This window comes from Bos grunniens, chromosome 7, assembly GCF_055505025.1.
Source record: "Bos grunniens cultivar Pamir isolate PY7600 chromosome 7, Bosgru_T2T1.0, whole genome shotgun sequence".
Classification (NCBI taxonomy): domain Eukaryota; kingdom Metazoa; phylum Chordata; class Mammalia; order Artiodactyla; family Bovidae; genus Bos; species Bos grunniens.
Genome location: NC_141171.1, coordinates 43,632,997 through 43,701,739, shown reverse-complemented (window position 1 = coordinate 43,701,739; position 68,743 = coordinate 43,632,997). Strand labels below are relative to the sequence as shown.

The following is a 68,743-nucleotide window of genomic DNA, read 5'->3' as shown; positions in this document are numbered from 1 at the left end:
ACAAAGAGTCAGACACAACTGGGAGACGTACACTTTCACTTTTCACAAGACACACTGAGCAAAAACAAAGATTCTGCCTCTCTAAGTCCTCTAGAACCTTGGCCGCCCCTCCCTGTCGACAGCTGCTCGAAGGACCCAGGACTGCAGCACGGCGCCAGGTCCTCACTCCAGGCTGGACCCCGGTGGGAACCAGGCTGCACACCAGAGGCAGAGGGACTGTCACTTGCCTCTCATCTGGCAGGTATACCTCAGTTCCATGGTATAGATTCAAGGTGGATGAGAAGGGTTATTTATTTCTGTGTCTAATTCTTACACGGGGCAGTTTTCAAAAATTATGGTAAAACACTCATAATTTAAATTTACTCTCTGAGTACACAGTTCAGTGGCACTTAGCACATTCACATTGTCAGGCAACCATCCCCACCATCATCTCCAGAACTTTCCATCTTCCCAAACTGTAACCCTGTCCCCATGAAATTCTCCTGTCCCCAACCCCCGACTCAGGGCCTGTTTAGAAGCTTGGGTTCTACTTTTTGTGTCCATCCAAAGCTGTCATTGGACAGAAGAGGCCATCGTAAATCTGGTTAAGAGATGAAAACTGCAAGCGTCTAGTTAATTTAGTCGAGTCATATTTTGTATTTGCCACGGTTCACGGGTCAGCTTATGACCTGAACCATGGTGTATTTAGGCTCTTAATTCTTTCGATAAGGACCAGACGACTTCGCTCAACAATCTTGCCAAAACGAAGTGGGATGGTGCTGGGAGGTGTCTATCTCCCTACCATCCAGAATTTCATTCTCTGAATGTGAAACTGTGTTTCATGAAGAGTGTGAAACCCCAGGATCGCCTGTCAGAGTGATGGCAACTGGAGGATAAATCGCATTTCCAGCTGAGGACCAACCACATTCGCATCTCCCGTGTGCAAAGCTCTCCTAGGCCGCCTGGATCTGTGTGTTGACCGTCTCCCATCATTAGGGAGCCTCTGTTCTCATTAGAGGGTTTAGCACCAATCGCCAGTGCCCTCTGCCCAGCCACAGAGCTGCCCCGTGTCACCGGTCACCGCTCATCAACACACACCTCATCGGTGGTACGATGTAGCTGTGAATGTTTCCATAAACACACCCCCCAACCTTTTTTGTGTGAAAGTCCTAGGCTCTGAGACCTGCTTTAATCAGCACCATACATCAGAATATAAAGGAGTGAGGGAAACAGAAAAGATAATCAGAACAAACTTTCAGACACACAGTGCATTTGCTGTGTTCTCAATCTTCCCACCACCTGCTCCGGAATCTGCCTGGTCCTCAGGCACCCACGGCATTGGTGGAAGTGGCACCCAGGATGGAGGGCATCCAGGTGAGGGCAGGCCTGCAGGGGGGGCAGGAAGGGAGCCCACATCCTCCTGTAATTTGACCCGGGGAGCTGTGACTCACATCTGTGCTTGTGACCGGATGGCAGGGAAACACAAACAGAAGTGTGCATGGACCTGGAGAGCCGAGTGGGCTTTGGGGTTGGGTCAGTAGCAGCATCCTGGACTTGATGATGCTCTACAGGGCAGCCATTCTGTCGTCTGGCTCTCCTGGGATCTCGTTACTCTCTGGGCACTCTAGTACCAGGGTGATCTAGTTACCATCTGCTTACTCTGGTGTCTAGTTATTATCTGTGTGCACTAGTACCTAGTTAATCTAGTTGCCATCCACTTACTCTGGTTGTTGTTCAGTCACTGTATCTGACTCTTTGTGACCCCTGGACTACCACATGCCAGGCTTCCCTGTCCTTCACCCTCTCCCGGAGTTTGCTCAAACTCATGTCCATTGAGTCAGTGATGCCATCCAACCATCTCATCCTCTGCCACCCCCTTCTCCTCCTGCCTTCAATCTTTCCCAGCATCAGAGTCTTTTCCAATGAGTCAGCCCTTTGCCGACTCTTGTATCCAACTACTATCTGTACATACTAGTACCTAGTTAATCTAGTTACTCTGCTTACTCTAGTATCAGCTTCCTTCTGGGGCTCTGGTACCAGATGCTGTAGGGTCCCAGTGCCACGGTTACCAGGTGTCACTACTGGTGGAGGCTGGGCCAAGAACACTTACATACACAAGTGAAAGTGAAAGTGAAGTTGCTCAGTCGTGTCCGACTCTTTGCGACCCGTGGACTGTAGCCCACCAAGCTCCTCCGTCCATGGGATTCTTCAGGCAAGAATACTGGAGTGGGTTGCCATTTCCTTCTCCAGGTTACGTACACAACTACCTGTGTATTTCGCTGTACCTTTCTGTGACTGTAATTATTTCAAGTAAAAAGTTTGAAAAATGCATTTTAAAAAAATGAGGGCAACACTCCAGAAATCAGTTCTCTCTGCAAGCCAGCAGGGTTGTAGTAGGACAGAGGTGAGTGGACACCTGTGTGACCCCACACCAAGGGCAACGATGGGGCGGGGAGCGGGATGCCTGGGGACGCGGGCAGGTCCTTCCTCCTGGGGGAATGCACCATTTCTGACACTGTGTTCCTCTCACACTCAAGTCAGGACCAGTTGCTGTCTGTCCAACTGGGGGTCTCCGAGCAGCCCTGGCTACCCCTACCAGCCCCTTTCCTCCTCAGCATTCCCAGTATGCCCTCCTCCACCCAGATCTGCAAGTAGGGAACTCAGGGGCACCAGACTACAGGTATCCTTGACGGGGCCCAGCTCCATGGGGACTGAGCCCTGTAAGGCATCTAGAACCTCGAAGCATGTCATATTTCCGCAAACCCATGTCAGGGCCGGAGTGCCCTACACAGAGGGAGTGCCCTACACAGAGACAGTGCCCGTGTCCTTTTTGAGATGAAAGAGGGCATTAATATTCTACTGGGCTTCCCTTGTGGCTCAGCTGATAAAGAATCTGCCTGCAATGCAGGAGACCTGGGTTCAATCCCTGGGTTGGGAAGATCCCTTGGAAAAGGGACAGACTATCCACTCCAGTATTCTGGCCTGGAGAATTTCATGGACTACAATCCGTGGGGTCGCAGAGAGTCAGACACGACTCAGCCAACTGTCACTTTCACTTTCAATATTCTACTGGCAACCAAAGGTTCCGGAAGTAACGGACACACGCTGTTCTGAAAATGTAGCCTTGATGGGACTGCGGGACTCCGGGACCCCAGGCCAGAGGGAGGCCACAGCTGGGCCCCTCGGGGGCTTAAAACAAGGTGCCTGACTGCAGCAGTGCCTGCACCACCCCCATGCTGGCTTCGGGGGGCCCTGGGCATGGCCAAGGCTCCCTGAATGTGCCTGTCCTCGGGGGCACCGCGTCTGGAATCAAGGAGGCAGCCACTTGGGGCTGCTCCAGGCCACTCCAGAGACCATGCCAGCCCCAGGATGGAGGTGGCAAGTTGAAAGGAAGCTTTTAAATGCTGCTTCTGCCTCTTGAGGCTGCTGGTGCTGACGCAAAGATGCCGGCAAGGACAGGACTAGAATCCAGGTGACCTTGACAAGGTAAAGACCCCCTCGGCAGTGGCGAGTCCCCTGTGTGAAGAGATGGTAGTGGTGGGGCTTGAGCCCAACCCCCAAGTCCACACGTGAAGACCTGAGCCCCGGAATCTCACAATGTGACCTTGTTCGGATATAAGGCTGTTGCAGGTGTAAGTAGGGTCCTAAGCCAACAGGACGGTGTCCTTACAAAAAGGGGACGTTTGGACACAGACACACATAGGGGTGGGCTCTGTCAGCATAGGGCAGGATTGCTCCATCCCCTGAGGCTGCTGACATCCACTGGTCATCTCCTGGATCCCTCTGGGTTCCTGAGGACCCCCCTCAGGATGTCTGGGGGGACATCCTGGCTGCTATGGGGTGTGGGGCAGCCTCCTTGGCCCCACCCCCTCGATGCCAGGAGCCCCCCTAGACCACAGACACCCCAGACATCACCTAGCATCCCCTGGAGGCAGGACCGCCCAAGTGAGACCCATGGCTATGCGTAAACCTCTATTAAACTCATCTCAGCTAAAGTGCTGCCTTTTTCAGTTTAAAGAACATGCAATTTCCTTTAAAATGTCCTAGAGAGAGGCCACCAGCGATTAAAAGCAGTGTTAACTTCTGAAATTCGAGGAAGGGCACTTTTTTTTTTCGATATGAATGACCAAACACTTGAGTAATTTTTTTTAAGGACACAAAAATGTTACTTTTTGTTTTCAGATTCTGAGATCTGAGGTTTTCCTTTAATTTTTTTTCATAGTATGATTCTCTTTAAAGTTCAAAAGCAGGACGAAGGAGACGCTTCATTTAGAATTACAGATACAGGTGGCATCCTTTCATTTTTAAAGGTCGTAAAATATGAGTAAAACATACAGAACACCAGAACAAAACAAGTTTAGGAAACGAAAGAGCCCAGTTATCAACAATGTGAAATACATTAGAGATGCTGGGTGTGTGTCCTGGGGTCTCCCTCCGGGACCTGGATCCCGAGGATATGTGACCCGAGTTCACAGGAGAACCACAAAGGTGGGTGTGGACTAAGGACCCCTCTCCAAAACCACCTCCCAGGCTGATAACCACAAGAAAAACAGCCAATGAACCCCTCCTGACTGCCCAGGGCAAGAAATATCACAGCTTAGGCGGGCTCAGGAGACAGGAGGCCCGGACATCACCGGGGACTCTCGGACATCAGAGAACCCGAGCCAATGCAATCGGAGCACGGGTATGAGTCCTAAACATCTCTAGTCTGCTGGTTGTGACAAACGGATGGCATGAGGGGACCGGGGCTTCAAAGTGTGCATTTGGGTGGGCTGGTTCGCAGGTCCCCTGCAGCCCAGCCCCTCGGCCCCCTGGGAAGCCACACACCGAGCTGATGACAGTGTCCACACTCGGTTTTCCCCTGACCCCTGAGGGAGGAACATGGACAACCGGTATGTCTTCTGCAATAACATTAAAAATCAATGCCTGTGTTCAGTTAAAGTAGCACAGACTTGAACAACGCCAGACATCAGGGGTCCCAGGCTGGCTCCTGCCCAGGGACCACCTCTCTCCCCCTACCCCACTGTCTCCCAGCTCCTGGGGGTTGCCGGTCACCCTGTGCTTGTAAAGGCCTCACCCCAACTCTGCCTCTGCCTTCACATAGCCCCTCCCCATGTGTCTGTGTCCAAGCATCCCTCGCATGAGGCCCCTAGTCCTGCTTCATCAAGACTACCTGCTCCCGGGCAGCCTTCCCTTAACTAACTCCTCCTGCCAGTTACACACAGATTCTGCACTGAGATTCAGGGTCATGACTTCAGCTTTGGAATTTTTTGGGGGGTGGGGGGTGCACAATTCAACTGATAACAGAACCTGAACTCTAAGGACACTAGTCCACACATGTTGGGAGCTAACGTGGGCACCCGGAGCCTTCTCTTCCCTTCTTCCCCAGCACGCAGTTCCACGTGGCCCCATGATGTGATGAGGGCTGAGGGCATCTCACTTGGGATCTCAAGGGCTGGCTGGGTACCTGCCTGCTCTTTCCCGCTGCCTGGACCCCACCTGGTGCCCAGTCTCACCTCCTGGGCCAGGATGCTCACCTGCTCCCCCACAGCTGCCCATGAGCTCTGCAGCTGTGAGGGGGTCCCAGGCTGGCTCCTGCCTGGAGCCACCTCTCTCCCCGTACCCCTACAGATTTGAGGGGGCCTCTGGGGGAGCTTTGATCTCCTGTGTGGGCCCCAACCCCGGCTGTGTACACTCCAGCAATGCTGAGGCCCCAGGGTCCACCTTGATCCCCACAGCCCAGCCACGAGTCGTGCTCCCTGGTTATCGGCTCCTATTGCAATGACCCAGTTTCCAGCTGGCTGGGGGGCTGGGGCAGCTCAAAGACCTACCTGAAGCCATATACCATGGCCAGGAGAGAGCATGGCATGAGGCCTGACAGCTCACAAACCCCCGGCCCTGGACTCATGGACTGACGCCTCTGCAGTGCCTCCCAGCTTTCTCCAGCCCTTCTCTGGACGGAATCCCCAGACCCGGCCTGAAGGGGCCTCTCTGCCCCGTGCAGTCTCCCGGGGCTGGCCTGTGCCCCTGACACCAGGCAGGACCCACCTTCTGAGGCTTGGGCCTCAGTCTGGTCCCCTAGGGGATGGAGGGGCCCGGTGTCTGCCTGCTGGCCATGCCCGGCATTCCCCAGACCCCAGGCCCACCCAGCTCATAAGAGCCTTGTACACAGTTTGTCTCGAGGCCACAGAGACAGGGTGCCAAGAGCCCAGACAGAATGTTCCCAACCCCTGGAGCTACTCAGCCCCCAGGGTGTCCACTCCTTGGCCCAGGGCCTGTGGAGGCATCATCTCACTCGGTGAAGGCCCTCATAAAAGGGAGGGGGAGGGTCAGAGGTAGAGAGACCGGAGAGAGACAGCCTGCTCCGCTGGCTGTGAGGATGGAAGGAGGGGCTGTGAGCCAGGGATGCAGCGCCTCTAAAAGCTGGAAAAGGGGGGAGCCCCGTGGAGCCCCAGGAGCCTCCAGAGGGATCAGCCCTGCCCACGCCTGGATTCAGCCCCATGAGGCCCAAGCTGGACTCCTGACCTCAGGACTGTCAGAGAATCAAGCTGTGTTTTGAGCCATCACGATTGCAGTGGTTTGTTCCAGCCCCCGTAGGAAACCCAACGGCTATGGAGAGAAGCCCCAGGAATCAGCTTCAAGATCCCTCTGGCTCCAAGGACCTAAGGCTTCAATGACAGCCCGTCCTAAACAATAAAAACACAATCTGCCTCTCAGAACACTTTATACATGTTCTTGCCCGAGCCGGAAAGCAGGAGGCACTCCAGAGGGACCAGCCAGAGGCTGAGAGTGCAGGGTCCAGGGCAGCGGGGTTGGGGTGGAGGGGGCAGAGGAGGTTTGAGGACTACCGCTGGCGGCTCCCACATACCCGCCACACGCACACACAGGCTAGTGTCACTCTAAACCTGACGGGAAACCAACAAGCCTCATGGTCCAGCCGTTCCCAAGGTATTTTTCCAACCCTCCTCTCAACAGCTGCCAGAGTCCTTGGAAGTAGACCACGAACTGAAACCCTGACCTACTTCCCAGGATGGGAGCCAGGCTGCAGAGTGGAGGACGGAAGCAGGTTTTCAGGGCTTGGCTGGGAAAGGCTTCATCACTTACCGTGGGGAGCCAGCAGGTCCCCAAGGCAAAGACAAGCAGGAGGCCAATAAGAAGAGATATACAAATGGCTAATCAACTTGGGTTGGGAAGGTCCCCTGGAGAACGGAAATGGCAACCCACTCCAGTATTCTCGCCTGGAAAATCCCACGGACAGAGGAGCCTAGCAGGCTACAGTCCATGGGGTCGCAGAGAGTCAGACACGACTGAGCAACTAACACTTCACTTTGCACTTTCAATTGACTCGGGAGAAAGACGTCTTTATCTTCAGCAGGAAATTGAAAATAGGGACTAACTCCAAATTGTCATGTTTTTTAAAAAATACCAAGAATCTGTACCAATGAAAGTGGTTAAAATGGCACATTTTATGATATATATATTTAACGCAATTTTTAAAAAATTGATAATGTAATATTTCCAGAAATCATTGAATCGTGCATTCTAAATATGTGAATTGTATGATATGTAAATTATGTTTTAATAAACCTGTTTTTTTTAAATTCAGTATTATGCTACGGTCTCAACCTTTAAATTATAGGTTTAATTTTTTTAAATATATACATATGTATGTTTATATTTTACACATGTTTGTATATGTATAGTTAGTTTGATGGATTTTTTTTTTTTGCTCTCTTTTCTGAGTTTTGTTCTCTCCAAAATCTCTACCACTTAAAAAGTTTATAATTTAAAAATTGCTTTTATGAAATCTACAGATAACAAATGCTGGAGAGGGTGTGGAGAAAAGGGAGCCCTCCTACACAGTTGGTGGGAATACAAATTGGTTCAGCCACTATGGAGAACAGTATGGAGGTTCCTCAGTAAACTAAAAATAGAACTACCATATGATCCAGCAATCCCACTCCTGGGTACATATCCAGACAAAACTATAATTTGAAAAGACACACGCACCCCATGTTCATAGCCACACTAGTTACAATAGCCAGGACAAGGAAACAACCTGAACACTCACCATTCATCGAAAGAGGAATGGACAAAGAAAATGTGGTACATGCATGCGACGGAATAGTACCCAGCCATAAAAAATGATAGAATGCCATTTGCAGCAACATCGGTGGACCTAGAGATTGTCACGCTAGCGGATTCTCTGGCGGGTCAGTGCTTGGGACTCCTCAGTTTCACTACCGAGGACATGGGCTCAATCCCTGGTCAGAGAATCAACATCCCAGAAGCTGTACAGTGCAGCCAAAAAAAAAGGAGAGAAAAGAGATTATCATTCTGAGTGAAGTAAGTCAGAGAGAGACAAATACCAGATGATACCATTTCCATGAATTTATCTACAAAACAGAAACAGACTCATAGGTATAGAGGAACAAACTCGTGGTTGCCAAGGCGGGAGGGGTGGGGAGAGAAGGATTGGGAGATGGAGGTTAGCAGATGCAAACTATTATATATAGAATAGATAAACAAAATCCTACTGTATAGCACAGGGAACTATATTTAATATCCTTTGATAAACTATAAAGAAAAAGAATATTGAAAAGATGGATGTCCCTGGTGGTACAGTGGATGGAAATCTGCCTGCCAATGCAGGAGACATGAGTTTGATTGCTGGCCCGGAAAGATCCCCCATGCTGCAGAGCAACTAAGCCCGTGCGCCACAACTATTGACCCTGTGCTCTGGACCCGTCGAGCCATAACTGTGGAAGCCCATGTCCTAGAGCCCATGCTCTGCAATAAGAGAAGCCGTGGCAATGAGAAACTGGTGCACTGAAATTAGAAAATAGCTCCTATTCACTGAAAGTAGACAAAGCCCGCGTGCAGCAACAAAGACCCGGCACAGCCAAAAATAAGTAAACAAATAAAAAATTTTTTAAAAATATAAAAAAGAATGTGTATGTATATGTGTATGTGTATAGTGAAAGTGAAAGCGTTAGTCGCTCAGTCATGTCCAACTCTTTTCGACCCCATGGACTGTGGCCTGCCAGGCTCCTCTGTCCATGGGATTCTCCAGAATACTGGAGTGGGTTGCCATTTCCCTCCCCAGGGGATCTTCCTGATGTGGGGATCAAACCTGGGTCTCCTCCATTGAAAGCAGATTCTTTACTGTCTGAGCCACAGGAAAGCCTCTTATGTGTATAAATGAACCACTTTACTGTACAGCAGAAATTAACACATTGTAAATCAAGTATACTTCAATTTATTTTATTTAAAAAAATTTTTAAAGTGCTTTTATCGACTGTCAGTATGTGTGATGTGTTGGTCTTCCTCCCCAAAAGCCATCACCACAGTCTGACCATGTGAAACACATCGGCAAATCCCAGTAGAGGGGCATCCACAGAATTGACCCAGCCTTCTCACGACTGCCCAGGGCAGCAAACAAGGCGTGCGAGAAACCATCACAGCCCAGAGGGACCCCAGAAATGGGAGCCTGAGGGACCCTGGGACAGAGAGGATGTCAGGGAACTACATGTGGGCGTTGGCGAGCCCTGACTCAGCAGTTAGTGCTGGCATGTTGGTTGTGACCAACGCATCAGGTCAAGGTGAGCTGCTGTCTATCAGTGGGGGCACTGGCGACAGGCATATGGCAGCCACGTGCTGTCTTTGCAACCTTTCTGTGACTCTAAGACTCTCCAAAAAAGTGGAGTGTATTAATAATAGTAAGAAGAGTAATCAAATGTTCGGAAAATGCTTTACAAGTACAGTGTTCCCTGTCCTGTTAAGCAGTCACCCAGGTTGGTCCCAGGGGCGGCCAAGGAGTCATTTCTGGGGGGCACTGGACACCCAGCTAAGGCCTACGCTATGTCTGTCCCATAGAATAGGGGTCCCCAACTTCTGGCATCACTGACTCAATTAACATGAGTTCGAGTAAACTCTGGGCGATAGTGAAGGACAGGGAAGCCTGTCGTGCTGCAGTCCATGGGGTCGCAGAGAGTCGGACACGGCTGAGTGACTGAACCACAACAACTTCCGGGATCTGATGCCTGATGATCTGAGCTGGAGCTCATGTAATAATGATAGAAATAAAGTCCACAATAAATGTCATGTGCTTAAATTATTCCAAAACAACCCCCCCCACCCCTGCCCTGATCTGTGGCAAAAATTGTCTTCCGTGAAACCCATCCTTGGTGCCAAACAGACTGGGGACCCCTGCCCTACAGCCACCAGTCCTCCTGCCCTGACCAAAGCCCTCCTGACTCAGGGTGGAGGTTGGGGCCCAGACCTGTGCTGGGAATCGGGGGTCCCTTTGTAACCGTCGGCAACCACATGCACCCATTTCCACCCCAGAAGGCACAGGGCAGGAGGTGGGGGCTCTGTCTCCCCCACAGCCCTGATGCAATTCTGACACCATTTACATTTTCAGCTCCAGGTGAACGATGGGTGCCCCTCCTCATGGTTTGGAAGCAGGTCTCTGTGATGCTGTTTGTGCACCTGGGAAGCTCCTGGGAGCCAGGAACAGGCAGATCCACAGACACAGAGAAAGGGTTCCTAGTTGTCAGGGGCTGGGAGAAGGGGTTGGGGGCTGACTGCTGATGGGGACAGGGCTTCCTTTGGGGTGATGGAAGGTTCTGGGATTACGTAGAAGTGATAGTTGCACAACCTTATGAAGGTCCTAAACACAATTGTTCACTTTAAAATGATTACTTTCATTTTATGCAAATTTCACATCAATGGGAAAAATAAAAAAAACTTCAGGGGACCACTTCAGGGAGGAATTTGTCCCATAAGCCCAGGCATCCGACAGAGCCCACTTTGCCGGCTGGAGGACATTCTCCACAGGTGGGGCTGTGACACCCCACCCAGGGCTTCACAGAGACGGGGACTTCCGCCCTAACTCCCCCCGGGGGGAACAGCCACCACATCTCAGTTGAGAAATCGACTCTGTTTGCCAGCTTCTCCCCTCCTCCCCTGACCCACAATCCCAGTTCCATGAAACAGGCACCCTGAGGAAGAGGGTGCTGCCTGGCCCTGAGGGCTCCCCAGGTACCTAACACACACCTCAGAGCCCTGGTCCTGGCAGGCGCACCAGAGCGAGGATAACCCACCGACCAGCAGGCCATCAGCCACTGGGTATGAATCAATGATTGTCGCTGGGGCGCGGCCCCCACGCACTGCCACAGCCACTGCAGTTTGCTCTGATTATACATTCACCGTGGGAGAGGAAGCACCAGGCTGGCCTCGTGTTTTATTCATGGAACCCGACTCTGTGTAACCATTACAGGTTTTTAGCAGGGAGGCCAGGACCACCGACACCAGGAGCTGTGATCCCCATGCCATGGCCACTCTGGAGGTTAGGGGAAGGATAGCAGCGGCACCTCCAGGGCGAAACGCCCACCAAGGGTTCTGCCCGAGAACCAGAGGCTCTGGTCGGAAATGTGCCAATCCCAGGGACTTTCGGGACTGGCTGATGGGGGGCAGCGGGCTTCTTATTTTATAAAAAAAGGAGAAGCTTAGTTTATTGCTGCCTGAGTCTTTGGTCTCCAACCATCGTAGAAGTTGGGTCTGTGCTCATTGCCTCTCAGCGCCGTTCTATAATTCTGCACCAGGCAGCTCCGAGGTGTTGGCCTGGGCTGGGTTGGGGGCTCCAGAGCCCCCCTCCCACCTGCTCACCCGAAGGAGCCCCTGATCTGTAGGAGTCAGATAATCACCTGTATTTCCAGTCCCTACCCTCAGCCCAAGTCCACCTGGCTTCCAGCCCCTCCTAGCTAGTCACTGCCCACACCTTCCCCTAGCTGGCCTCGGAGGGAGACCCCGTGTCCCCGCAGGAAACACGCTTTTCCCAGGTCAGGACTCTGCTGGCTAGGGATGTGTCGGTACCCACAGAGCCAGCCACCCCACCCCCACTCCCACTCCTCCCCCAAGTGCCCCATGGCAAGAGTCCGACCGTGACCGCTATGGACCGAGAGCTGTCACCCGACTTGTCCAGAGGGTGGAAGCGAAGTGTCCCTATTGTCTCCCCCAAGGAAAGCACAGAAAGGGGACAAAGACAGTCGGCCTGGAAGGGCCCTTGGCCCCCGCTTTCCATGGTGGCCGTGAAGATGGCAGAAAACTCGGGACGACAGCCCTCATTGTGCGTCCAGCGCCTCGCCGCACCACAAGCCTCAGCTTTCCACAGCTGTGTCCATCTGATTTCAGGAGAACCGGACCCCGGGGGAGGGTTCAGGGGCCCACTGTGCCCCCACCTCCCCTCCTCGCCCACCCCAACCCCCTCCAGGACGCCTGGGGTCCTGCTGAGCGTGGGCCCCGCACAGCATTGTGCCTGGGGTCGGGCGCCGAGGCCTGGGTCTTGCCCCGGTCATACGACAAGCTGAGCTGTGGCGGGTCCTTTCTGGCCCCCTCCAGACACCAGCCTGTTCTCCAGTCTGCATCAGATCTGGGGGGCTCTGCCTGGTGGCTGGGGGTGAATGTGTAGAGGGTGTTTAAGGAGAATTGAATATAATCTGCAGGAAATTTTCCAGAAGGGTAAAAAGAAAGAAGTATTCCACCTAGAGCCAAATGGGGGATAGGAATCTCAAAAGAAGACACAGAAATTTCCTGCCTGAAGGAGTAGGCAAGGGACTGGGGTGAAGGTCCCCAGGTCCTACCTGAGTGAGGCTTCCTGAGCAGGGGACCAGGTGGACAGCCAACCTAGACACCCCAACTCTTCATCCTATCCACTTCCAAAGGCAGGCCATCGGCCCCTGTTGGGTCCGGGGCCATCAAGAAAGGACAGACTGTCCCGTCACCCCCAAACCACACTGTTCACCATCACCACACTCCCAGGCTGTATGAAAGAGTTCCGCCTGGCCAGAGGGAAGGAAACAAAGACTCCAGAGAGAAAAGCAGACCAGAGACAAGGCAGCAGGTGTCAGAAGATACAAGACCTCTAAAAATACCTGGGGGGAGGAAGAGGCCGAGCATCACCTGTAATCCCACCCATGTTAGAGTAACCACCTACCTCTGGGGCTTTTTAAATCAGCCTCGCCTGCCCGGTCTCTCCTGTTCTCCATGGCCAGCGGGCGTGTGGACCTGAGCTGTCCTCCTGGAGGGCGATCAGGAGACATCTGTTCAGATCCCTGGAGGAGGGGGGCGAGGGGGCTGCCTCCTGGGAGAAGTCCCAGCAAACATGAAACCACTGTCTGGACCTGAAGGAGGATGGTTGCAGCCGCCAAAACTTCTGTCCCAGCACCATCCTCATGAGAGAAGTGCCGTGGTAGCTCCGGAGACGTTGTTAGCGGGTAAACAAGTTACAAATCAGCAGGCAAAATACCCCTAATCAGGAGAGGAAAAGTGGATGAGCACAGACACACAGGCGCTTGGACACACACACACACACACACACACACACACACACGCACGCACGGACCCGGGAGGGGAGGGGCAGGGGGGTATACACTCCTCGGTGCCAGGGTGGGTTCTGGGTGAAGACCTTCGAGTGAGAGTTTGTGGCTTGGTCTAGAACTATTTTCAGTGTTCTCCATGCTTTCTACGATGCCGGTGCCCCATTGTCATGGCCAGGAGGAGAGAGAGCCACAGGGAGACTTGGGGGTCGCCGGCCCGCCAGGGAAAGGGCAGGAGTCGGGCGGCCAGTCTCGCACCCCAGCCCGGGGCTGACACTAATTCCCTGTCGGAGCAGGGTTACCGCTGCCCTTGCGTGACCCTCCTCAGGAAGCCGTGACAAGTGTTAAATCACACTGTCGCGTCTGCAGGGACCACATGTAATGCAGCTCCCATTCATCCATTCGGGCACCAAGGACATGACACACACACGGAGGCTGGCCAGAACACAGGCGCATCTTTTCCAAAAAATGAAAAACTGCTCTTTTTTTTTCTTTTTTTAAAAAATATTTTATTTTATTTTTTAACTTTACAATATTGTATTGGTTTTGCATTTATATTAACATGAATCCGCCACAGGTATACATGTGTTCCCCATCCTGAACCCTCCTCCGTCTTTTTTTTTCTTTTTTAGTATGGTAAAAAAAATATACCTCCTGTGGAAAAACTCTGTGAGCGTTCAGAAAAGGGAGAAAGGAGACATTCCCCTAGATTGCACGGACATCACCATCCCGGGAACACCCTGTTAGGGAGTCTGTGCTTTCACACAAACAGGATCGTATTTTTTTATGCTGTTATTTTTTTTCTTACTGTTTATTTGGAGATAATTACAAAATCACATGAAGATGTGGAGACAGCACGGAGAGGCCCAAATACCCATCACCTAGCTTCCTTCCACAGTCAAAACCAGGCATCTGATACTAAGATGCTACATAAGGCTGGGTGGATGCAGACTTCTTTGTATCCATTGTATATAGGTTGTATGAATTGGTTGTATCACTTATCTCCCGTGCAGATTCCTGTAACCCCCGCCCCACCCGTCCCCCAGTCCCAAGTCCATTCTCCGTCTTTTCTCATCTTGAGATTGTTCTGTAGATGCAACCGTGCAGCTCAGAGCCCTCAGAGCTCCACACGGCAGCCGTGTTACCCACACTGTGTTGCCCGTCCCTGTGGCTGGTTCCTACGTTGTGCATAGGAACATTCTGTGGTGCACACGTACCAGCCAGTGTGGCCAGTCACCAGTTGAGGGCATCTGGGTTGGTTCCCACTAGGGGGGTTTGAAAATAAGCTGCCCTGCATGTTCTCACACAGACTGTGAGCAGAGCGTGAGTGTCCACTTCTCTGGGATGAACGCCAGGGATAAATGCAGCGATGGCTGGGGCGCGTCCCATGTTTTACGTGCTGTTTGGCGAGTTTGACACCAGCATATCAAGGACAGCGTCCCTCACAGCCAGACGCACTTGTTTACAGTGGCTGCTGGGGACCCCTCCACACAGAAGGGAGTGAATCCTTAGGATCCCTGGAGATGAACGTGCAGGTCACTGGTGGGGACACAGCCCTGGATACTCGCTGCCCCCGACTGCTGCGGCTTTCAGACAACGTTTTTCCAGAAGTAGAACCACTGAGCCCAGGACCCAAGCTGGTGTTGATATGAGGAGCCACATGCCCCCACCCCAACTGCCCTTAAACATTTTTTATGTTGCCTTTTTTTTTTTTTTGCTAAATTGAGATATAATTGACATATAACATTGTGCTAATTGAGGGTATACAGAATGATTCCATATTTGTGTATATTAAGAAATGATCACCATGATAGGTTCACATCCTTTCACACCAAGTTACAAATTATTTTTTCTCCTGATGAGAACTTTAAAGATCACTGTTAGCAATTTTCAAATATAGGCTGCACTGTTGATTATAGTCACCAAGCTGTAAGTTACTAGTCTCGTAACTGGAATAATGTACTTTCTGAACCCCTTCACCTTCAACCAATTCCCCTGAACACCCCCTCTATCTACCACTCATTGGCTTTCTGCATCTGTGAGCTTGGTTTTTGTTTCAGATTCTACATTGGCACTGAGATCAAATAGTATTTGCCTTTCTCTGACTTATTTCACTGAGCATGCATTAAATCTTTAAAAATAGATGATTCAGACCATTGGTTAAAAAAATTGTTTTTTTTAACCAATATATATAATACATGAAGGATGTATAGAGTGTAACCAATTTAAATCTCTATCAGTCATTCAGCCTTGTCCAAAAAAACACAGAAAAAAATGAAAAAGACATCTCTTTTCAGTGATTTCTTTGGCTGTTGAGCTGAACATCTCTCGCATGGAGAACTGCATTTTCACCGACTTTGCCCATTTTTTTTCCTGGGTTGCCAGTCTTTGTTGATTCACAGCAGAGTTTTTTACATTAATGATATTAATTGTGTGTCCCAATGTTTACCTGTATATAATTTGTTGTAAACTTTTCAATGATCTGATAGTTGAAGGTTTTTTTTCTTTTATTTTGGCCATACCAAGCATCACTTGGGATCTTAGTTCCCTGACCAGGTATGGAATCTGAGCCTCCTGCAGTAGAAACATGGAGTCTTAACCACCCTGGACTGCCAGGGAAGTCCCTGAAGAGTTTGTTTGTTTTCTTGATGGTTTCTGGCATTTAGAGCAAATTTTAAAAGGATTCCCTCATCTCAAAACTAAAAAGAAACTTATCTGAAATTTCTTCTAGGACTTTATGGATCTATAGACGATCCAAGGATGTCTTTCTCAAGTGAGCTGTCTATTGTGGAATAATTTGAGATTCTCAGAAAAGTTGTAAAGTCAGCCTGTTGGGTTCCTGACACCCAGCTCCCCATGGGAACCTCTGACAGGAGGGGGAGTTCCCTAACAAGGAAACCAGCCTTTCTTCGATTTCACACATTTTTCCACTGATATCTTCTTTCTGCTCCTGGATCTCATCTAGGATTTCATGTTTCATTTCATGTTTCAGAGTTCTCACATCCCCAGGCTCCTCTGGCCAGATCTTACTGTCATATAAGAATCTGCTTGACTCCTCCCGCCCAAGGGCATTGACATGAAATTTACACAAACTTAGAGTCAGTTCTTGGAGAAGGCGATGGCATCCCACTCCAGTACTCTTCCCTGGAAAATCCCATGGACAGAGGAGCCTGGTGGGCTGCCGTCCATGGGGTCACACAGAGTTGGACACGACTGAAGTGACTTAGCAGCAGCAGCAGCAGAGTCAGTTCTAATCTATAAAGGTGGGTTTTCTCATCCCTCAGTATTGTGGGTTGCTGTGTATGCTCCCAAAAGATAGGTCCATGTCCCGTCTCAGAACCTGGTATCCAGGGCTTATTTGGAAATCAGGTCTTTGTAGACATGATCAAGTTAAGATGAAATCACAATGGATGAAGGTGGCCCTGATGCCATGGCTGGTGTCCACGTAGGAAGAACATTGGGACACAGATGCACATGGAGAGACCGCGTGAGAGTGGAGGCAGACATCAGGGTGTTGCAGCTTCAAACCGAGGTAGGCCCAGGATTATCAGGAAGCTGCCAGACCCTAGAAGAGGCCCAAAGCACCCTCCCCTGGAGCCTCAAGGGGCCACACGGTCCTGCCCACACCTGGACCTTTGCCTTCTGGCCTCCAGAACTGGGAGGGAATCAATCCTGTCATTCGAAGCCATTCAATTTGTGGTCATTTGCTAAAGCTGCCCCCAGAAAACCATACACTGGGCGAGAGCCAGAGGATGCTGAATGGCTGCAGTGCGTGGTGTTGTTGTTGCTCAGTCACTTGTGTCCAACTCTTCACGACCCCATGGACTGCAACACCCCTGGCTTCCCTGTTCTTCACTATCTCCCAGAGTTTGCTCAAACTTAGGTCCCTTGAGTCAGTGATGCCAGCCAACCATCTCGTCCTCTGTTGTTCCCTTCTCCTCCTGCCTTCAATCTTTCCCAGCACTCAGGTCTTTGCCAATGAGTCGGCTGTTTGCATCAGGCGGCCAAAGTACTAGAGCTTCAGCTGCAGCATCAGTCCTTCCAGTGAATATTCAGGGTTGACTTCCTTTAGGATTGACTGGTTTGATCTCCTTTCAGTCCAAAGGACTCTCAAGAGTCTTTTCCAACACCACAGTTCCAAAGCATCAGTTCTTCAGTGCTCAGTTTTCTTTATGGTCCAACCCTCACATTTGTACATGACTACTGGCAAAACTGCAGCTTTGACTAGAAGGACCTTTGTCAGCAAAGTGATGTCTCTGCTTTTTAATATGCTGTCTAGGCATGGTGTGCACCCTCCAAAGTACTGCCTTGGAGCTTCGCCTGACAGGGAGCCCCCAAGCAGGTGTGTCTCCAAACAGGTTCCCCTACAGAGGGTGCCCCAAATCTGTATTTATTATGAAAATAGCAGGTAAAAACTCAGTAATCAAACGTGGCATCTCTGCCACAGTGCTGGGCAGCCAGGCTGGTTGAGGGGTGGTGCACGGCTGATGGAGCCCAACACTGGCAGCTGTTGTGCAAAACAGGTTAGCAGCGCTCCCTCCCTCCAAATTAAACATAGATGCATATGCGACCCAGTTATCCCACTTCTGGGTCACCTTTGCGTATTTGCCCAATTGAAAGCAGGGTCTCGAAAAGATATTTGCATACCCATGTCTACAGCACTGTGATTCATGGTAACCAAGAGGTGGAAACAACCCATGTCCATCCATGAATGATGGTCCATTCACACACTGAAATATTACTCAGCCTTAGAAAAGGAGGTTCTGACACCTCCTACACTGTGGCCGAACCTTGAGGACATGATGCTCAGTGAAAGAAGCCAGACACGGAAGGACACACGGACATAAACCATCTGATTCCACTCACAGGAGGTCTCTGGAGGAGTCAGATCCAGAGACAGGAAGTAGATGGTGGGGCCGGAGTAGGGGAAGGGAGAGGGAGCTAGTGTTTCATGGGGACAGAGCTTCCATTTGGGAAGATGAAAAAGTTCTGGAGATGATGGGGGGCTTGTTGCACAACAGTGTGAATATGCTTAACGCCACCAAGCTATGCACTTAAACATGGTTGAAGTGATAGGTTTAATGTTATGTGTATCTTATCACATGGTTTTAAAATATGGAAATGAAGAAGCTGCTGGTACTCAACCCCCCAGGTCCCAGATGGGAGGGCCCACTGCTTTGCTAGAGGATCAAGGCCTCCTGGTGTCCTGACCCACGTGGTGGGGGTGAGTCTGACTTTAGAATTGGAGTTGAATGCCCCCCAACCTGACTCTCTGGTCCACACAGTCCGTATTTTTTTAAGTTAAGGATCTAGAGAAAAGAGAAGAGGAGATGAACAGCTGGCCAGGCCTATAAAGAGCAATTCCCCAAGTAGAGACGCCCCCACTACAGCCAGTCAAGGCCCTGGGATCCTTCTCTGATTTGCTGTTGTTCAATTGTTAAGTCCAATTCTTTTGAGATCCGGTGGACTATAGCCCGCCAGGCTTCTCTGTCCATGGGATTTCCCAGGCAAGAATACTGGAGTGGGTTGCCACTTCCTCCTCCAGGGGATCTTCCAGACCCAGGGATCCAACCTGTGTTTCTTGCATTGGTAGGCAGATTCTTTAGTGCTGAGCCACCTGGGAAGCCCCAAGTGATTAGGGTGGTCCAAGTCCACTGACAAGCTTCCTCATGAGACAGAAGAGGCCACGTGTCAATGGAGACAGTGACTGGGGTGATGGGACCACAAGCCCAGGATGCTTGGAGCCCCCAAAAGCTCCAAGAGGCAGGATGGACCCTCCCCCAGAGCCTACGAGGGAAGCTGGAGCCTTACTTTCCCCGTGCCCGGAGCAGTGCCTATCACACAGTATATACATACTCATCAAACACATGAGAACCTGCTGTGGACCCCTTTAATCCACCTGCTGACCCCCAAGCCCCGGCTGGGGCCAGCACCCCAGAATAAACTTGGGCAGGGACCCTGGGCCCTGTGGCCGTGCGTACTGTCCTGGGCCCTCCTGCTCCCCTGGGGCAGCTCTGACCCACCTAGGTGGTGGGTGCCATCAGCATGTAGAGCCTGATTCAGCACAGGTTTTCATAAAGGTGCCTCTGTCCCTCCAAACATGGGAACATCCCTCAGCCATGAAAAGGAGAGAAGCCCTGACACTCGCTACCACATGGACAGACCCTGAGAACATGACGCTCAGTGAGGAGGCAGACACAGAAGGACACACAGGGTGTGATTAAACTGATGGGAAACATCCAGAACAGGCTGATCCACGGACACAGAGAGTGGGTTCCTGGTTATCAGGGGCTGGGGAGAGAGTAGGGGGTGACTGCTGATGGGGACAATCTTCCTTTTGGGAGGATGGGGTGATCTGGAATCAGATAGAAGTGATGGTTAGTAACCCTAACCCTGTGAATGTACAAAATTCTACAAAAGTATTTGCCTGAAAACAATTAATTTTATGTTGTGTGAAGTTCATCTCAACGAAAAGGTTGCCTTCCTAATTCCATCCCTTGTATCGCAGGAGTCAGACATGGTCACTGCTAACTAAAGCTGTCATGAAAGACTGTAGCCTGCGAGGAGGCGCACACCTTAGTTCAAAGTTCTCTCTGGGAGAGACGTCTGTGCAGACAGGCTGTTTTTATGTAACAGCCAAACAGTAATGTCAGCCACAGATGTGGCCCCCAAGCTGAGGGCTGCTCACGTCTGCTCCTGCTGGCTCTGAAGGACCTGGAAGCCCACAGGGTCAGAAGTGGCTGCTACCCAAGGGTCTCAGGCCCCATCATCCCTCTTGGGCGGGGTGGGGGATGGTTTCTCCATGGAGATCACTGCCCTCGGGTTTGCAAATTTGAGCCTTGGGTCTTGTTCAGACCCAGAGGGCTGGCAGGGTTCCTGCCCTGAGCTCGGGAATCAGGGAAGGAGAACCCTGGCCTCTCCCATGCTTCAGCTCATCCTCTGGGGCACTGCTCAGGATGGGACATACCCCCAGGAGACTGGGATGCCCTCTAAGCCCCAGGTCCCACTGGCTGCATCAGAGCCACTGGAGGGCCCAGGAGATGACTCCACCACCAACTGGGCCAGGGGTCCTGTTGTTCCCACTTCACCACTGAGAACACCAAGGCTCGGGGGTCTCAGCGGGCCCCAGACCCAGCAGGGGCAGGGCTGAGATCTGCCCCTGGTTCCCCACGTTCCTCCCAGGGCCCCCACTCTGTACCTCCCTGGACTCTGGACCCCACCCCCCACCCCCAGAGCCTACGACCAGGCCCCTCGCACTGGGTACTTCGGGGGGGAGTGTCTGTTCTCCTTAAGCCTCCATCTTTAAGCTAGCCGTTGCCTTGGCAACAGTCTGCAGCTGACCTTTGTGCAGGAGAAAAGGGTGACCCTCCCAATGCAGCCCCCCTCCCCGCCGTTCCCCCAACCCCCTGTCACAGAGCAGTTTAAAGGCATCTGTCTAAACAATGCATTATGGATTCTCTGCTGGCGTGCACAGCCTGAGAATTTCAATCTGGGTGTTCCAGGAGGGAACAGCGTCCTGGGCCAGGGAGGGCCTGGGAACCAGGACAGGGCCTAAGATGCAGTCCAGCCAAGGTCAGAGCCCCAGCCTCAGTTTTTTCATTTGTATACTGGACGCTGGGCTTCCCTGGTGGCTCAGTGGTAAAGAACTCACATGCCAATGCAGGAGACACAGGAGATGAAGGTTCAGACCCTGGATTAGGAAGATCCCCTGGAGCAGAAAATGGCAATCCATTCCAGTATTCTTGCCTGGAGAATCCCATGGACAGAGGAGCCTGGAGGGCTACAGTCCATGTGGTCACAAAAAGTCTGACGTGACTAAGCCACTAAACTGAATCCTGCAGGAACTAGCAGGTGGAGGTGACCGGCTGGCCATTCCAGGGGCCATAAGGGGCAGTTCCTCTAGCAGAGACACTGCTGTGCCAGCCACAGGGACATGCTGTTTCCTCTGCAAACCAGGCCCCCCTCACCTGCCCAGGATGGGGAGGAGCTGCCCCTGCTGCAGCTGGTCAAGGCCCTGGTTTCTTGCTGGGCCTGGTGCTCCCTCAGAGTTCAGACAACAGCTGAGGGCTGGAAGGGCGGCTGGGCCCCTCTTCTCAGAGAGTGGCTGTGGGCACCAGTACCCTCGCCACCGGGCACAGGAGCCACCACCCAAGTTCCTTTTGGTAGGATTTCTGCCCAGGGCTCTTTCCACTGCCTCCAGGCAGCCCTCTGTGCCTGGTTCTCCTGATGGGCTACTACCAGATCATGTCCCTCCCCTGCTCCAAACTCTGCCACGGCTGCCCAGGGACCTCAGAGAGTTGGGGGAGGAAGCAAACTCCTCCCTGGAACCCTCCCCAAGCCCTCACTGGCCGCCTGTGCCAACCTCTCCCTCCCCTAGCCCCTCACTCCAGCCACACCTGCCACCCAGTAGACCCACAGACACACCCAGCTGCGCCCCCACCTCAGGGCCTTTGCTCTTCTCATGCCTTCTGCCCAACTCACCTCAAGACACTCCTCTCCTTTCAGGTCTCAGCTCAGATGACACCTCCTTTGGGAAGGCCTCCTGACCCTTCCCTTGGAGCTTGTTGAGACGGACAGGGAGAGACCGGGGCTGAAAGAGACAGGCTCCCTGAGGACAGGACTGCTCAGTCTTCATTATTTTATTATCTTTTTTTTTTTGGCTTGTGCCACATAGTGTGTGGAATCCTAGTTCCCCAAACAGGGATCAAGCCCACACCTACCTGCAAGGGAGGCACAGAGTTCTAACCACTGGACTACCAGGGAAGTCCCTAGTTTATCATCCTCTAAAATTTCATTTCAGGGGCTTCCCTGGTGGTCCAATGGCTTAAGAATGCCTTGCAATGCAGGGGACACAGGTTCGATCCCTGGTCTGGGAAGATCCTACATGCCTCAGAGCACCTAAGCCTGCGTACCACAACTACTGAGCATGCACTCTAGAGCCTGTGCTTTGCAACAAGAGAAGCCACCACAGTGAAGAGCCTGCACTCCTGAACTAGAGAGTAACCCCACTCAACGCAACTAGAGAAAAGCCCACACAGCAATGAAGACCCAGCACAGCCAAAAATTAATTAATTATATTTCAAAAATCCCCAGTTTGGGAACAAAAATGCTGAATGGTGCAGCCAAAAAAAAAAAAACAGAAGAGGGTCCCCCCTCAGCTCCAAGATCAGGCCCAGCAGCTCTTCCTAGGGGCCTGGGGTACTCAGGCCTGGCAGAGCCCAAAGGTGTGCCAGCACTTTCCCCAGTCCCTGAGGCTGTGGCTGGCATTCAGCAGGCACTCAGATGGGGCCACCGCAAAGCTTCCAGACACTGGGAGTGGCCATGAAGCGGCCCCTGAATTCCTAGGAGCCCTGACCTGGCAGCACCAGCTCACCCTTGATCCCAGACTCAGAGGAGTCAGGTGGCCTCCCACCTGAGGCCACAGAACAGGTCATGGTCAGTCAGGGGGTGGGGTTTGGGGGTTGGGAGCTGAGAATGAAGCTCCCAGCCTGGAAACCTCAACCTGGCCCCGGCTGCTCCTGAGTCTCTCTGTCTCTGTGTCTCCGAACCACCGTGTGGCCATTGGCCCCCGTGACCTCTCTGGCCTCTGCCCCACACAGTCTCCACTCGGTCTCCAGGACCTCCTTTAAGGAAAGGAGATGGATGCACTTGGAGGTGGATGAGGGCAGGGACTTATGCAGCCCCCCTCCTCCCTGGGGACTGTTGGGTGCAGGTTGCCTGGCACAATGGGCAGAGTGGGGCAGGTCCAGGGACGGCCCAGCCAGTGGACAAGGAGGATTTAGTGCCCTCACTGGGCTGCAGGCAACAGGTGGATCCACCCCCAGGGTGGGCTCAGGGACCCCACCCCCATGCCTTCCTTCCCCACTTCTGCACGGCAGGTACGAACATGCTCCTCTGGGACCACCCCCTCGGAGGTTGGGGACCACAGGCAGAAAGTCGCCCTCCTGGGAATCTGAACAGAAAATGGAGGGGTCATGGACACGGGGAGACCCCCTCCCCATGCTCGGCCTGCCCTCCAGTCACAGCAGCAGTGAGACTCCCATCTACAGGAGCATGCGAGCCACCTTTAAGTGAAAGCAGGTACGGACACAGATGCTGTCCCCAGGTTGTGACACACAGTGCTGTTAGAGCCCTTTGGCAGCTGCAGACACCAGGGTCAGGGTGGGGTCACCTGAAGAGACTCAGGGTCCATACCCTTGACCCCACGGAGGTTTTCCCCTGGAGCTGCAGATGCCCTCACTGGGTTGGGACAGTACTTTATTTTTGGCCTCAGGGGGCCTTGACCTTGTGTGAGGGTTTAACACACAAGGCCTAGAATGGTTAAGGGTTTTCAAAAGAACAGTATTCTCTCCATCAACTCCAAGGGAGGGGAAATGGCCCAAGCTCCTCAATGGTGACACATAAACACATGTGTCCTTCCACACCCAGGAATACCACGCAGCCTGGAAAGTGGTAAAGCTGTGGCACTGGCTACCATGTGGATGGACCCTGAGAACACAATGCTCAGTGAGGGAAGCAGACACAGAAGGACACACAGGGTGTGGGTCCACTGAAGGGAGACGTCCAGAACAGGCCGATGCACAGACACAGAGAGTGGGTTTCTGGTTGTCAGGGGCTGGGGAGGCGGTGGGGGTGACTGCTGATGGGGAGAGAACTTCTTTTGGGAAGGATGAAAATGTTCTAGAATTGATTGTGTCCATGGACACATAACCTTGTAAATAGAGTAAAACAAATGAGCTGTACACTGTAAATGAATGAGCTGTAGGATATGTGAGTATCTCGGACTTCCCTGGTGGTCCAGTGGATAAGAATCCACCTGCCCATACAGGGGATATGGGTTCAATTCCTGATCCAGGAAGACCCCACATGCCGTGGGGCAACTAAGTCTGTGTCCTGCAGCTACTGAGCCCGCACTCTAGAGCCCATGCTCTGCAACAAGAGAAGCCACTGAAATGAGAGGCCTGAGCACTGAAACAAAGAGTAGTCCCCGCTCATCGCAACTAGAAAAAGCCCATGTGCAGCAACAAAGACCCAACACAGCCAAAGAATAAAGACCCCCCCCAAAAAAATAGTAAGATATATTAGTATCTCAATAATGTTGAAACTATGGCACTCCCTTCTGTCCTGTGTCCCTGTTTTCCCTGAATTTGGATGTCCACCCCCAGGTAAGGCATAACTTCACCCTCAACCAGGTCCACATGCAAGGAGGTGTTGTCTGGAAGATTTGTAAGGTAGCGATCTTCCCATCTCCAGAGGCATGAAAGCAGAGAGCAATAAGCTGTGAGCAGGGCTCCCTGCCCTGGGTGACAAATGGCCTCTGACTCAGGCCAAGCCTGAAAATTGGGAACTCCTGGTTGCTAAAAGTCCCCAGTATCTTGGACCATCCTGCCTGACGTAGAGGCCCCAGGGGTGAGCGCTCTGCTGAGATGGCACCTCAGGCCTACCAGGGCTGCTGCCACTGCACGTACGTACATGTATGTTCACATGCACACATATAACTATTTGAGGAATTTTCCCTTCTTTTCTTCCAGTAAAGGAGCCTGTCATGGTCACGGGGCATCGGTGACACCGTGGATTTCACGGTACTTTCATCACTGCGGGCCTGGCTCACAAAGGCCCCTCTAAGCCCTCTCGTCTATTCTCTACGTGGGAGCCTCCTGGTTTCCTATTAACTTCAAAAGTCTCAATCCCATTAGGGTGGGGGCAGAGGGACAGTGGGCCATCCGGGGGCCCTGGGGACCCTCACTAGGCTGGTGGTGCTCCCGCAGGTCTGAGGGTCTCTGACAAGCACCATCCCCACCTCACCGTCCCGGAAGCCACAGCCGGACACTGAACTGCCCACAAAGGCCATTCCTTCCGGGTAGGGATGCTGGGCGGCTAATAGGGTCCGCATATCTAGGGGTTCAGCTGACATCACCTAGGGTAGCTGAGACCCCATTCTCTGGAGTCCCGACTTACACCATACCACTCAAACCTCCGTCTCATTACCTGGAAATGGGGCCAATCTCACGCACCCAGCCTTCGCCCGCCCTTCCCTTCCCATCTGAGCCAGGACCCTCCTGAGGATGATGCGGCCCCACCCTATGGCACCAGGGGTGTCCAGCCATGCCCCGGAATCCGGATTAACCCCAAGGGCAGTCGGGAGCCACAGATTTAGGCAGAGGAGGGTAACGGTCTGATTTGGGGATTTTTACAAGTGCCCTGGTTGCCCCGGGAAGCAGGGAGCGTCCGGCTTCGCCCAGAACAGAGTGCTGCATGAGGGAAGCACACTGATTCCATGTGTGTTGTACTAGAGGGGAACAGTTGGGGGGGTTGGGGAAAATTGTGGATCCCTGTGGGACCCCAGCCTGGAAGTGCTGGCCACAGGGAGGAAGGGCCAGTTCCAGTGGCCTACATATGATATTGGAACATGGATCTCTTCAGGACCTTGACTAACGTGGAGAAAAGGACAGGATGAAATGGGAACATCCATGCACGGGAGCATCACTCAGCCATGAAAAGGGGATGAAGCCCTGACACTCACTACCGCATGGACGGACCTGGAGAACACGATGCTCAGTGAGGGAAGCAGACACAGAAGGACACAGGGTGTGATTCCACTAGTGGGAAACGTCCAGAACAGGCAGATCCACAGACACAGAGAGTGGGTTCCTGGTTGTCAGGGGCTGGGGGAGGAGATGCGGGTGACGGTGATGGAGACAGGGTCTCTTTTGAAGGAAATAGAATGTTCTGGAATTAGACGTCGTGGTTGCACAACAGAATGAATAGAGTTGAGAACACTGAACTGCCCACTTTGAACAGGTGAACTACGTGGTGTGCGCAATTATAGTTCTTCTGGGTAAGAACATACCTCTCACTCTGTCAGTGTATGAGGTAACCCTTTTTCAAGCATGTTTGTCTCCTGAACTTGACAGTGACTTTCTGAAGGGAGAGGAACATAACCCCCACCTCATTTTTAATAAATATTGTTGGACTGAAAGTGAGAATGGCGTCGGCACGTGGGGAAGGGTATGTCTGGGGGTAGGTGCTTTTTGCCTGGCTGGCCCAGGGTTGTCACACACAGGAAGGGAACATCTGTGCAAGGGCCCTGAGGCAGAGACAAACAGAACAGGATGGCTGGGGGCAGGGAGCAAGGAAGAGAGGTGGCCTATGGGGAGAAGGTGGGTGTCAAATTTCTGGCTCTTGGTGCACGAACCTGTGTAGGAAAGCGGCTGGGGACGTGATTCAGGGTCGAGCAGGGCAGCTCGACAATGCTGGGACCCCAGGGCTGCCCCCAGAGCAGCTGGTGTGCAGGGGGGAACGAAGCATTGTTTTGGGGGATCCCCTCCACACAATGGAAACAAGCAGGGGTGCCAGGGAAATGTGGCCTTTCTGTGGTCCAGGACACAGATGGGCTAATCATACCACAGTGGGGACCCAGGTGTGCTCATGACATAGAAGGGGTCATGAGGACCACAAGGCACTAATTGCACAGATGCACCCCAGATGTGACCATTGTACAGTGGGGAATCTCACATGTGCTAATTACACAGAGGGAGCCCTGCATGTGCTAATTACACAAAAGGGGATCCACATGTGCTAACTGTACAAAAGGGGGCCCATATGTGTTAATTGTACAAAAGGGAAGCCACATGTGCTAATTACACAGAGGGAGCCCTGTATGTGCTAATTACACAAAAGGGGAGCCACATGTGCTAACTGTACAAAAGGGGAACCACATGTGCTAATTGCAGAAAAGGAAACCCACACGTGCTAATTACACAGCTCAGTGGCTCAGTCATGTCCTACTCTTTGCAACCCCACGGACTGTGGCCTGCCAGGCTCCTCTCTCCATGGGATTCTCCAGGCAAGAATACTGGAGTGGGTTGCCATGCCCTCCTCCAGGGGATCTTCCTGACCCAGGAATCAAATTCATGTCTCTTGCATCTCCGGCATTGCAGGCAGATTCTTTAGCACTGAGCCACCTGGGAAGCTCCAATTACACAGAGGGAGCCCCAGATGTGCTGTGAGTGACCAAACCCTCTTTGCCTCAGTTTCCTTTTCTGAGAGATGGGTCTTCCAAGAGAATGCAGCTAGAAGCCACTCCTCAGAGGGCAGATGGAGCTGGTGTAGGCAGGAGAGAGCGGGGGTGAGGGGGTGGGGGTAGGCTGGGGGTTCCTGTTGGGGATGGATCCAGCCCTGAGGTTCTGGGAGGCAGAGGACAGCCTAGGGCCGGGGATAACACCTGAGCCCACTCAGGCCATCCACATCTTGAGCCTTCCTGCTCCGTCCCTGCCCAGGCCCCACCTGGAACCCCCAGCCTCCCCCTGGCCCACCTGGGCCCTCACCCCTGCCGGTGCTGGGAGCTGGGAAACAAAGTAACTTACATATACCACTCTCCTACTCTCACCCGCCATGGCTCCCCAGTACCCTCTGCACAAAACTAAAGTGCATCACCCCCCTCCTATGGCATAGGAAGGTCTGGAATAGGGGTGGCCTGCAGCCCACCTTGGGGTCAGGGGAAGCTGCCCGCCTGCTGCAGAATGCTCAGCCTGCTCAGGATCCCTCAGGCTCCAGGTCAGCTGCAAGGCCACTTCCTCAGAGAAGTCCACCTGTCTGCCCTGACACTGAGTCCTTGCCTGGGGATGGGAAGCGGGTCCTGAGGACCTGACCCAAAAGGATTCTCGAATGCCCCTGCACGCTGGAGGAAGGCAGCCTCAACCTCCCCGGACACCAGCATCCGCAGGAGGCAGCCAAGTCAGGAGTCGGGGGTCAAGGTCGGGTCGGTGGTGGGACCTCACCGAGCGCTCCGGACCCGCCCCTCCCGCTCCCCACGCGCACCCCTCCCAAGCTGTCCCGCCCGGGGGCGGCGCGCTTCCCTGTCTTCAGGGCAAGGGGCTTGAGCGCGGAGCCGTCCCGGGATTCCGCGCTCCGGAGCGCGTCCTCCCGCGCGGCGTCTCCGCTGGCCTCCTCGCTCCACCTAGCGGCGGCCGGAGCCGGAGCCGCGTGGGGCCCAGGGAGGGCACGGGGCCGCTGGGCACACAGCCTGGGTCGGGCCCCAGGGAGGACGCACAACTGGGTATGCGCGCGGGGACCAGGCGCACCACTCGGGCTGGGGCCGGGGGTACCCACTCCCTGGGGCGTACAGCGGTGGGGGTGGGGGTGTCACCCCCCGCCAGGTGCACAGGGCAGGTCCAGGCCTGAGCAGGGCTGCAGGGTGTGTTCAAAGCCAGGAGAGGGGAGCTTCATACCCTCCTCCACCTTAGTCTGAGAGCAAAGAGTCTCCCACAGTCCCTTGTTACAAGGTGGGAAACGGAGGCACAAAAGGGACAGGCGTGACCCAAGGTCACCCAGAAGGACAGGTGAATTCAAGTCAAACTCCAGGGACTCTGGACCCAATTTATGTCCTTCCTTACCCCAGAAATTGAAAGGGGCCTGGAGCCCCCGAATAGTGGCGGGGAGGGGGGGGAGAGGGGTGCCTGGATTGGGGGGGGTGCAGTATGGTGGCTGACAGTGCACTGCAGAGGGAGTGACGGGCCCTACCACCGTCCTGCCTGGGACCCTGGAATATATCTGAGTGGGGACCAAACCCCAGCTCTGCTAGATGATAACCCTGGCCAGAGGCCCCCTCTTTGGCTTCAATTTTCAATCTTCCCCCAAGTGCTCAGTGGTAAAGAATCTTACTGCAGAGTAGAAGACACAGGAGATATGGGGAAGATCCCATGGAGGAGGAAATGGCAATGGAGGAAATCGGGTCACTCCAATATTCTGGCCCGAGAAATCCAATGGACAGAGGAGCCTGGTAGGCTACGGTCCATGGGGTGGCAAAAGAGTCAGACACGACTGAGCACATAAAAGGTAGTTGTGAGGTCCAGGGAGATGAGGCAAACAGTTGGCACTAAATAAATGCTGTTGATTAACATTGAGTAATACTGTCACTGGGCTCCTCCATGCTTCCCCTGCCCAATCTCCTAACTTGCTCCTGCCACACAGGCCTTCCCTATGTTCCTCCAGCTGCCTCAGGGCCTTTGCATGTGCTACCCCAACCCTCCCCCCAACACCTCCAGGCCCAATTAACTTGCCCTGACTAAGCCCATGTCAATTTTGTCTACTTTGGTTCCCACCATGTTCCCAGCATCCCACATAGGATCTGGCACACAGTTGGCACTCAAGAAATGCAGGAGGTCAGATGAAACAGGCCTGACCCCAGGCTGCCTTCCCCTCCCCATTTCATTATTTTCAGGAAACTAAGGCCCAGAAAGGGGGCAGCAACTGGCACCAGACACAGGTGCTGGGACCTGAGGGTGGGCAGGCTGAGGAAGCCACCACCTCCCCTTCCCCAGCCCCAGCCCCCAAGGAGGGCCAGGCTGCAGAGGCAGAGACCAGGCCAAATTGAAATTGATCGTGGGGAACAGCTCGGCAGGGTGGAACAGACACGCGGCCGCCGGGGAGTGCAGGGGCGCCCGAGCGTGTGAAAGCATCGCAGCCAGCCAGTGGTGGGGAATCGTTTAATCTTCAGTGCAGGCTCCTAGAGGGGGCCTCCAAGGAGCCGGCAGTCTAAGTTGCCGCAGCTGCCAGAAGCCAGGACACCCGCCTCCCCTCATCCCTTCACCCCATTCTTCCTCGGGCATTTAGCAAGCATCTGCTTATTAATTGTCTCAGTCTCTCCTCAGCCAGCCCTGCCGGGCCAGTAGAAGCAGAGAGAGGCAGAACGCTCATGCACGGTGGCCCTAGGTCAGGACCAAAGCCAGGGCTAAAGTCCAGCACCATCCAGAGCTGCATCTATTGAGTGCCAGCTGTATGCCCAGCACTGGGCTCAGCCTGACTACTGTGTTTCCTCATTTTATCTTCACAACAGCCCTGGCCACCGGGGGAGGGCCAGAGAAGAAGGCAGCTTGCCCAGGGACTCACACCTGGGGAGGAGGAACTGAGATGAGAAGCCAGGCCATAGAGCTTGACGGCCAAAGCTTTCATCACTGTTTCTGCAGCCTTTGTCTACGTGGGGAAAACCGTCTTGAGTGGGAGCAATGGAGGGATCTAGATCAGAGGAGGGCAGTCCAATCAGAAAGCCCCTCCCTCACTCCAGGCCAGGGTCTGCGGGGGCCTTCCCAGAGGGGACACCAGGGCCCTGTACCTTCTTAGCCATCCCTCAGCCCGGAGGGGTGCACTGACCCACAGAGTCACTTGAGAGTTGGGACACCCAGCATGGCTGTGAGCCGTCCTCCAAGACTCCCAGCCTTTCTAGACCTTCCCGTTTTCAGGCTCAAAAAGGGTAGCTGCTGGCCTCTGGTCACCAGCCGGGACGTGGCAGGGCCTTGGGGCTGCTGACAGCTCTGCGGGCCCTCAGTTTCTTCTGCAGGCCTCTGCAGGGTGGTGACCGGACACGTGGCCAAGGGGACTAATGTGTTCTCCAAAGCCCCTATGACCCTGACCCGGAAGCCCCCCCTGGCGCCTAGGGCGAGGGTCACACCCGGGCCCATCTCTCAGGGCCCCTCCCCGTGAGGGCCTCAACCCTGGGATTAGGGGGCCGGGGTCAGGGGTCAACAGCATTTGCCTCGGCTCCTTTCAGGCCTCCAGCAGATCCGTTCTCCCTGCCACCTCAAATTTCCTGGACAAAGGCTCGGTGGTGGGACCGGGCGGAGGGCCGGGCCAAGCACCCCTGGGAAAACTGCAGCAGCTCAGGGAAGGTGTCTGCCCCCGCCCCCGGCTTCTGCCCACACGGCCCCATCAATCCTTAGATTACCCGCGGGCAGCCACGGCGGACACACCCATGCTACAGATGGAGAAACTGAGGCTGGGGAGGGGCTCAGCCGGGGCTCCAGGCCAGAAGCTGCTCTGCCAAAGGCCCAGTGGAATTTTGTGCCGGCCTCGCCTGGTGGGGGCCACAGCTGAGCACCAGGCTGGAGGCTGTGCTGTGCAGTGCTGGAGGCGGTGTCTGTGAAGGCAGGCAGGCGGGGCTGGCGGCGGACAAAGGCAGGCAGGCCTGGCCCGCAGGGGCGCGTTCCGCTCGTCAGCGTCGGTTCCACTTGAGTCCATCCTGGACAGGCCGGAATAATCCCTCCCGCGACCACTGCTGGGCCGTGACGACTTGAAGGGGCCCCGCGGGCCTGACTGACGGCCAGGCCGATGGGGGGGGCACCTGGGGGCCCCCCCCACACCCCCTAGTGCTGGGAACAGCCTCAAGCCTTCGTTGATGACAACTTGGGGAAACTGAGTCACAGGAGCACACACGACCTCTTATATGACACATCGAGGGCTGGCAGCCCATCGAGGCCCAGACCCCAGGCCAGCCTCACCAAGGCCTCCCCATCCCCGCTGGCTACACAGCCTCGCAAGTGACCTGGGGGAATTTTGGGGCCTGAACCCAGCTGAGTCATGGGAACTACGGGCCTCCTGTTCATTTCCCAGCACCTGGGAGGCAGGTACACACAGGTGGCTGGACCAAAGCCAGGCCAGGGGCCCAGGGAAGGCCCCACTGGCTGCTGCCAAGGCTGATAGACACGGCTAGCTGCCATGTGCTCAGGCCGCTCGGCAGGGCGCGCCTCCTCCTCCTCCGCTCGCACCTGGGTGCCTGGAAGGGATTCCGTAGGAAGGGATCAATGACCTCAGGAGGAGAGGAGGAAGCAGCTGGGCCAAGAATAATTAGCAGACTCATGGAGCATGAAGGTCAGATGGGGTCAGCGGGAATGCGGGGACCACGCTGGGGAAACTGAGCCCCAGAGGGAGGTGGCCTTTGAGGGTCAGTGTTCCACAAAGGATGCTGGGAGGGAGACAGGGGCCAGTTGGGCTAAAAACCTCACAGGGCTCTCTTGTTGCCCCCTCAGAAGGAGAGACGAGATTCTTGTCTGCTGGGCTCCTCCCACGCCAACCTCAGCCCTTCCTGGGCTCCAGCCTTCACTGCCTCCACCTGCGGCAACTTCTTCATGGATTCATCCTTCGTCCAGTGGACATCTATCTCCCACCAGATCCCAAGCTGCCCAGGTGGCGCTAGTGGTAAAAAACCCACCTGCCAGTGCATGAGCCCCAAGAGATGCAGGTTCGATCCCTAGGTTGGGAAGATCCACTGGCGAAGGAAATGGCAACCCACTCCAGTATTCTTGCATGGAAAATCCCATGGACAGAGGAGCCTGGTGGGCTGCAGTCCATGGGGTTGCAAAGAGTCAGACACAACTGAGCACATATGCACGCACACAGACCCCAAGCTGCCCAGGCCCCAGGCTCCCTCCTTCTTGTTCACTCTGCCCTCAGCACTGGGCTTGGCAAACTGCAGGTGCTCAATAAAGGCACAAAGGAATTGTTGTTTAGTTGCTAAGTTGTGTCCGACTCTTTGCGACCCCATAGGCTCTAGCCCACCAGATTCCTCTGTCCATGGGGATTCTCTAGGCAAGAATACTAGAGTGGGTAGCCATGCCCTCCTCCAGGGGATCTTCCAGACCCAGGGATCAAACCTGCGTCTCCTGAATTGCAGGCAGAATCTTTACCTTCACTCCGGGTCTATCTGGGCCTCAGACCCTTGCTGAACACAGGTCCTGGCTTCCACAGAGGGAGATTGCTCCCCCTCTGCCCACCCCTAGGGACAGCTTCCCCCAACCCTCCGGGGGCCTCACTCCACTAATCCACCAGCCAGCCTGCGCCTCGGTTTCCCCTCCCGGAGGCCTAATCCCAGGATTGTGGAGGCCGGTTTTACATACATTTAGAGGCTTTTCATAATAGATTTACTGGGCCCCAGAACGGCCCTTGCTGGGTGATTAGCTGCTCCTTAATTGAAAACTCCCTTTCCGCCCCCTTTGGCCCTCCGGGCTGCGCTCAGGCAGAGGGATGGGGCCCGGGAGCACCCCTCAGCCATGTGGGCCCCACAGGGGCCTCCCCCTGAACTCAGAGGGGGTCTCTCTCGCAGCCAACCTGACTGGGTGGGGGGTTACCAGGATTGTTACCTCCGGGAGGGGAAGGGCCCAACCAGGATTCAAACCTGTTGTGTCCCAGCCCCACGTCCAGTGCCACGGACTGGGTGGGTGGGGGGGTGTCTCATCTAGTAGGACCAGGTCCTGGACACACACCCTGGGGCTCAGAATTCAGGTCTCAGACCCAGATTTTGCTCTCTGACCCCTAAAGTCCCCCCAGGTCCCCAGCAGGCTCCAGGGTGCTGGGATGCTCCCCAATAGAATGAAGGGTGGTCTAGGGGCAAGAAGCCAGCAAGGCCTCCCCAACCCCCACCCCAGCCACTGCTGCAGGGTCCCCAACCGGGCGACTTAATTCCGCCTGTCACCAGGATGTGGGCTGGGTTATTTATCTGGTGTATATATGTATTTTAATTTAAAGATCTGCCAGCCAGCAGGGCTGACTCCTGTGGTGCCCCCTCTGCCCCCCTCGTCTGAGAGAGGCTATTCCCCACTACCTCCCCACACCCAGGCCTTCCCTGAGGAACCAGCGGCAGAGAAGGAGGCCAGCACCGCCAGCCTTGCTGGTAAGCAGAAGCACTCAAGTTGGAGTCCATGCACCAAACACATTCAGTAAGTCATTCAACAAATGTTCAGTGGGGGCTGGCTGACATTGTGCCAGATGCTGGGGCCACCCGGGGTGGGGGAGAACCGGAAGTCCTGCCTTTATGGGGCCATTTGGGTCATGGAGAATCCTCCAGGCAGGGAACTTCCCTGGTGTTTCAGGGAAGACTGGTTAAGACTCCACACTCTTGATACAGGGGGCCCAGGTTCTATCCCTGGTTGGGGAGGTAGATCCCATGTTGTTGTTCAGTTGCTCAGTGGTGTCCAATTCTTTGCAAACCCATGGACTGTAGCACACCAGACTCCCCTGTCCATTATCTCCTGGAGTTTGCTCAAACTCATGTCCATTGTGTTGACGATGCCATCCAATCATCTCATCCTCTGTCCCACTCCCTCAAGTAAAGGGTCCTGCATGCCTCTGCTGGGACCCGGCACAGCCAAATAAATAAAGGAATAAAAAAATAGACTTAAAAAATAAAAGAACCCCCCACCCCCACCCCCAGGCAGAGGCCCCACCATGTGCCACTATAGCACCATTTTCTGGGCCAGCAAACAGGTTCTGAGAAGAGCGATGACTCAGGTATGGTGGATAGCAGAGGCCGCTATAATGAAACCCCAGTCTGTCTGATGCCTACAGCTATGCCCTCGGCCAGGTGGGGCACTAACCTCTCTGTGCCTCAGTTTCCCCTCCTGGCCACCGGACGTCTCTAACCTCAGAGGGGCTGCAGGCATGATGCATGATGTTAATAAAGACCCCCGGGTGCGCGGGGCCGGGGGCGGCGCTCCGTCATTAACACTCGGCCGGGAGGGGAGCAGGATATTGCAAACCATAACTCTGGAGCGCCTGCCGGGCGGCGCGGAGGCAGAAGCGCAGAGGGAGGGCCCTTTCGGCGTGCCCCCCGCAGCAGGGTAATAGCAGGCTCTCATTTTTGCAGCTTAAGGAGGACTCCCAACGCCGGTCCTGCCGCCGCGCCCCGCCCGCTCAGGCGCCCTAGCAGAGCCGCTGCGGAGGGTTCTGCCCATAATAAAGACTCCGGACCCGCCTGAGCCGCTCGCTGCCTCCCTCCTTATCCACCCCTCGCTGACGGCCAGGTCCCAGCTGTGGAGCCCCCTCCTCCGGCCTCGGCGTCTCATCTGTAAAATGGGTCTCAGCTGGGTCTCTTCTACTAGTAGGGAGGTCAACTGAGGCCCAGCGGGGAGTGGGGGGGTCCCAGTGGAGAGAGAGGCTGAATGGGGGGCTGGGACCCAGGCCTTGCACCACTTCGCACACCTGGGTAAACTGAGTCCTGGGGAGGCCGACTACTCGACCATGCCTGCCCGTCCTCCCCCACCCCTAACACCGGAGCTCACGCCCCCACTTCGTAAACACGGAAACTGAGGCCCAGAGTGGGGTCTTCGAGGAAGAAGTGACGTCCTTTCGCAAGCGAAGGCGAGCAGGGGACCGTGGCGCGGGTGGGATGGGGGACCCGCCTGGGCGGCGGCGCGCAGTGGGCGGGGCCTCACTGGAGGGGTGGGGCCCTGTCCTAAGTGTTGGGGAGCCACGCAGGAATTGGAGCAGAGGAAGGGGTGCGGGAGCCGGGACCTTGGGTTCCGCGGCGTGGGGTGGGGTGCCCGGATGCCACTCCTATCTTAGGGTCAAGGCCTTTTCCCGTGGGGGCGCCCCCAGCCTCAGTCCCCACTGCCGTCCCCCTCGCCCGCCCGCGGATCCCAGGGGCTGCAGGAGGCTTTTCAGCACTTAGAGCCGCAAACTTTGTGAGGCGAGCTGCTGGCTCTCCAGCCCCCACTCCAACCCGCCCTAGGGTCCCCGGGGCCCAGCACCGCCTCTTGCCTCTTCTTCCTCGCGTCGGAGGAAGTTGGGACAACGTGGGGTTGGGACAACGCCCGGAGGCTGCCTCAGTACCCCCCACCACTCTACCGCCTCAACAGGTCAGTGAGGACCCCTGAATCAGGGAAGCCGCGGAGGAGGGAGGCCCGGTGGACCAGAAACTCTGGGAGTGCCATAGACAGTAGCCTCCCCACTCCCTCTGCCTCTCTGCGCACCGTCTGTGCACAGAAGGGCTGGAACTGGTCGAGTCACCCAGATCCAACTCCTGGCCCCAGGGAGGCCTGGGGCTCACCCTGGATCCACCTTTATTGACCTGTGGAGCCTCAGTTTCCCCCTCTACACAGGAGAGGGGTCTCCTCCACCACTCGTCCATCCCCTTCCCCAAGGACTGCATCGTCCATTAGGGCCCATAGATCACCTCTGGGCCTCAGTCTCTGTTTCGGGATCAATGGGGCAAGTCAGGGGCTGTCGGGCGGGCAGCCCTCTGGGAGAGTCTCTCTCTGGCCTCAGAGGGAGGGGTCTGGCCCCCAACCTCCCTGCCTCCACAACGAGGTTCCCAGCTGGCTCCCCAGAGCGAGGAGAGGATGGCTGGGGTACAGTTCTCCTGCAGCAGGCGATAGTGCAGGGAGGAGACAGGGAGGGTCAATGGCCTCCTGAACACCTCCCTGGAGGGAAGCTGAGGCCTCAGGCTCAGCAGACCCCACCCAGAGTTCACTCCTCCATCCTGGCCTCCAGTCCTGCCCCAGAGCCCCCTGTGCACCACCCCTCTACCCATCTCTTTGCCCTGCCCCCTCCCTCCCAGCCTCCCATAAGACCACGCAAAGAAGTGCCTGAATCTCCAGCAATCTGTCCCTGTCCTGCACCTGCCCTGAGCCCCACATTTGAGCCCTTCCCTCCCCTCTCCAACTGTCTTGCCCCTGTCCACACCTAACCACAGCCCTAGTGATCATCTCCAGCATAGGTCCAATAAGGGCCATCGCCTGCAAGCCTGGATGGGAAATTGAGGGTGGGAGGGTCTCTTGGCTCCCGCCCACCACAACTGCCTATCTCAGCCCCACCGGCCTCACTAGCCCAGCTGCAGCCTCTTAATTTCCAGCTTGTGTGTCATCTTGTGGTGGTTTATGGCTCCTTGGGGGCTCCCAGGCTATGAACTCACTTTTTATTTGTCTGCATGGCCACCTGCAACCAGGTCCAGGGTGCCCATCACTGTGGCCTCCTCTCATGGCCCATATGCCCCCAAATATGGGGCCCAGGGACCACCCGGGCAGGACTCAACGTCCTCGCCCTGACCCCACAGACTGAGGGAGGGCTCAGCACTGACTGCACACAGGAGGCGTTCACTGAATGCTCGCTGGGGATGCTGACACTGATGCGGGAAACGTAGACAGTGGGGCATCATGTCGGAGGGTCCTTGAGGGAGCAGGTGTCAGGAGGGAGGAGGGGGTGGAGGCATCTGGAGAGGGGCAGTGAGCCCAGGGCCTCTGGAACAGTGGCCTTTCCTCCAATATGACCCACTGCGTGCCTGTGGTCAAGGGACTTGATCAGACCCCCTGAAAGCCAGGTGGTCCCCATCAGTCTGGAGGGCAATGTACGAGCCCCTTCTGTCATGGTCCCAGAGCTGGGGCCCAAGACGTGGCCTGGGGCTTCTTCTCAGACTAGATGGGGACACAGTGACCCAGAGGGGAGGGGCTGCGGTGACGTCCTGTGACTGTGGGCATTGACCCCCCAAACCAAGATGTCCACAAATCAAAGAGGTACCCAATCAGGAAGCCCAGCTCCACCCAAGAGTGACAGTCATGATGTGAGGGGAACCTCAGGGTTCTCCCACCCCGCCTCCCAACCCTCTTTCCGTGGGCAACCACCAGGTACACACGGGACCCGCATACCCATGGCTGCCTGGGGTACCTGCTGTGCCCAGTGCAGCCCCCGGAGTGGGGGCCACCCTGCACCTTGGTGTGGGCTTTCAAGGCCATTACCAGTGGCCAGTGATGGATGGCCTGGTTCCTGAGAGACCTAGGCCCCAAATGCAAGCACCTGTCCAAACAGGGGGCGCACAGGTGGGCAAGGCTGTGTGGTTTCTCTGCATATGTGTGTATGTATGTCTGTGCCCATGGCAGGTGACAAGTCCCAGGGGAGACACAACTATGGACCAGTCCTCCTCCCCTCTGGGGACTCTCAGCCCATAGGGAAGATGGATGGACAAGTAAAAATATCAGAGATTTGACAGCAGGGGCTGTGGGGTGAGGACTGCTTGACCAGGGAGGTTGAGAGGGGACATGGGACATATTTAAAGGGGGTCAGGGAGAGAGCCAGGTGTGGTCTGCTGAGGGAACATGTGCAAAGACTCCAATGTGTGAACAGAGCTCTTAGTACTTACCCATCCCAGGTCACCTTTTGTGTTAAAACTTTGTCTCAAAAATAAAAGCCTCATAATAGCTAAAAGCAAACAACCCAAATGTCTATAAGCTGGTGGATGGACAGAACATCACCCTTCCATGGACTGGAATATTACTCAGCCCTGAAAAGGACAGAAGCCCTGACACCCACTACCATATGTATGGTCCCTGAGAACACTATGCTCAGTGACAGAAGCAAACACAGAAGGACACACAGGGTGTGATTCCACTAATGGGAAACATCCAGGCCAATCCACAGACACAGTAGGTTCCTGGTTGTCAGGGGCTGGGGCAGGAGTGGGTTTTTTTGGGGGGTGATGGAATGTTCTGGAATCAGTAGTGATGGTTGCTCAACCCTGTAAATGAATAGAAATTGTGGAATTGTACTTGAAACGGATGGCTTGTGTGGTATGTCAATTATATCTCAAATTTTTTAGTAACAAAATCAAAATGAGCTGCTACGATTCTGCCCCACAATCCTCGCATTTAACCCTCTCTCACCAGTTCCCTCCAGCCCTGTGGTCGAGTTGGGGTGTTTGGGTGAGGGGTCTCGGGAAGGGTGGGCAAAGGAAGCCTCAGAGTGCAGGGGTCCCTCGGCTCTCCCTCCGTGGCACTCTGCACAGTGGCCACCCTGCGTCCCCTGATGCTGGGCAGGGCGGGTGGGGCGCACACAGGGATCTTTGTGTCGCTTGCTGGCCTCATTAAGAGGCAGCCCCCGTCGCCGGACCCAGCACGGCCGAATTAATTAGCCCAGAGCCTTCCCACTCCACTCATTGTGCCGGGGATGCTACAGTCCCCTCGGGTGGCACTGAGGCGAGGAGCAGCCCCGAGGCCCCCTCCCTCAGCCCCACTCTGTGCCTCTCCTGGGCCAGGCTGGGGCGAAGGCCCCTGGGACTCCAGAACCCTCTGATACATGCTGCCTGGAAGCTGGGAGGGGATTCAAGATGACAGACAAACCTCCACGCTGGCCTGGAGTCACTGGGGACACTGAGTCACACTTTGGCAGAGCCTGGTGACCAAGATGACATGGAACTTTTTTTTTTCATTGTTTTATTGTTTGGCTGCACCAGGTCTTAGTTGTGGCACGAGAGATCTTCAGTCTTCACTGCGGCATTCAGGATCTTTAGCTGTGGCATGTCAGATCTAGTTCCCTGATCAGGATCGAACCCGAGCCCCCTACATTGGGAGCTCAGAGTCTTAGGCAGTGGACCACCACACATAGAACTTGGTAGGATCCTAAGAGACCTGTCATAGAACCTGGGGACTGCCCCCCAGCATGGATGAAGGGTACGGGAAACGACTGGCCCTGGGGTCTGGGGGTTCCAATCTGCTCAGGTGCATCAGGTGGTGGATACTTAATAAGCCCCTGCTGTGTACTCAACGGAGAAGGCAATGGCACCCCACTCCAGTACTCTTGCCTGGAAAATCCCATGGACGGAGGAGCCTGGTAGGCTGCAGTCTATGGGGTTGCTAAGAGTCAGACATGAATGAGCGACTTCACTTTCACTTTTCACTTTCATGCATTGGAGAAGGAAATGGCAACCCACCCCAGTGTTCTTGCCTGGAGAATCCAGGGATGGGGGAGCCTGGTGGGCTGCTGTCTCTGGGGTCGCACAGAGTCGGACACTACTGAAGCGACTTAGCAGCAGCAGCAGCAGTGTACTCAAAGGCAGCCCCGCCTCTTCCCAGCCTCCCCATAGCTGCCCCAGGGAGAAGGGATTTGTTTCCATTTCCCAGGGAGATGAAAAAAGGCACAGCACCCCACAAATGCTCATGCCAGGGCCCTGTGCCCAAACGACACACACCCAGAAGCAAAGATTCGCCATCAGCCCTACGGTCTGCAGACACGGCTCCCCAGCAGATCTCAGACCCAAGCCCAAATTACAAGCTCAAACCACCCCTCCAACAAGGACTGGCAGGCCCCAAATACAAATACACACCCTGGATGCTTACGCTCATTTTATTATAAAAAAATACAGAATCCAAAGTTGATTGTGACGGAGTTGGGGAGGCCCCGTCGCCAGCTCCAGGCGTGGCAAGGCCGCCCGCCCATGACCCCTACAAAAGCCCCCGCACCGCCGGCGTGCCTGAGCCGGCTCCCAGCGGCCACGCACCATATATATTTATATATAATATATATAAAACACAGATCAGGAAAGGCGGGTAGAAATATGAAATCTGTATAAATGAGCTGTTTACTTCATTAAAGTGTCTTCCGGAGGGGGTTTCTTTTTTGGGTGGTGATGTTCAACACCCCCCTCCCCCCAGTTTTGTTTTGTCCTGTTTTCCTTTTTTCTTACAAACATTAGTCATAGAGGAGAGGAAAGGGGGTCTGACAGACAAAGGAGCTTATTGCGAAGTGCAGCTTCTACACTAAAAAGTCTACCCCACCCCCCCGCCAAAATAAAAGACCCTCCCCCCAACATGAAGGGGTGAGGAAAAAAAGAAACATTCCAGTCCATCCTCAGGAATACAGTAAAAATAAATCACAGTATATACTTGCTGGCTCTATTTACAGAAATGTAATGTCTTCTCTGCCTCTGGGGTGACTGTGTGAGGCTGAGGGGATGAGGGGGCCTAAGACATCGCTAAGATACTAGGATGCTATGATTCCCAGGACCAGGGCTCCATGGCGACCTCCAGTGAAACCTCGTGGTTTCTGCTCTGGGAGACAATGACCGGGAGAGAGGAGGGGAGAGCTGGGTTGACGGGGGTCTGAGGGCCCATGGACCAGAGTCAGGGGAACTCACTACCTGCCTGCCCCTTCTGCCTCAGGCCAGCCTGTCCCAGGGCACCTAGGGGTCCACTCCACGGTCACCTCCAGCCAGGACCAACAAATGGAATGACCAGGCCAGGGGTCCCTGGTTCCCCTTCTCCCAGTGGGCCGGGAACCCCTGCCCCATCCATCCATTCTGTTTCCTTCCCAAAGTCACAGGCGACAGCAAGGAATAAATTAAATTAGAAACTCAAGTCTTTCCGATCCAACCATGAAAAATACACTCAAAACAAAACAAAACAAAAATCCAACATTGCCAAGAGGTCCCCTGGTTCACCAGGGCCTCCAGACAAGACGGCGTGGCCACGAGCTGGGTGGACAACCAGCCTCTCGGGCACGGGTTGGGGGGGCCTCGGCTGCCCCCGCCCCGGCCAGCCTGGGACGTGTGGACAGCCCTGCCTCACAGAGCAGCACCAGCGGCGGGAGGAGCGGCGTCTCTATTTGGTCTCAGAGGCGGGCCATCGAGGTGGAGCCAGCGTCCTCTGGCGGGCTAGGAGCCCAGGAGGGTCCACAGCACGGGGACAGTGCTGAGGAAGAGCTGGCAGCTGCCCAGGCCACTGCAGGAGTTATTGCTGGTGAAGATGGGCTCGGGGGCCTCATACAGGGTCTCGTCTGTAGGGGGACAAAGAGACAGGGTGGTCAGTGGCAGGCCCACCCACCCCCACCCTGCTTCCTAGACCTCAATACCCAGTGTTGTTAAACATCTCAGTTTCAGGACTTCCCTGGAGTGGTTAGCACTCCAGGCTTTCCCTGCAGAGGCCACGGGTTTGATCCTTGATTGGGGAACTGTGACTGCACACGGTGCACAGTGCAGCCAAAAACAAAATAAAATCAAACAGCAAAAATTAAAAAACAGTGTAACCAGATGATTGGCCTGAGATCATGACCCTGCTCTAAGGGATCTGTGTCCCTGTACCTCTGGGGCAACGCCTCCAATACAGAGTGTGGCAACCAGCAGGAGCCCAATAAATGTGCCTGGAGTTGGGTAAAGTGGTGAGGCCATGGGAATCCCCCTTCCCTCTGAGCATCACGATGTTTCAAGAGCTCAGAACATGGATATTCTAGAGAACTTTCCCGAAGCCCACTCTGGGTAAAGAGGGCTTCAGCCTCAGGGAGGCCCAGCTGCAGACTTCAACCTTCATTCTTTCTTAAATTTATTTGTTTTTGGTTGCACTGGGTCTTCATTGCTGCACACAGGCTTTCTCTAGTTGCAGTAGGCGGGGGCTATTCTTCATTGCGGCATGTGGGCTTCTCATTTTGGCTCCTTCTCTTGCTGCCGAGCACGGGCTCTAGGGACATAGGCTTCAATAGTTGTGGTGCACAGGCTTAGCTGCTCCACAGCATGCTAGGGATCGAACCCACACCCTCTGCACTGGCAGGAGGATTCTTAACCACTAGCCCACCAGGGAAAAACTGAAACTTCATTCTTGAAGGTCTGACATGGCCCCATTTGCAGGGCCTGTCCCAGCCATTGGTGAAATTGTGGGACTCCCTAGGGTACGCTGTCACCACCTCCTTCCTGATTCCACCGACCACTCAGTGGGTTCTGTGAGTTGAGGACCCCATTGACCCCCAAGCACTTACTGGTTGGCCTCACATAAACCTTCAGTCGCAGGCAGGGTCGGTCCACAGCATTGGGCGGTGTGGCAGCTGGAAGAGAGGGGCTGGGGATTAGTAGGGCAGGGGACTGTTGGTGCCTGGGACCTCTTGGGACTGCATCTCCTTCCCCATGCCCGTGACCCAAGCCTGACCCCAGGTAGGGGAATCCATACATAAAACTCCTCATCATACATCAAAGGCCCAGACATAATGCCCATGAATTCCCAGAAGTCTTCTTGCATGCTGCCCTTGCCCCTCACTTCACTGACTCCTAACCCCAGAGATGGGGGTGGGGTGTCTATGTCTGACTCCATCTTACCCCAGGGCAGCACAGGACAAGGTTCAAAGGTGATGAATAAAAGTGTGTGTTTTCAATAAGCAAATAAAGGGAATCCCCTGGCAGTCCAGGCGTTTGATCCTTCATCAGAGAACTAAGATCCCACATGCCACACAGCCAAAACCAAAACAAAACAAAATCAAATAGCAAAAAAACCCCACAAACAAATGATTGACTTGAGATCAAATCCCTGCTGTCAGGGATCTGCGATGTTGGCAAGTCACCCCCTATCTAGGCCTCATGTGGCCCAAGGTAGGTGCTTTGGTGTGCATGCACACTCAGTCGTGTCCCACTCTTTGTGATCCCATGGACTGCAGCCCACCAGGCTCCTCTGTCCATGGGATTCTCCAGGCAGGAATACTGGAGTGGGTTGTCATGCCCTCTTCCAGGGGACCTTCCCGACTCAGGGATCGAACCCACATCTCTTGCGTCTCCTGTATTGGCAGTCAGATTTACTTATCACTATGTCACCAGAGAAGCCCCAACTGGGTGACTGCCTGAGCCCACTAGGCCTGGGAAGGAAGCAGCATCCGGCCTCCCTTGGACAGTGACCCACAAGGCCCGGGGTCACATGGAGGTTGAAGTGCATTGAGTCCTCACACCTAAAATTCCACCATAGGGTTCCCTGCTTCTTGGTCCACTTTGGAGACAGGGGAGGTCCAATAGCACTGGCCATGAGTCAGGAGAGAGGGGCTTGGGGGCCAGGCTGGGGACAGGGAGGGAGGCCTCGGGCTATGTGGGTGGTGGGCTTCACACAGGTGAACAGGTGCAGGCACCCACATGGCTGCGGCCAGGCCCATCCCCGCCTTTGTTCTTGGCCGGTCCTCTTTGTGGCCGTCACCTCTGCCTGCCCCCAAGAAGTCCCTCGTGCTGGGAGATGAAGATAAAAAGCACGTAATAAAAATAACATTCGTCACAGAGATAGAACGAATAATTACAATAATTATCTTTATGAAACTCCCATCTCGGAAAGAAAAATGTAATTTTTCTTACATTACAGGGACTTAATTTAAACACCTTCTTCCCCTCCCCCACCCTCTTCTTCCTTGAATTAAAAGGAAAAAATCCAAATAGAGCAGAGAAAGGAGGAAATGGAGCCTCGTAGAGTTTAATTTGACTCAGCGGGAACCAGGGTGGTGAGGCGCTGGGTCCCTCCCGGAAGCCCAGGGCGGGGGTTGGGTTGGGGGGTAGGGGGGCCTCCCCACCTGCTCCCCATCAGTCTCCAGGATGCTGAGAAATGGGGCCGCACAACCCCTCAGAGCCAGCGCCTTGGGCCCAGGTGGATTTCCTGGGCCCTCATCTTGGCAGGGGCTATGGGGGACCCTCCTGTTCTCAGATTCTCAGAGACTAGGGGCTGCTGAGGCCTGGCTACTGGGAACTTGAACTCTGGGCACACTCCGCCACGCCAGGCCCTGCCCTTGGCATTTGGTGGGGAGGAGGAAGAAGGGGGCCCTCGGGAGCCCCTAACCCCAGCAGAGGAGGGGACAGTTTACCCGCTCGACTCCCCCAGGCCTACAGCACAGCATGAATGCCAAGTGGACCTGGACCAAGGCTGCCTCCGACCTTGAACCGCCTCCACACTCCTCTGGGAATCTGGTGCGAGGGGAAGGGACGGGGTAGGCCTGGGAGATGCCTGCCCGGTTCACGGTGTGTCCTCCATCTCTCCTCCCCGACCAGACTAGGCAGGCCTAGTTTCTGGCTTCAGTGCAACATGGGGTGGGCCCCCCTGGTCTCAGGGTAAGACGAACTGACCGTGGGGCCACTGGCTCAGTAGCCCAGAGGCTGACCTGCAGGCCGAGGGCGCGAGGATGGAGACCAGAGGCCCCGGCAGAGAAGAGAGGAGGAAGGAGGGAGGAGGAGGGGAAGGGAGACGAGGGGGAGGAGGAGGGAGCCCGCCCCCACTCACAGATGTAGTAGTACTCGTGGCCCGGGCGGAACTCGAAGCCCAGAGAGAAGGGCGTGAAGAGCTGGAACTTCTCGGAGAACTTGAGCGGGCCCCCGGGCGCCGCGGGCCGGTTGCACTCCCAGCGCTTGAAGCCGCGCTGCCTGTGGTCGCAGGAGGCGTGGCCTTCGCCGTTGACCATGTACAGCACATAGTGCTCCATGCGCTCGGCCGGTGGCAGCGGTGCCCCGTAGTGCGGGCAGTAAATGTCCAGGTAGTCGTTGATGCTCACCTCTACGGTGTAGCCGCCGCCGTCGTCTGCCGCGCCCGCGTGGAACCTGAGGGCGGGGCCGGCAGTCAGCGCGGGGGAGGAGGGCTCAGGGATGCGGAGCAGGGGCCGGGAGTAGGGTGAGGGGTTAGTGCAGGAGAAAAGGGAAAGTTAACAGATGGGGTAAATGGGGAGGGGTCATTGGTCAGCGCAGGGAAGGGGCAGGGCCTGGGGATGGGGAGCCCGGGGAGGGTGTGGAGTTGATGGGTCAGTGCAGGAGGCAAGCGCAGAGTCAGCGAAAAGGTAAATGGGGAGGGGTCACTGGTCAGCACAGGGGGATGGGGAGCCGTGGGAGGGTGTGTGGGTGATGGGTCAGTGCAGAGGAAAAAGGTAGGTCGGAGATGGGGGAAGGGTGAGGGGTTGTGGGGTGGGGGGGGACACCCTGCCTACAGTCAGGTGCCAGGGTCTGAGCCCATGGTCCCCTGCCTGGCACAACAACCTTGCCACACCAAGGCCAGAGCAGGTGCCTGGAGACCCAGACTAGCCCTGAGCCCCAGGCCCACCGTGAGGTTTGTCCCAGGGACGAGGGCCTGCCGCCAGGCATTCTGGGTAACCACATGCACCCAAGCAGGTGCCCTGTGACAGCCCCCCAGACCCTCAATTCCCTGCAGAATCCACATCTGGGCCCTTCAGCCACAACAGGCGTGGCACAAGATATCCACCCCCCCACCAGGAAGTCCCACTCCAAAGGCTTTAACTGCTTGACTTCAATGCCCCCTCCTCCAGGCAGCCCTCCATGCCATCCCCAGAGATAACCTCCTGTTTTCCTTCTGCAGATCTGCCTGCCAAGAAGACCCAGGGTACCTGGGACACAGGTCAATGATCCCTGCCTCTCTGAGACAGGCTTGGCCCCTCTCCTGTATCCCTGGGGTGGGGGGGGGGCTTGACATGAAGGATGCTCAGACACCCTCATCCCTCAGTCCAACTCAGGGGTGCCCTGGGTTTGACCCCCCTCAGCCCCAACCCTTCCACCCTGAGTGACATTTTTCATCCTCCCTCCAGAGCCTCCAAAATCTGGCAGCTACCCCACAACTCCCTGATTCCCCACCCCTGACACCTTAGCTCACCAGCTCTGCCCCCAGCCTTGGCCCTGGAGGTCTCCTCAGCTGTCATAGAGCCTATACCCCTTTCCCTGGGGGCCCCCTTGACCCAGCCTCATCAGGCAAGGATGGAGGTCAGCTGAGCGAGGGACAGGGCGCTCCCCTTCCATCAATGCCTCCGGCTACAGCGCCAGGAGCCTTTAGATCTCCAGGACGCAGTCCCCCGGGTCCCAGTCATGTAAACGCGGCCTGGACCGAGGGGGGACAAGGGGGCCTCCCAAGAGGGGATTATTAGCACATAAAAGGCCTGGCAGCGGAGGGTTGGGGGCAAGCTCCCCCACCTCCTCCCTCCTCACACCAGCAGGGAAACTGAGGCCTGATGAGGGGCGGCAGCAGTGAGGGAGGGCGAGGCCACTGGGGCCCCGGCCCCGCCGCTGCCTCTGTGCATGCCCACGTGCCAGCTGCCCCGTACCACGGAAGGGAGCAAGGCGGCCCCCATACCAGGAGCACTAACTGGCACAGCCGGCACCTGAAGGGGTGGCTGGATGATCACATGGCATTGGCTGGCCCCCCACCACCCCGAGATCGTGTCAGGCGGGGGTGAGGGCTCCGGGGACCCTTGAGCTGGGAAGAAGGCAAGCAGGGGACTGGCCCATGGTGCCTCAGTTTCCCCACCCGTCAGGAGGGCCCCCGGATGATGATATCAAGTCTGTGGCTGAAGTCAAAGTTCAGAGAATTTCAGGTTGGGAAGTAGGGGGAGTGGATTAAATCCCAGCCCTTCCCTGCTGCACTGGGTTCACCCAGGAATAGGGTGCCCACTCCCTCCCGCAGAGGTGGGAAGGCCTTTGCAGAATAAATGTGTCTGGCAGTGCAGGTCCACTGGGGGCCGAGAAACCTCATCTGGTTCCAACCCAGGATGGAGCCCAGCTGGGTCTTCCCTTCTCTTCTCAAAGACTGTTTCCAACTCTGTCATGGAGATGGTCCCTGAGGCGGATGGGAGAACTTCAGCTGTGCACACAGCAAGCACCCCATAGACACAGGGCAGCCCTGAGTGGGGCTAGGAGCCTGCCCATCCCATGGGCTGCTTTGCGGCTGGCCGGGCACAGGCGTCTCATTGACCAGCCGCGTCCTCCGGCCCCTTGGGCACGATCGATGCAGACGCTGCTCCAGGCTTTTTGAAAAGTCATTTTCACTCCTTCCTGGCCCCATTGAAAGCCCAATTGATCAACCGATCGATGACAGCCACGGCCCAGCAGCCGCCCAGGGACCCACCCTCACCCCAGCAGGCCCTGCAGGGGAGGCTGTGACGGGGAGCCATAGGCAGAGGTTGGGGAGTCCTGGTCCTGGCCTCTGAGCCTCAGTTTTCCCTCTTGTCCCTGGCTTGATGCCGGGGATGTCCGTTCAGTCTGGCAGAGGATGTGACTCCACGCAGGGCACTTCCGGAGAAAAGGTGGGCTGCATTGTCTCCCCTTTCTCCTGCCTGTCTTTCCCCATCATGCTGGCCTTCCTCCCCTCTTGACACCAGCACCATCAGGTCCCCCCAGCTCACCTTCATTAGAATATCTGTGGCCAAACCTGCTTTGCTGGGTCAGAGGCTGGACATCCAGGTCCCACTCGGGCCCCCCAAAATCCAGGACTCACTTTTCTGGGTATCCATCAGACCTCGCCATCCACTGGCTCAAAGCCTTCTATTGGCTCCCCATCACTCAGAACAAAATCCACAGTCCTCCCAGGCTCATGGGGCCTCATATGGCCCCCACCCACAACCTCATCACCCCCTGACTTCCCCAGCTCACTCCCTTCCAGCCATGCCAGCCTCGGGGCTGCTCCTGTTCCTGTCCCAGGGCCGTTGCACACACTGTTCCCTCGGCCTGACAAGCCTTTCCGTACTTTCCCCAACTCATATCTTTTGGACATCATTGTATTTATACCGTTACACTGTCTGCCTTCCGGGGGTCAGCCTCCTTCTCTGTACCTTGCTTGGTGACCAGCATGAGCCCAGTATACAGTGGTGCTCAATACATGTTTGTTAGTAGGTCAAAGGCCAAACGCTCAAGGTCTTTGAGGTGATAGAGTCATGGGGAGCAGAAAGCTGCCTCAAGGTGGGGAAACCGGGACCCCCAGGCAGGTGGATCCCAGGAGAAGCCCCACCCACCTATCCCCACACCTGAGCTCTGGGAGCCAAAATGGACATTTTTCTCCCTTCCCTGCTCTAAAATAGCCATGGCCTTGTATTGGCATTCCCAGTTCCAAGCTGGCACCTTGCCCCTGCTCAGGGTGGCATCAATGGAGGGGAGATGGACCCCACCCCAAGCCGAACCTGGTGAGAGCAAGACAAAGCCTTCATTTCCTCCACCAGTGCCGAGGCCTGATATGCAAATGATCCCTGGGAGCAGTAGATACAGATCGAAATTCTCACTAAGGGGTTAATGACTGACTTGGGATGGTTCCCAGACACAGGGCTCCCCGAGGCTTCAGACCTTTCCGCCCCCAACTTCTACACCTTCACCCCCAGTGGTTCACCCTGCCTGCCCCCTGCCAATGTCCACCCTGCAGGCAGCCACTCCAACCCCACCTACCACCCCTTCCTCTGGCAACCACCCGGCCTGCAGCTAATTAGCTCCAGTCAGGCGACAGTCAAGTCATTAGATGCTAACAGCACAGAAACTAATTAGGAGTCTCACCCGAAATGGGAGTGGGGTGCTGGGCTGCCTTCCCAACCTGGAAACTGAGGCAGGGGTGGGCAGGCGGGGGAGTGTGTCCCCTTCACTCTCCGACTTTCTGTCTCTTGTCTCCCTGGTCTGAGCCATTTCACAGCTCCTACTAAAGGGCTCAGAGATGCCAATGAAGACCCCAGCAAAGAGACACCCAGGCCTGCCCAAATGGACAGCAGAGCCCCCAAAGGCCAAGGCTGGAACCTCACTGAAAATTAGGGCCTCAGGACTTCCCTGGGGATCCAGTGGCTAAGACTCCATGCTCCCAATGCAGGGGGCCTGGGTTCCATCCCTGGTCAGGGAACTAAATCTCACAAAGAAGCTTGAAGATCCCGCGTGCTGCAACCAAGACCTGGCACAGCCCAATAAATATATAAGAAAAGGCTTTCAAGAAAAAGGAAAGAAAATCATGGCCTCACGATAGTGCAGCATCAGCTGAGAAAGGACGATTATGGCCTTGTGGGTACAGGGTAAACTGAGGCACGGGCCCCACCATGGGAAGCAGGAGGTGAAACAAATGGGGCGGGGTGGGTGGGGAAGGTGAGGGAAGGGCCGCAGGGTCAGCCCACACCCCACCGGGCCTTGGTCTCAGGCAGGAGGAGGCCCGGGTGCCCAGTCCACGGGGCATGCCTGCCTGGGTCACCCCGCCCTCCTCAGCCCCCACCGTGTGTATGGTGTCCCCGCACTCCTCAGCCAGCCCCAGACCTGCATGCCTCTCAGAGGGGGTCCCCCCACTGGACATAACTTCCTCCTGACCATGGGTAAATCACTTTCCCTGGGTTCATGAAATGGGGGCATAATGGGGAGCCCGACCCATGAAGTGGACAGGCGAGATGAGGGGGTGCGTGGCCAGGGTGGCAAACAGAGCCCCTCGAAGTCAAGACCCCGCATGGGAGTGGGTATGGGGGTGAGCCCCCACCGGGGCCAGCCCGCAGAGCTCGGAATCTGGATTGTGTGCTCCAAGCTCTCAGCTGTGTGTCTGCAATGGGGCAGCACAAAGGTGGCCGTGCCCTTCCTTGCCTGGCCCACTGGGCAGGGGACACAGTCGAGCCCTCCTTTTGGAACTGTCCACCACAGACAATTTCCCCAAAGCAATGCCAGGGGGATGGGGGTTGAGGCTGGTCCGTGCTGGGTGCCTTGGTGAGGGGAGGGGACCTGCTGCCGAGGCAGGACCCTGCATTGGGCTTGGCTCAGGGGCTGCAGAACAAGCCATTGAACCTGCAGGAACCCTGACTCCCAGACCCCCCGTTCACACACCTGCGCATCCCAAGGTCAGCTACCTCTGCACCTGCGGCCTCGAGGGACCCATGACCCCCAGGGGACATCTGCTGAGGGCCCCTGAGGTCAGAGATGGCTGCCCCTTCCCCGGGCCCAGCTCCCAGGCAGGCTAGAGGCCAGTCCCTCCCCTTCCCCCAGTCGTCAGCTTGGCTGCTGCCTCAGTTTCCTCCTCTGTACGCTGAGCTGCCCAGGGTGGGGGTGAGAGGCAGTTGTCCACCGTGGGGAGAGACCAAGGCTGGGGAAAGGGAGCCTGTGGATCCCAGCCTCAGAGCCCAGGCTACCAGCAGGTGGGGGCACCTCAGAACTGGTCCCTACCCCAGCACTGCGGTTCCCCCTGCTGCATAACCACCTGAACCTCGCCGCTACTGCAGATACACTGTGGGCCGGCCTGGAGCCTCCCTGCTTGTCTGCAGGGAGGAATGGCCTCCATTTCCCCTCCCCGTTGGGGGCCTCTGGTCCCTTGGGGTCACATCCATGCCTCGCCCATCCACACCGGGGCCCGCCCTGCTGCCGTCCGCAGAGGGGCACAGCCCGCCACCCCACTTCACAGAGGAAACACAACGCAGGGGCTCTGAGCAGCCAAGCCACTAGCCCAAGGGCTTCCCAGATCCCCAAGTCCAAGCTCCAGCCCTCCATGGCCCCCCAGACCACACCCTCAGACCCCAAGACTCCTGGGTCCATGGGTCCTCACTCTCCAAGTCCCCCTGAAGTCGAGTGGATGAGCTTCTTTCAAACAAAACAAAAAAGCCTCATGCGGCAAAATATGGCATCACCCCCTTCAAAGCCGGTTCTCTGGAAGCCTGGGCATGGCTGGCAGGCACCAGGGGTGCCTGACACCCCCACAGGGAGGACGTAGTCCTAGTCACTATCTTCCCCCTGGTCATTTGAGACGGGAACGTGGCCGCTGCCCACACCCAAGGGCAATCAGGACCCCAGTCAGGGTCTGCACCACTGGGTCCACCCAGGCTGCAGACTTCCAACCAGGTGGAGGACTCAGGGACAGGAGGGTCCCTGCCGGTGCCAGCTCTGAATATCGATGGCCCCTCTGCACCATGGGCAGCAAGGAGCCCAGCCCACAGGACCCGGACACATACCCCCAGCAGGGACCCACCTGGGCTGGAGGAGGGGGTGGAGGAGTGGTCAGGTGGGCACGGAGGGCAAGCTGTGACCACCCCCCTCTGGTGTGGGCTGTCAGCCCCCGCACCGGGGCCCCCAGAGCCAGGCCGTACACACAGACATGTGTGCGCGCCATGAAGACATTCCAAAGACACACGTGCACCCCACATACAGACACACCTTCTCCCCAGGTGTTGATCTGCATGCACAGATACACACGCACACTCCACATCCAGACACACTGCTGCAAACATGCATGCACCCTGCACACATGTGTTCTCCAGGCACACATATGCGGAAACGTGTGCAGACAACACAGGGCCAGGGCTGCCAAACACACATAGGCACTTCAGTATCTGTGTGGCAGTGGGGGTGGGCAGTGTGTGTGCTCCATGCACACAGCTGTGCACCTCCCAGGCCTTGGGACCCCCAAACAGCATGGGAAAGAACACGCAGCTACAGGGCATACGTGCCCTGCAGCCCAGCGAGCCTCCGAGGTGTCCCTGCACCCCCGCAGCCCCAGAAGCAGCCCGCCAGGATGCCCGGCCCAGTCCAATCTGGCCACAGACAGGCCCAGAGACACCCGACAGCCAGACCCACAGTGCCCAGCTCAGGCGGGGACTGGACGGATAAACGGCTGAACAGCTGGCCAGTGAGGGTGCAGGGGTCCGTGGCTGGACCCAGTCTCCACCCTTCAGCGGCGGTGGAGGTGGGTGCGGGGCTCCCTGGCAGCGTCGGCCAGCCTTGTGTGCACAGGAAATCCACGGCACAGCAGGAGAACGCAATTGGGGAAACACAGCCACACACTCATTACCTCGGCGCAGGTACAGGCCAGCCAGGCGAGGGTGGCCGGCCTTACTGCAGCACTGCCTGGGCCTGGTGGTCCTCCACCAGCCCTCATGCATCCCCGTGGCTCCTCTGCTGCCTGACAGTACCCCACCCGAGGCGGCCCAGCCCTGGCTCGGTCCCCTTCCCAACGCACGGTGCCTTTTGTGTGTGCCCCCCTCTCTCTCTGCACAGCCTGTCCCTGCGTTTCCTGGCTCCTCTGCTGGCCGCCGCCACCAGTCTCCCTGTTTCGACCCCATTCTCGCCTGTCCCCACACAGGCCTGTCTCTCATCTCTGCTCGAGGCACTGCCTCCCATATCAGGCCCACCCGCCTACTTCACACCTCTCCCTGCATCCTGGCAGCTGCCCCTGCAACTGGGCACCCTCAGAAAATGTCCATTCCGGGTACCCTCAGAGCCTGAGGCTGGGCAGCAACCTCCTCCTGTGCCCGGCACTCACCCAGTCACTGGACACAGATTCTGCTCCAGACACCCCAGGATACCCAACCTCCCAAGGAGACCACCCTTTAGCAGAGATCCCCAACCATGGCGGTGAACGGAGCCCTGATTCTTGACCCAACCGGGCTTCCCAGGCGGAGGGTTCCTGGGACCCCAGGCCCCGCTGCAGGAAGTAGGGGAGGTCACCTCCCACCCAGGACACCCCAAGCAGGAGGACGCAGAGGAGAGGCCAGTCCTGACCGCCAGGGTCTGTGCTGGACAGTGAGGCTGTCCCTTCGGGCGCTGGTCAGAGAGAGCTGTTGGGTCAGCAACAGGAGGCAGCTGAGCGGCTGGACAGAGCCGGCCTCAGGGGCTGCCTCCTTCCCAGCCGGCATCCCGCCTGCAGCCCTGTGGCAGGTGGGGCAGCGGCCGGGCTCCTCCGCAACCCCCTTCTGTCCCCGTTGGAAGCTCCTGGCGGGTCTGGCATTTGCTAGAACAAAGGACAGGCCATGCTGGGACGGGATTCTTGAGACTGAAACCAAAAACTTGGGCCGGGGAAGCGCTGCCCGCTGGGCTCCCTGCTCGGCCGCAGGGAAGAACCATAATCAAACCCACATGTGACCAGTGGGGCGGGTGGTGCAGGGAACCCGCTCCACAGCAGCATGGCCGTCCCTCGTCGACCCCGGATCTCTGCCCTCAGCCCTGGGGCTGACCCCACAGCCAGGCAAATGAGGGGGGTGTCCGCATGGGCTCCCTGCCCCGACCTGGGACACAGGCTGCCCTGGTCCCAGGGCTGGCCTCAAAGACGGTCGTTTATGCAACTTTCTGCAGGAGGACCGAGGACAGCAGGGGACGGTGAAGGGATGGCGGGGTACTGCTGGCTTGGAAGGCAGGCAGTTCGGCTGGCTCTTGAAAACCGAAAGAAAGTGACTGCAGGCAGAGGATCAGGGGGCGGGGAGACCGGCGCCCCTGCCCCCACGTGCACCCCAGCTGGCCTGGATATGACCGTGACCCTGACGGTGGGGGGGACCAGGAGCTGTAGGACCCTAGATCCCATCTCCCATGGGACCCCTCAGCCCACTCCCTCTTCCCAGACCCCAGATGGTCCGAGGCTTCCACTGCTGACCAGGATGTGGTCAGTCCCCAGCAAACTTTTCTCGCTGGAGTAGCAGGGGCTCCCGCTGCCCCCAGACCGTACTCAGTACCCGACCTAGAGGAGGTCTGCAGGCAGGCGGGTGGGGCACCTGGGTCCTAGCCCCAGATCTGCTCCCCTCACCGTGACCTTGAGCCAGCTGCTTGGCCCCTCCATACCTCAGTTTCCCAGTCAGTGAGAGGAGGACAGCGGAGGACACCGCCTGATCAGGACTCTGGGGACAGACCCCGAGCCTCCTCTGTGCCTCAGTCTCTCCGTCCCTTTGAGACCCCGGACCAGGGACCCCCCTGAAGCAAATGTGGACACTGGTCCACCGAGAGGGACATTCCAACTTCCCCAAGTTCATCTGGGGAGCCTCCGACAGAACGCGCCTGAGGAACCCTCCCTTGCGGGGCCACGGTCCCCCACCTCAGTCCCTCACCTTTGGGCGCGGCTCAGTGACAAGATTCCTGGGCATTCCCACCAACTCTAAAGCTAGCGGAGGTCCCCGGAGAGACCTGAGCATTGGGTCCCCCAAGAAAGGGGAGGGAATTCAGGGACAAACGGCTTCTGAGGGTGCCAGAGGGGATCCCCAAACTCCTGGGCCGGCGGCGCTCCGAGGCATGCAGGGCGCCAAGTCTCCCAAACCTGTAGGCGGAGGGGCGCCCCGAGGGGAGATGCACGCAGAGTGAGTCCCCCAAACTCCGGTGGCCGGAACTCCCTGGAGGCTCCCGTGGGAAGCGGGCGTCCCCACTACTGAGGGCAGCGCGCAGGGGCGCCCCGAGCCCGGGGTGGGAGGCCAGGCTGGGGTGGGGGAGTCCGGGGTCTCCCGGCGCGCGGTCCTCGCCCGCGGCCGCACTCACCTGGGGTTGCTGCGGTTCCAGTAGACGGCGTACCGGTCCGAGTTGGCGCGGGCGGCGTCCTCGCCGTGTGCGAAGGGCGGCGGCGGCAGCGGCAGCAGCAGCAGCAGCAGCGGCAGCAGCGGGGGCTGCGCGGGCGCCATGGCCCCGGTCCGGCCGCCGCGCTCGCCTGGCCGCCGCCTGCCAGCCGTCTCCGCCTCCTCCGCCGCCGCCGAGCGGGCGGGCGCGGGGCGGGCGGGAGGAGGGCGCGCCGACGCTTGGAGATCCCCGGCCACCCCCGCCTGAGCGCGCGCGACCTCGGGCGCCGAGAAGTCAGGCGGCGGCGGGCGGGGCGCCGGGGTCGCCCCGGGCGCCTGCCCGGCAGCGCGGACACTAAGAGCGCGGGCCGTCACCACCGCACCCGCCGGGGAGGGGCCGGGGCTCCGGCCTTTGTCCCGCCCGAACGCCGGGAGGGCCGCGGGCGCCCCCTCCTGCCGTGCCCCGGCCACGCGGGGGCTGGGAGGGGGGCTGAAGCCCCAACCGCGCCCCCACCTCCCCATCCCCCTGCCCCGCCCAGACCGTCCTGGAGGCCTCCGCCGGTCGGGCTGCTTGTACCCTCTGCCCCAGGTCCTGCCCCCTGTCACCCCAACTCTGTGGGGCCCTGAGTGCACATTCCTTATCATGGGGGCTGGACCCAGGGTCCGGATTGTTCTCAACCACCTCCATTCAAGCCAGCAATCTGGTCTGCAGAGTCAACAGGCCAAAGGAACAGAAGACCCAGAAATGGTTCACCGCCCTGTGCCCTCCCACACTCAAACCCGGACCTCAGAATTCTATCCCAGGCTCCCCCAACACCAAGCCACCCTGTCCAGCCTGGTGAAGGGTTTTGCAGTCTCACTGCCCAAAATGGGAAGTCAGCGGCCGCTGCTGCCTCCCTGCAGGACCCCCGACACGCACACCCCTCACCAGGGTGGTCAATTCTCACTGAGTCTGTCTCCTGTCTAGGAAAGGAAACAGAAATCCTGACCTCAGCCACGAAAGGTACCAGGCATAGCAGGTGCCCAGTATACCCAGGAGCCCAGACTGGGGTCCAGGCCAGCAGGAGGTGGGAGGACAAGGAGTCTAACCAGGGAAAAGGGCAGGAAGGGTGTCTGGCAAGAGGGTGGAGCAGAGGGCTAGAGTGCTTGACCCATTTGGGGCACTCAAAGTGACCACTCCTGGGTGTGGGGAGCAAATTGGTTGGGAGGAAGCTGACTGTGGGCCAGGAACTTGGGTCCTGTTCTTCGTTTCTGCTCTTATTCTCCCTCACCAGACTCTGAGTTTCTGAAGGTACACTGTCACCAAGTGCTGGCTGGAAAGTGTCAGCAGTGCCCGGCCAGGTTCTACCTCTCTGGACTTGTTTCTCTTTTCCAGGCCTGGCCTGGAGCAGTCTGGGCGCCTAGAGCTGAAAGGTCATGCGTGAGGGATTATCAGAACTCCTTGCATAAAACTCACTAGAGCGGACAGAGCTTCACCACAGCCAGGTGGGGAGGGTAAATGCATTTCGGATGTGCTGGGGGCATGTGCCAGGTGTTCCCTGAGCATTCGCCTCCAGAACTTACCCCTCTTTGCTCAGGCTGCTCCCTGAGAGGCCTTCCCCTTTCCTCCTGTTAAATTTCAGTTCTTCCTTCAAGGCCTGTCCTCCCTGTGTTTCAGCCCTCCTCACCTCCAGCCCTACCCGCAAGGTTGTCTGTCCTCTGCCTTCCAGGGAACTCTGCTCATCTGTTTGGGGTGTTCTGGCTTCTGGATCTTGTCCATTGACTGTAGCTGCCAGAGTCTGAAGTCCCAGGCCTGGCCTAGAGGGCTCCACACAGGAAGGTAGGAACATGCCCCCACCTCCCGCCCCCGGCAATGGCCGGGGCAGGCCCAGAGGTTGAAAGAGGACCAGAATTGGCCCAGGCTCACCTGGCAAGCCCTCCAAACAGTCCGTCTGGACCACTGGAGCCTGAGTCTAGGGCTCCAGCCACATAGGCCAGGCTTGGCCCAGGCTGGCTGGTCTGGCTCTCTGGGGAGTGATGGGGTGGCCACTCAGGGAGGCGTGGGGCCTAAGCCCAGGGACAGGGGCCATGAGCCCAGGTGGCCAGGGCTGGCTGCCAAAGGGGACCGCCTGGAAGCTCTCACTGCCCTGGGACGAGAGCCCCCTCCCATGTCATGAGACCTCAAGGGTGGGTGGTCTCCTCTGTCACACCCAGCAGGACTTGGACCTGCAGGGGTGGGGGTGTCGGAAGGGCACAGCGGGCAAGGGGATGCCCTGCCTAAGGCCGGGATGGGTCGACTCATTTGCATGCAGGGGCCACCGAGGCGGGAGCTACCGCCGCTGCTGAGAGGATTTGAGCAGAAGCTCCGTTTTCCTTCTGTTCTCGTCTCTCTCTCAAGGTCAGAGCCCGAGCGGGGACAGGAACAAAGCGCACGTCCCCCATTCAACCTCCCTGTGCCCGCTGGCCGCTCCTGGAGGAGGGGGCCCAGGGAGGGGAGGGCAGGGCAGCTCCACGGCCTGGCCCCAGGCGAGGCGGGGACAGGGCCGCAGGCACAGCTGCCCAGCTGCCCTTGGGGACCCCTGCCTGGTGGGGACCGCTGTGGGTGCCCAGGAGGCTCTGTCCCCTTCCAGAGTGCGTGGCCATCCTGGCCTCCAGACCAGCCATCAGGAGGTGAGCTGAGGTCAGGGGTCATGGAGTCAAGGGTCAGAGGTCAGACTCACTCTGGGGACAGGGGTCAGTCTTAGTTCAAGGTTCAATCAGGGACAGATGTCACTGAGAGCTGACTGTCAGCCTCAGCTTCAGACCCAGGACAGGGTCTTTTCTGGGGGTCTGTCCCTGTTCACAGTGGTCTCCTCTCCCAGGCTTGAAGGTCTGCCTCAGACTCTGGGAGGGTCTCAACTGAGCCAGGCACAGACCTGCCCCTAGCCTGTGCCCATCAGCTCTGGTCCACCACCCACCGCCTGCTGCCCAACAACTGTGACCAATCACCCACTACCCACTATTCCCAGCCCAGCACCCACTAGCCTGACCCAGCACCCACCCCTGCTCACCCACTGCCCACCTCCCCCAGCACATCACCCAGCCCCCATCATCTGCCCACTGATCCCAAGTCCAGTGCCCACCACCCAGCACCCATGACCTGTGGTACTCCAGCCCATCAGCAGAATCGCCAGGGCTGGGGATCAGTGTCCAGGGCACCCTCAACCTTCAAAGGCCTCAGTGCCTTGGAGAAAGCTAAAAATATGCGTGGAGGAATTTCTCATTACAGAAAAAAGTAGATCAAATACATCACCTGCTTCGGCTCAAGAGTTTTTCAGGAGGCAGGAAGGGGTTGCTGGGAGGGTGGGGGCCTTGGTAGGTCTGGTGCTCCACAGACCCAGGTCAGAGCGGGGTGTGGTGTGTGTCCCCACGGGCAGTGGGAAGCAGGCATCTGCTGGCATGTGGGAGAGGTCTCAAGGAGAGCTCCCCAGGCTGTTACTAAGAATAAACAAACACACCTGTCCCTTTCTCTTGCTGATCAATTAAAATTCCCACCCTTGTGTCCAGTGTCCAATCAGGCCCCGAAACCTCAGCCCACATCTAACATCCCTGTAACCCCCGCAACCAGGCGCCTCCCCTGCAGTGTCCCTCCCTCCTCCTCCCCCCTCCCTACCTCTTCCCTACCCCCCGTCCACCGTCCCAGTCTCAGGGCCCAGAACACAGACCCCTCCTCCCAGGGCCACCTGCCAGTCTGGGGACTAGACTATTGCTGTCCAAAAGAACTTCCCACAAGGACACAGGCACCACCAGCAGCTCCATGTGAGTACTGGGCACAGAACATGTGACAACAGGATAAGGAGCAGAGTTTCAGACATCACTTACTTTCAGCGAAGTTACATCTAAACAGCTGCTCCACAGGCAACACGGCTGTGGGCGGAGCCACGCCTCGGTGGGCACCCGGACACGAAGGGCTGCCAGGAGGAGGGAGGTGGTGGCTCGGACAGCCCAGGGAGCAGGAGATAGGGGGCCCTGAGTCCCACCGGAAGAATCGGGGGTCAGGGGAGAGGTCCCAGAACATCCAGAGGGCACAACTCCCTTGCCTGCTGACCCCAGGTGAGCAGGTGGCGGCCCTGTTGGGTCCTGGGGCCACGTCGGAGGGAGACCCACGTCAGAGCCGGCAGAGGAGCCCGCTCTCCAGGGAAGACGCCCGCTCTCCAGGGAAGATGCCTGGCCTTGACCACTGGCTACCCACTTTCTGAGCCCAAGGTGTCCAGTCTCCCCCGCCCCTACCTGGCCCCATTCCCCAGATGGGGATAGGAAGTTGGGGGCGGGGTGTCTTGCGCACAGTGAGCCACCCAAAAGCCAGAGACTCCCACGTGGCCCCAGCAGGCCAAGGGACAGTGACAGTGGGCGTGACAGTGGGCACTCCCCTGGTGGCGAGAGGAAGGGACGGACGTGGTGGGAGGGGCCTCGAGGGCGACACCCGTGCGCGAGTGTGGGCTTGTGTCCTCTGTGTGCATCCCGCATGCGTGGCTGCCATGTCGCGTGTCCCCGTGGCTGTGTGTCACGCCTATGCCCGTGCATGAGTGCACAAGGTGGAGGAAGGTGCTGGAAGGCCTCCCGATCCGGCATGCACACGTACATGCACACATACACGTCCCTCCAGCCTGCCGGGCCCCAGGGCCTTTCATCTCGCCCTGACAGGCCCCTCTCCCGGCTTTTAGCCTCAGAGAACTTCCTGCTAATAGTGCATTAACCTTGGTGGGGGCTGCCAATTACTCGACACTAATGCGGGGGGGGGGGGCACTGGTGCGGGCGCTGACTGCGCTAACAGGCGCAGGGGCCAGGTAGCGGGCGGGGCTCCCCTTCTCACCCGAGGGGGACGGGCAGGAGGCACGGGGCTGGGGGGGCACGCGGTGTGTTCCCAGCTCCGGATGGCAGAGCGTGGGGTCTCTCCTGACCTCATTAGAGTAATTAATGTGCCTTTTGAAGCTGGAGAAATCGCTCAGAGCTGTGGGAAAGGGGCGCAGATCACAGGGTGGGGGGGCCGTGGACGGTGTCTGCGTGCCTGTTAAAAGTGTGTCCCAGTGAGTCAGGCACAGAGAGAGCCCGAGTGACAGAGAGGGACAGACGGAAATGAAGGGGGGCCAAGGGAGAGGCACTGCAGATGGTGAGAGACACCAATAGGGAGGTGAGCAAGGCTTCAGAATCAAATAAAGACAGAGACACAGAGACAAAAAAGCAGAGATGTGTGGAAAGACCCACAGGGCGAACAGATGGGGAGAGCGCAGGGGGGTTGGGTTCGGGGATGTCATCTCAGTACCTCCCTGGGACTGTGGCCTCAGTTCCTCAACCTTCCCTGGCTACTGGGGACCTGCTGGCCACTCTGTACAGGGCTCTCCCAAAGAATGGTAGTAGGCAGTCAGGGAAGACCTCCTGGAGGTGGCAGTAGCGCATCAGAAAGGGAAGAGGAATTGTGAACAGCCTTGGGGCATGATGGGAGATATTGCCAACAGAGAAGAAAGTCAACTGGGGGCCAAGGCAAAGGACCCCGGCTGGAGGGAGGGGGGACCAGCTGACTGTGACAGAGATGGTGTTTCTTCAGGAACCCAGGCTCAGGCTGGGCAGGAAGGGTCAGCAGGTCTGAGGGAGACTGGCCAGAGGGGCTGACGAGGCTTGAATGGGCAGCAAGCTCAGACCATCCCATGGTGGACATGGCAACAAGGTGGAGTTGAGGTGTGAGAAACAGGGCCCCCAGCCGAACCTATTTCCCCACCTGTACAGTTTGGCTCAGGCCACACCTGGGTAGACTGTGCAGCACAAGGCTGCCACCTGGTGGCAGCCCCCTCTGATGACAGCTCCTTCTAACAACGTGGCCTCCATGCTTTCAGCCAGAGGCCTGAGGGTAACTTCAGGCTGGGCAGAGAGCTACAGGCCAGCCACACTGGTCCTGCTTCCCACAACCAAATTTATAGGGTCCAGGGGGGAATAGGCCAGAGCCAGACTCTGCTTAGAAACAAGGCCCACAGAGGAACTCATCAAGCCCATCACAAAAGATGGGAACCAAGGTACTCCAATGGGACTCAGGTGACCAGTATGGGCCTCAGATGGCCAAGATGGGGACTGAAACACCCCCATGAGATCAGGTGCCAGGATGAATCCCAGATGATCAGGATGGGGACTGAGGTACCCCTAAGGGGTTCAGGTGCCCAGAATGGGGATCAGTTGCCCTGATGGGACTCAGATGCCTGAAAGGGGTTCAAGATCCAAATATGGGACTGAGGTGGCCAGGATGGGCACTGAGCCACACGCTGTGGAATTCAAGTGTCTCCGTGGGACTCGGGAGGCCAGGACAGAGGCCTGAGTGCCAGCACAGATTGCCTGGGATGGGGGATCAAGTTCACCAGTGATTTCACTGGAGGCTGAAAAGAGAGAGACAGAGTAGGCACGGGGAGCCTTGGCTGGCTCCAGACCTGGATGCTGCAGCCTGGGGCTCTGTGAGAAATGGCCCTGGAGTAGTAGTGTGTGGTGAAGCAGAGGACACTGCCCTTGAGGGGCCCTGGGCTGAAGCTGGCCTGGAAGGGGAGCCCTTAAGCAGTTTGGTGGACGAATAGGAGTTCTCCTTTACTAAGCCTAGAGATAACTAGTGGCAGAGTCTTCTTCCAGGCAGGTGGGGGCAGGTCTCCTCCATCTTTCCCCCTCCTTTGTGGGATTCTGCATGGGACCCTCTAAACAGTTAGGGATGATCCAGATGGTCACAGGTGGGAGAACAGGCTGACATGGACCCAGATCTGCTGCCCCCTGCCCCACCCGTGAGCCAGGGGCACTGGGTCTGGCCCGCTGTGGAATTGGGTACCGGCTACAAAAGCACTGCTGCCTTTATTGTCCCCGCCCCAGAGGAACGGTGCCCCCAGACAGGACACCCAGCCTGCCCGCCTTCCAGGCCTCAGCCTGGGGCTGCCGCATTCCCACCAGGGAGGGTGACTGGTATAAGTCACATCATGGCCAGGGGCCTCAGAGTCCTGCATAGGGCTGCCAGTGCCCCTCTGGCTTCCACCCGGTAACCTGGGCAGCCCTGTCTGCAAGGAGGGCTGAGTTGGCTTCCAGTGGGCCAGGAGGGCCCACACATGCTCTCTGGTCCAGGCGGGGTGTTCCAAGCACTGGGAGGGCCCCTGCCTTTCGTCCTTCCCCCAGGGCCACTGGAAATGCTGCCTTCCTGAACCAAACATCTGGAAAGGAGGGGTAGAAGGTGGTGAGAAATGTGGGTAAGCCCACCCCGCTCTGCCCCCATTCAGCTGTGTTTGAGGCTGAGTGCTGAGCCCTCTAACATCCCAGCCCCCGCCCCCAGCCTGCAGGCCTTGCCGACTCCAGACCTGGGAGGAAAGGGAGTAGGTGCCCTAGTCAGGAAATGCAGACACCAGAGGGATTCGCGACCATACCCACGCCTCCCTCTACGTGTGGGAGGGGGGCCGGAAAGTCAGAATTGTCCTACGGTCTCCAAGCTTCGGGGACTGAGCCCGCAACATGCTGGGGTTAAAGGGGCCATCAATCCCGCTCAGGCGGCCGCTGGCCCTGAGCCCAGAGCCCCTGGGTCACCTCAGTTGTCAGCCCCCTTTCTGTCTCTGCTGCTCCCTGTGCCTGGGACACTCTTCCTAGGGCTGGGCGGTGGAGAGGCAGTCTCAGACCCATCCCCCAGCTTTGGTAGCACCTGGCAGGCATCCTCTATCTCTGACACTGATCTTGGCCTTCAGTGTCAGGCACAGAGGAAGTGCTCACCTACTCCAGCCATGCAGCTGGTTCCCATGTTAAAGAAATGGGAAACTGAAACGGTGAGACAGGGGCCTCAGATGAGGCCACGCAGCCTGTGACGGCAAAGCAGTGCTCACTCCAGGCCCACCCCTGCTGCTGGGTGCTGACTACACTGAGCACAGGCACAGGTGGTCCACCTGACTCTCTTCCTGCTGATCCCACCCTCCACCCACCCAAGGAGCCCCTGAAAGTGTGTAGAGTGCTACCCTACCATCTCAGGTTCCTTGTCTCAAAGACTGTCTCCTCGTCACTGTCCATCGAGGTCATCTCGGTGGGGTCCTCGGTGTTGGCCAGGAGCCCGTATCTCCTCCGCTGTGGCTTTTTCAATCTGAAAGCAGGCCCAGGCTCACTCAGTGACTCTCTCACGACCTCTCCGTGAAGCTGCTGACCCCCTGTCCAGCTTCCCACCTTTTCCCATAATCCTCCTCTCCATGATTCCCAAAGCCTTGCAGTGTACTTTCCCGGCCTAATTGCATTTCTTCTCACAATGGTCACAACGATTATCAATTGCTCTTATGTCAACAACAAAAGGTGGATGGACATCTCCCTTGGCAGGCCCGGGAGCTAGGACCCTTGGTGGGGGCGGGGTGGGGGGGATGTTGTTATCCCACTATACAAATAAGAAGACTGAATCTCAGAGAAAGTATTAGGGTTTGCCAGAAACATCAAGTGGAGAGCTGTCTCAGACAGAAGCTCTGGCTCCTGACCACCACCAGGAAAACCGCGAGGTCTCTCTGAGGCCTCTACGATGGATACAGCGTGCACTGACATGGAGACAAGCGTTGTGCACCCACAGCAGTGTTCGAGGAAGACAGAAAATGCCCGTTGAGAGCGCCTGAACATGGTCAACTCTGTGGGACACAGGCTCTCTGGAGATCAACCCCAGAGAGGAAGCCAAATGCGGAGATCAGGGGCCCGAGGAGGGGGCAAAGGGCCTGCACCAGGCAGGGGATATGCCTCGGGAAAACCAAAGTGAAAGAAAGTGAAGTCGCTTCAGCGTGTCTGACTCTTTGCGACCCCATGGACTGTAGCCTGCCAGGCTCCTCTGTCCAAGGGATTCTCCAGGCAAGAATACTGGAGTGGGTTGCCTTTCCCTTCTCCAGGGGATCTTCCCAACTCAGGGATCGAAACCAGGTCTCCCGTATTGTAGGCGGGAAAAGCAAAAAGGTCCTCAACTCTTGGGGGAGCAAGGGCAGAACCTAGACACTGATAATCATGGCCAGCCCTGGACTGAACAGGAGCAGCAAAGAGCAGGGGCAGGCTCCGGTCTGGCACCGGCCGGGCTGTGAGCGTCAACCACAGCGAACGTTGCGGCCAGCCCCAGCTCGCAGACGCAAATTGGATTGGTGGCCGCAACGCTCGTCGCCAGGCTGGCGGAGCCGCATAGTGTTCCGGAGACTCCCGGTGCCCTACACAACCCACAACCTCCCGCCTCCGTGGCTCCCTGTAGAAAACTAGCAGCAGCACCCAGAAACTCAGAAAAATAATAGTGCATCACGTGATTTTCTTACCGCACCCACCCACGTGACGCTGGCGTACTAGGCTTCAGGAGCCTAATCACGTGGGGGCGCGAGGCGCGCGAGGATTGGCTGCGCCCGGGCGGCGGCGGCGTGGGCCTGACGCACCTGAATGCCCGGATGAGGAAGTAGAGCGCGGCCAGGACGATGAGGCCCGTGACCACGTAGAGAGAGCGCAGCAGCGGCGAGCCCGGCGAGCCCAGTGGCCACAGGTGTGTGTTGTTGTGCGGTGCACCCGGCTGGCTCCCGTTCGTCACGACGGGCGGCGGCGACAACGTGGCCTGTGGTGACGGGGGCGTATCCTCGGCTCCGTACAGCAGTGGCGGCAGCAAGAGCGCCGACAGCAGCAGGAGCCGCGGCGGTAGCAAGCGCGGCCCCATGGCCCGGCGGAAACGCTAGTTGCGCCCCGCCCCCTCTTAGGGGCTGTCATTCAGTGGCGCGGGGCAGTGTCAGCCAATGGGATTCAGGGGCTGGCCTCGTAGCCGGAAACGCCTAGCCACGCCCCCGGCCGTGCACCTCACTTCATCTGGGCCCCTAAGTTTCCCCGCGTCCCGAGCTCGCCGGCTCCTCGCTCAGCCTGCCCCCGAGAGCTCAGAGCCTCAGTCCTGTACCCCGACAGGAGCGTGAGCACCGCGGCCGCCCCGCCCACCACGCCGGGGACGGGTTATCGGGAACACCCACCAATGTCAGGGACTTTGATGCGGAGGCAGGTGCGACCGAACCCGGCGGGCCTCCCTCCCACCTGGGCCCTGGGAACACTTGCGTCCCCACCCAACTCACCCTGGGCTACGGTGACACCTGCGCAGTAGCACACTGGGCCTGATTCTCCCGTGGAGGAGACATCCAGGCCCCGAACCTGCACATCCTGCCTTTGGGGGCGGGGGGACCAGAAGAGACCAAACACATCCCGTGGGAGAAGAGGGGGTTAAGCCAGTGACCTGGACCTCACAGGGCCACACCCTGCTCAGAGTTGACACAACCAGCCCAGAACCCGAGGCAGTGGAACCAGGGCTCAACCCTAAGGTTCTGTACCCCAAGACTGGGGCAGAAAGCAAGCAGCTTGGGAGCAAGGCCAGCCCCATGGGCTGCAAAGATGAAGATGTCCACGGTCACTGCCAAGACCTCAGCCTGGGCTCTGGGAGAGGTGCCTTCCCCCTGGGATGGGGGGCCCCAGGGACTACCTCCTCTGCTCAGGCTTGCCACACCCTCTCAGACCCTGAGAGAACAGTCCCAGGAGAACTGCCCAAGAAGGCAATGAGCTGCCAAGCTGGTCTTCCTGGTTTGATTCCAGCTCATGCCCAGAACAGAGGCCGAAAAGGGTTTTCTCCAGTGGACTCTCCTCCCCGCCCCTTCCATCTGGACCACCCCTGCAGGATCAGTGTCCGCCCTCCACACCACACCCCAAACAAGACTCAAGATTTGTGGGTGGACACACCATCCCTTTATTCAAATGTGACTTCCACGCTTTCTTGTCACATCGCCGGTGAGGACACACCGCCATGCCAGCACCACAGGCCTGTCCTCCTGGAGCACCTTGAACCCCGTGCCCCAACCTTGCCAGTAAAACATCTGCTGGAAAGACAGGAGGGATTGGGGGGAGCACAAGGGCTACTCCGGCAAGAAGTGAAGATGCTGTCCCCAGTGGATCACGCTGCCAGGAGGGGAGAACCCACTGCAAGGGCCTGGGCCAAAGGGCCACATGCCTCCCGCCCCGGGAAGCACTTACAGGCGACGGGCTGCGAGGGCAGGCATCCGTGCCTCTGGCTCGATCCTGGGTAGAGTCCCTCCTGGGACAGGGACCCCAGGTCAACACTGTTCTCAGGCCACACTTCCTCCGGGTCACACTGACTTCCATTCAACCTGCCAAAGCAAACGAATGTTAGCCCTTACCCCTGGCAGAGCTAAGCTCCCCTCCCTGCCTCCCCCCAGAACAATCCACAGCTCCTGGGAGGGTCTCAAGCTAGTCATCGGGGCCAACCTGAGGCCCCACCATGGGCAGGCCTGAGCCTTTCAGGTGGGCCAGGCTACCTTCCACTCTTAAGCAGAGCCAGCCACCTATTTGGGACGGAGCTGCTTAGAAAACGGCACAAGCTCTGGGAAAAATGTCATGGCAGCAGCAGACACCATAGAGAACTAGTTAGGAGTGTGACTTAAAGAGGTCTGGAAAAGACAGTCAATTGATGAACAAAAAATTCCAAAAGGCAGGGCGTTTGGTGGTCTCCAATCCTACTAGCGGGTGGAACCTACTGGTGAAACTCAACTGCCCAGGCTGCTCACCTGGCTGCAGGTGGGGAAGGGCAAATGGCCGGGGCCTGCCTTTGGTTCCACCTTGTTTTTATTTAAAAAAAAAAAAAAAGGAAAAAAAATAGAAAAAAAAGTCAAAGGAACATTCCCCGGGTAATATGGCTTTCATATGAGCGCCCGAGAGAAGAGGAATGCGGACGAGCAAAAGGAGTTACCTCGGTGACAGGACTATCTCCACATATGAGCTAGCCCAGGGAGCGGCTTGCGTCTCAGAGGGTTCTGTTGGGCGCACAACACTTCTGTCCTCCGAGGGGCTGCAGCTTCCATAGGCTAGCAGAGAATGCTCAGAACTTGTAAAGCAACAGCAGAGCTAGCTAATGAGCCAGTCAGTCTGTGGTCACCCAGGGACACTGTCTGCATCCGCTCGCTCTCTGGCCTGATTCTAGATTAAGGGGCTCAGGGTCAGCGTTGGGCGCCCCCATGTCCACTGTCCCTGCTAGGCTGCCCGCCCATCGAGCCCTCCAGCTGCCACGGCCAGAAGAATCCCGGGGCTGTCCTGCAGTCCGAGAGCCCACTCCCATCACCCACCTGCTCGCCTAACTGGGTGGGGGCAGTCAGTGGTCACAGGGGCCCAGCCAGCATCACTGGCTCTACCTTCCTCCTCTAGCCCTGGGAGCTGCAGGCAGGATGGCAGCCCTAGTCCTCTAGCTGCCAGCTCTGCTCTACTCTGCCTGCCTCAAGCTGGCAGCAGGACGCGTGTGGTGCGATCAAAGGGAGATGCTCAGAGCGAGGTTCATTCAGACAGTCTTTTAATCAGCTTCGTGAAGCCAAAGAAAACGGCATACAAGGATTCCTCAACCACTTCAAATACAACAGTGATGGCATATGTGTATGACTTCCAGTAAAAAAGGACAATATAAACACACATTGTCAAGAACCTCTTGGGGACTGTGGGTCGCCCAGGACAGGCGGGCAGCCCGGGCACCTCCACTGCCTCCTGCACAGTCTGACCACGCTACACTCAGAAATGTTACACCAAGTTGGAAAAAAGCCACAGCTTGCTCAGCTTCCGACAAAGAGAGCGGATCCAGAGTTCGTTCAACCTCAAAAAAGAGCAACCTCACGGGGTTGACCCCGCTGAAAAGAAACGAAAATAGCAACACAACCAAAAACAAAATAACCCCCAGTTATTTTCTAAAAAATCTCTTGGCTAGTGGTAAAAAGGTTAAAAGTAAAACCAGAAGTGCGTTTCCAAACGATTTAAAAACCCTTAAAAACAGAAAGCACTTCCTTAAAAAGCAAAGGGCAGCAGTGAGGCCATCTGGGGGTCAGAAGCAGTCAGGCTGTGTTTGACAAGATCAGAACCAACAAGACTACAGAAGTGGGCACAAGGAGGCGTGGTCACTACACACTAACGATGCAGCGGCGCTCCCCAAGTCCTTAAACACACAGCCATTGGAAGGACGATCTCGATCAGGAAGGATTTTTACTCGTTGTGTGTAGCTGAGAACAAGAAGCAGGCACAGTGTAAAGGCGCAGAAGCAGACGGCAAGAGGCAGCAGTCCACGCCTGGCCCGGCCCTCGGGGCCCAGCCCTGCAGCCTCAGGAGCAACCAACCCCCCCATAGCCGAGGGTGGCCGTGGCCCACACGCACGAATGCTGCCTGCCCACTCTGCTCGGAAGCCCTGGATGTCCCTTTTCTCCTTGGTCAGAAGTGGCTGCTGGCACCGAGACATGAGAGGACAATCTTGTCCCTTACAGGGTCAGCAGAGTAACCAGCTCTGATCGAGGCTGGCAGAGTGCACTGAGGCGCACTGAACTCCCACCACCAGCCCTTGGAGCGCCACTTACCATAACTGTCGTAGCTATCTCTGTAGGACCCGCCAGAGCTCCGGTCATACCCGCCACCCTGACTCCGGCTGCACAAAGGACATAGATGGGCATGAAGGGCACCTCAGGGGGTTTCCACCAGCCCCCACCCTCTGCAGGACCGCTGCCCCCACCTGCTGTAGTAGTCTCTGGAGCCTCCATAGCCCCCACTCCTGGACTCGAACCTGCTGCCCCCATAGCCACGGTCCCCACCTCCTACAGAGGGCACAGAAGGAAAAGTGTGAGCTCCTGCAGCAATGCCCCCCACCTCATCCCCACAGGTGGCACTCACCTCTGGAGAAACCACGGCCCCGGCCCCGGCCCCCACGGAAGAAGCCCCGGCCTCCAGCAGAGCCACCGCGGTATCCACGGGATCGGTTATCAGATGACTTGCCTGCCTGGTCCACCCGGATCTGCCGCCCATCCACAGACTGGAGACCAAGAGTGAACACGGTAAGCCTCTGTACCTCCCGCCCTAGGTCTGCAGCCCAGACCCTCCGGACCCCAAAGTGGCCACCCCTCACCTTCCCATTCATAGCCATCATGGCGTCCTTGGCATCGTCGATGTTTTCAAAGGTGACAAACCCAAAGCCCCTGGATCGCTGGGTCTCCCTGTCTTTCACGACCACCACTGTGCAGTAGAGAGGTCTGAGGTCAGGACCCCGCCCTCCCTGTATGCAGCCCTGCTCAGCCACCTCCTCTGGCACCAGTCTCACCTTCAGAGATCTGTCCGTACTTTGAGAAGACCTGCTCCAGTGACTGCTCATTGGTGTCAAAACTCAGCCCTCCGACGAAAAGCTTGCCCTCATCTGATGCCATGGTGGCCTGAGGCAAACACCATTGAAATACTCTGAGGTCGGGCAGGGGCTTCCAAACTCACCCCTCCCTATTTTACTTTATACAAGTAACATATGCTCATGGGGGAAACCGTGAGAAATTATTTTG

The 68,743-nt window shown here is 56.9% G+C and overlaps 3 protein-coding genes and 1 long non-coding RNA gene across 15 annotated transcripts in view; 1 reads left to right on the top strand and 3 right to left on the bottom strand.

Annotated features, from left to right (window-relative positions):
* Window positions 1–32,159: 32,159 nt before the first annotated feature.
* Window positions 32,160–34,885, top strand: LOC147369321 (uncharacterized). Its single transcript, XR_015167342.1, has 3 exons — window positions 32,160–32,318; window positions 33,747–33,847; window positions 34,774–34,885. It is a non-coding gene; the product is annotated as an uncharacterized LOC147369321 (long non-coding RNA).
* Window positions 34,886–40,003: 5,118 nt separating this feature from the next.
* On the bottom strand, window positions 40,004–55,181 carry EFNA2 (ephrin A2). 3 transcript variants are annotated; one of them, XM_086411342.1, is made up of 5 exons: window positions 54,388–55,181; window positions 44,678–44,991; window positions 43,552–43,641; window positions 42,420–42,485; window positions 40,004–41,447 (listed from the first exon to the last, which is right to left on the bottom strand). In XM_086411342.1, the coding sequence occupies exons 1-5, from the start codon at window positions 55,044–55,046 to the stop codon at window positions 41,326–41,328; spliced, it is 1,251 nt and encodes a 416-aa protein (XP_086267468.1). In that variant the 5' UTR covers window positions 55,047–55,181; the 3' UTR covers window positions 40,004–41,325. The 3 variants fall into 3 exon arrangements, with proteins under 3 accessions (XP_086267468.1, XP_086267469.1, XP_086267470.1); XM_086411344.1 differs by lacking the exons at window positions 43,552–43,641; window positions 54,388–55,181 and adding exons at window positions 45,680–45,763; window positions 46,106–46,334 and having other exon boundaries at window positions 40,009–41,447; XM_086411343.1 differs by lacking the exon at window positions 43,552–43,641.
* Window positions 55,182–61,219: 6,038 nt separating this feature from the next.
* FAM174C (family with sequence similarity 174 member C) lies at window positions 61,220–64,079 on the bottom strand. 2 transcript variants are annotated; one of them, XM_086411352.1, is made up of 3 exons: window positions 63,680–64,079; window positions 62,380–62,496; window positions 61,220–61,588 (listed from the first exon to the last, which is right to left on the bottom strand). In XM_086411352.1, coding segments are annotated over exons 1-3 (504 nt in total). In that variant the 5' UTR covers window positions 64,066–64,079; the 3' UTR covers window positions 61,220–61,587. The 2 variants fall into 2 exon arrangements, with proteins under 2 accessions (XP_086267478.1, XP_086267479.1); XM_086411353.1 differs by having other exon boundaries at window positions 63,794–64,079.
* Window positions 64,080–64,204: 125 nt separating this feature from the next.
* Window positions 64,205–68,743, bottom strand: part of CIRBP (cold inducible RNA binding protein) — a 5,591-nt gene continuing 1,052 nt past the window's right edge. The window contains exons 2-9 of one of the 9 annotated variants that reach the window (XM_086411345.1): window positions 68,515–68,623; window positions 68,323–68,429; window positions 68,091–68,229; window positions 67,933–68,014; window positions 67,781–67,848; window positions 66,145–66,259; window positions 65,412–65,545; window positions 64,205–65,257 (exon numbers count right to left, since the gene is read on the bottom strand). In XM_086411345.1, the coding sequence (XP_086267471.1) occupies window positions 65,061–65,257; window positions 65,412–65,545; window positions 66,145–66,259; window positions 67,781–67,848; window positions 67,933–68,014; window positions 68,091–68,229; window positions 68,323–68,429; window positions 68,515–68,617 (945 nt within the window). In that variant the 5' untranslated portion in view covers window positions 68,618–68,623 and the 3' untranslated portion in view covers window positions 64,205–65,060. Of the gene's footprint in view, window positions 65,258–65,411; window positions 65,546–66,144; window positions 66,372–66,721; window positions 67,433–67,780; window positions 67,849–67,932; window positions 68,015–68,090; window positions 68,230–68,322; window positions 68,430–68,514; window positions 68,624–68,743 lie in introns of those variants that run through there. The other 8 variants (XM_086411346.1, XR_015167339.1, XR_015167338.1 and 5 more) reach the window with 8 other exon arrangements.

Excerpts from the sequence above, each read along its gene's own strand:
- EFNA2 (XM_086411342.1), bottom strand. The coding sequence starts at position 55,046 with ATGATAAGGAATGTGCACTCAGGGCCCCACAGAGTTGGGGTGACAGGG. Across the intron at positions 43,642-44,677 it reads CCACGAGTACTACTACATCT|CACGAGGGACTTCTTGGGGG; the intron begins GTGAGTGGGGGC and ends TTCATCTCCCAG. Across the intron at positions 41,448-42,419 it reads GGTTTATGTGAGGCCAACCA|ACGAGACCCTGTATGAGGCC; the intron begins GTAAGTGCTTGG and ends GTCCCCCTACAG.
- FAM174C (XM_086411352.1), bottom strand. The coding sequence starts at position 64,065 with ATGGGGCCGCGCTTGCTACCGCCGCGGCTCCTGCTGCTGTCGGCGCTC. Across the intron at positions 62,497-63,679 it reads GCGTCACGTGGGTGGGTGCG|ATTGAAAAAGCCACAGCGGA; the intron begins GTAAGAAAATCA and ends GCCTGCTTTCAG.